The sequence below is a fragment of the Apium graveolens genome, chromosome 5 (genome assembly GCF_009905375.1).
Source record: "Apium graveolens cultivar Ventura chromosome 5, ASM990537v1, whole genome shotgun sequence".
In the NCBI taxonomy this organism is placed as follows: Eukaryota; Viridiplantae; Streptophyta; class Magnoliopsida; order Apiales; family Apiaceae; genus Apium; species Apium graveolens.
The window spans coordinates 22,649,337-22,721,425 of NC_133651.1; the positions used below are offsets into that span (position 1 = coordinate 22,649,337).

The following is a 72,089-nucleotide window of genomic DNA, read 5'->3' on the forward strand; positions in this document are numbered from 1 at the left end:
TATAATTTTATTAGAGAATAAAATTATTATCAATTAAATAATAGCCTATAGGGTCGCACAAATAGAGCACTTAATGGAATAGTTAATTTAAATTATAGATTTAAATTAATTGATGATTATTTGAATTTTATTATAATTAAGTAAGACTTAATTGAGATAATATAAATTCGAATTAAAAGGAATGTTTTTGCCCATAATAATTAAGTATGACTTAGTTATTAATTAAATAATAGAAATTTGTTTTTATTATTTAATCCAATACCTACTAGGGTTGGGCTTTGCTATTATGGGCCTTTTTAATCAGCCATTATAAATAGATAATGATAGGTTAAAGAGACTTGTACGTTTTTAAGAAAAAAACCCTAGCAGCAAAGAGAGGCAGGGACAATTCAGATCATCAAGAAGGAGACTAGTACATCCATTCCGTAGTCAAGTTCGTGAGACGTTCTTGAAGGTGCTCGTGTGGATACCATAGAGGTGTTTCTCCGAGAGGTAGACACAAAGCGTGATAGCTAGGATCTCCGTTGAGTTCGTGAAAGTTAAGCTCTTGAAAGGTATGATTCGTTATCTCCATAATCTGCCCATAATTATACATGGATCCTGTTTTGGGTTTCGAAATTTTTGTTTTATTTACGTTTATCCGCTGCATTTTATGCCTTCGGAACCTAACATTATTTACCTCACTTACCTGAGGTGCATCCATTATTGGTAAGTATACCAATGGCACCTGACTGTTGAGGTTAATCCTTAAAAGGTCTGCAAGGACCCTCTTCTCTTGTGCCCAGCATTTGAGTTTATTACTCTCATTATTTATGACCAAACCTTCAACAACATGGTTAGCCAATAACATAAAGAATCTAGCATAATAGATGTTATGAGTTCTATTAGCCTTGTTACCTAACCTAATACCTAATTCTAGCATAACATGGTTGCTAAAATTACAGTACCTATCAGAAATCGGCATATAGAGCATATTAACAAGAGATGAAGTTATTGCATCAAAATTACTAATTTTCCCAGAGAAAACCTTGATAAAGGCATCACTAAGAAAACTCCATTCTTTCCTAAGGCCTTTTCTCTTAATACTGCCTAAACTAGTAGAATCAAAGGAATAGCCTATGGAATCTAACATGCTAGATACATCATTATCAGTGTGTGGTGTCATGGCATTGTTTTCAGGTAATTTAAAACAGGACTGTATATCATCACAGTTAATACAGTAATCCTTACCTTTGAGAGAGAATGAGATGGTCATATTAGTGGGGTTGAACTCAGCAGTTGTCCAAATCTCCTCAACTACCTCACAGTAAATCATTGGGGCTTCCAGCATTGCATAGCTCAGTTTGCATTTTTTGATGAAATCCATCATCTTGTGATAATCTGAGTGGGCTTCATTCTTTTCCACCAAAGCTACGAAATTGTTTTTCTCATAGACAAACCCAGATTGGGACATTATCTTTACTACTGGTGCCATTGTTGTGGGTAGAAGTTGCAGAGAAAAGTTGAGAGTTTTGGGAGAGAAAGAGAGTAAAAACTTTTGAAAATTGCAAGAAAGCGTAAAGTAAAAATAAGAATTTAAAGAGGCTTTTATACTTTCTCAAATTAAAACATAAAAAGAATGATTAAACAATATTTTTAAGTAAATTACAGCCGTTTGAGAATAAAAAAAACTGTATGTATTCTAAAAAATGCCTTTAATACAAATACATACAACTATATATATATATATATGTATCAACGGTTAAGAAAATAGAATCAACGGCTATGACTCACTCAAAACGACTGATGTGACAGTTCAACGGATGAGGTAAACGGTCATCCGTTGAAGACTAACACAGTTTTATCCGTTGAAAGATAAAATTACCAGAAATGTATTTGTCTTTCAACAGATAATGGACATCCGTTGATTGAACAACTTTGACTTTCAATGGATAGGGAATATCCATTGATAGAATGAGCTTTACTTAAAGCCAACTTTGTTCTTGCAACAAATTCATTTCAGGCTACAAAACAAATTACAATAAGGACATGAATTTAGGAATAATTAAACATAACTAGCTCACTTACTAATCTTGTGAATGTTGATTCATCAAGTGGCTTGGTAAATATGTCTGCAATTTGTTTTTCACTTGGAACAAAATGAAGTTCCACTGTACCATTCATCACATGTTCTCTTATGAAGTGGTACTTGATGTCAATGTGCTTGGTTCTTGAATGCTGCACTGGATTTTCAGTAATGGCAATGAAACTTGTATTGACACAGAATATTGGAATTTTGTCAACATTCAGCCCATAGTCAAATAGTTGATTTCTCATCCATAATATCTGTGCACAACAACTACTAGCAGCAATGTACTCAGCCTCAACTGTTGATATAGAAACAGAATTTTGCTTCTTGCTGAACCATGAAACAAGCTTATTCCCTAGAAATTGACAGGTTCCAGTTGTACTTTTCCTGTCTATTTTGCAACCTGCATAATCTACATCTGAGTAGCCAATTAGATCAAAACCAGACTCTCTAGGGTACCAAATTCCTAGATTTGGAGTCCCTTTGAGAAATTCGAAAATTCTTTTAATAACAACTAAGTGAGATTCTCTAGGATCGGCTTGAAATATAGCACAAAGACATGTAGAAAACATTATATCAGGTCTATTGGCAGTTAAATATAGAAGTGAACCAACAATGCCTCTATAGCTTGTAATGTCCACAGACTTTTCAGCCTTGTTTAATTCAAGCTTAGTGGCAGTGGCCATGAGAGTTTTTGCAGATGAACATTCCATTAAGTCAAACATCTTTAAAAGATCATAAATATATTTAGTTTGACTAATAAAAATTCCACCACTAACTTGTTTAACTTGTAAACCAAGAAAATAAGTTAGCTCTCCCATCATGCTCATTTCATATTTACTTTGCATTAACTTAGCAAACTTTTTACAAAGTTTATCATCTGTAGAACCAAATATAATATCATCTACATAAATTTGAACAAGTATTGTAGAGCCATTAACATTTCTAAAGAAAAGAGTTTTGTCAACATACCTCTTGTGAAGTAATTATCTAGGAGAAATTTTGACAAAGTCTCATAACAGGCTCTAGGTGCATGCTTTAGTCCATAGAGTGCTTTCAACAGATAATACACATGGTCTGGAAAATTTGGATCTTCAAACCCTGGAGGTTGGCTCACATAGACTTCTTCCTCCAATTCTCCATTCAGAAATGCACTCTTGACATCCATTTGATAGACTTTGAAATTTCCATGGGCTGCATAGGCTAGAAAAATTCTAACGGCTTCAAGTCTTGCAACAGGAGCAAATATCTCATCAAAATCTATTCCCTCTTGTTGAGAGTAGCCCTTGGCAACCAATCTAGCTTTATTCCTTATGACAATGCCATTTTCATCCATCTTGTTTCTGAATACCCATTTTGTGTCAATAGAACTCTTGTTCTTTGGGTTGGGTACCAGCTTCCATACTTTGTTCCTCTCAAATTGGTTTAGCTCCTCTTGCATTGCTAAAATCCAATCTGGATCCAATAGAGCTTCTTCCACTCTCTTAGGTTCCTCATGTGATTAAAAACTACTGTATAGACATTCATCTTGAGTAGCCCTTCTAGTTTGCACCTTAGATGTTGCATCACCAATGATTAGTTCAAAGGGATGATTCTTGGTCAATTTCCTTTGAGGTGGTAGATTAGCTCTATATGAGGTGGCCTCAGTGTTGTCATGATGTGAGATAGAGTGTTGATTGGTTGAAACTCCCCCTGAGTTATTGGTCCTTTGTAAAGAACTGGGAGTTCTATCAACTGATGTTGTAAATTGATTATCTGTTGATGAACTATGATCAACGGATGTTTTATTATGTACTTCAACGGATGATGCACTTTGTCTTTCAACGGATGCTGAGTTATGACTTTCAACTGATGCAGCATTTTGTGCATTATCTAAAGGCAAATTTTGAATCCTTTTTGAAGTGTCTTCTCCATCATTCTCATCTTCACTATCACCACAATATATCTCAATATTGTCAAATTTGAGTCCTTCATGATGTCCCTCGTCTGTTAGTCCATCAATCTTTTTATCATCAAACACAACATGCACAGATTCCATAACAATATTGGTTCTTAGATTGTAGACCCTATATGATTTTCCAGCAGAATAACCAACAAATATCCCTTCATCAGCCTTTGCATCAAACTTGCCTTTGTGATCAGGTTGGTTCCTTAGAATGTAGCATTTGCAACCAAAGACATGAAGAAAGTTTAAGGTTGGTTTTCTTCTCTTGAACAATTGATAGGGAGTCATGCCTTTTGCCTGATTGATTAGAGAAATATTCTGAGTGTAACGTGCACAGTTAACAGCCTCGGCCCAAAAATATGTTGGGAGTTTTGACTCTTCAAGTATTATTCTTGCAGCTTCAATTAGTGATCTGTTCTTCCTTTCCACCACACCATTTTGTTGTGGAGTCCTTGGAGCTTAGAACTCATGCATGATCCCATTTTCTTTACAGAACAACCTCATGGTAGAATTCCTGAACTCAGTTCCATTGTCACTCCTGATATTCCTTACTTTGAAATCTGGATGGTTGTTGACTTGCTTGATATGATTGATAATGATTTCACTACCTTCATCCTTTGATCCAAGAAAATAAGTCCATGAAAACTTTGAGAAATCATCTACAATCACTAGGCAATATCTTTTCCTTGAAATTGACAATACATTGACTGGTCCAAAAAGATCCATGTGTAGCAGTTGTAATGGTTCATCAATTGCTGATTCAAGCTTCTTACTAAATGATGCTCTCTTTTGCTTTCCTTTCTGACAAGCATCACACAGTCCATCCCTTGAGAATTCCACTAGAGACATTCCTCTAACTATGTCCTTTTTGACTAGATCATTCATTGTCTTGAAATTCAAATAGGACGGCTTCTTGTGCCATAACCAACTTTCATCTTGACTTGCTTTGCTGAAAAGACAAGTAATTGATTCTGCATCTGTAGAGTTGAAGTCATCCAAGTACACATTCCTTTTTCTAACTCCAGTTAGAACCACTTTGTTGTCCTTCTTACTGGTAACAACACAGGCTTCAGAATTGAAGGAAACAGTATTCCCTCTGTCACATAGTTGACCGTTGCTCAATAGATTGTGTTTGAGACCATCAACTAATGCAACTTCATCAATGATGACATTTTCCTTTGAAATCAAGCCATATCCCATAGTGAACCCTTTGCTGTCATCTCCAAAGGTTATGCTAGGGCCAACTCTCTCCTTGAACTCTGTGAGCAGGGTGAAATCTCCTGTCATGTGCCTTGAATAACCACTGTCCAAGTACCATAGATTCCTTCTTTTTCCCTACACACAACAAAATCAAATCAAGTTAATTTTGGTACCCAAGTTTCCTTGGGTCCAGCCTTGTTAGTCTTTTTCCTAGACTTCGCACTTCCTGCACCTTTTGACTTAGGTAACTTTGAGTCAACATTGGTCTCAGATGTAGTTGGTTGAAGTGTAGGGTTAGCCACAGAATCATTTAGCACATTTGGTTGAATTTGATAAGGCATAGATTGTGCAAACATATTATTCCACATAGGCATGTTGTATGGCATTTGAGGCATACTAAATGCGGCAAAATAAGGATTATTAACATATGGCATGTTTGCAAAATGTGCATGTGGATTCTGTTGAGACATAACAGACATAGCATGCAGTGGTGACGTAGACATGTTAGGCATGGAAGGAGTTAAAGGCATGGTAGTATTTTTAACAGATTTGCAGTTAGCAGATAGATGATTAACACTACTACAATGCACACAACTTTTTCTAGGAGCATACTTATCAGGTGTGTAGTTGTTGTGCTACCTTCCCATTTCTATTATATTTTCTTTTAGTTTCCTTTTTATCCTCAACCAACTTAAGCCTATTTTCAACTGATCTAAAGTCACGTGTCCTATATTCACCTTACTGGCATCTTTGGATGTGCTAGCTTCTTCTTTGAAAAAGTTCTTGAAAGTTGAACCAAACTTCTTACTGAGATTTTTCAAGTTATTCTTTTTAGAGTCATTTGCCTGTTTCAACTGATCAGCCTTCAACGGATGCTCCTTTTCTTCCTTCAACGGATGACTCTCATCATCCGTTGATTTCACATCCGTTGACAGTCCATCAATTAATTCCATTTCCTTTTTGTTTTTCTTCCAGGCATTCTCACAAAGTGATTCAATTCCTTGAACCTTGACAATTTGAGCACCAACATCCCTAGATGTTTTCCAGGCATTGATTACCTCTTGCTCACGTTCTAGTTGTTTAGAAAGAATTTCTACTTTCTTAACAGATTCTTCTAGTTCACTCTCAACGGATAAACATTTGATTTTAATCTTTTAAAGCTCAATTACCTTACCCTCTAATACAGCATTCCTGTCACTTAAAAACAGATTATTCTCTTTAATTCTCATGTTCTCTTTAGCCAGTGATTTAAGGGAATATGTAAATGATATAATTCATTGGACATATCATTTATAGCTTCATTGCATTCATTTTTAGAAAGCTGAGAGAGGTCCGTAGTGATTACCTGGTTGCTTGATAAACTAGTTTCATTTTCATCAGAATTAGCCATCAGGGCTACATTGACATATTCCATATCATCATCTTCATTGGCTCCATCAGCTGCCCAGTCATTTTCCTGAGTCAGAAAAGCCCTTTCCTTTTGTTTGAGCAATTCGAAATATTTCTTTTGTAATCCACTTGCTCAAATTTCTTCTTTTCAGAAGTTGGCTTTCTGCACTCACTTACAAATTGTCCACTTGTGCCACAGTTATAACACTTGAACTTAGACTTGTCCACCATGTTCTTGTTTGGCTTAGTGGCTCTAGTATTTTTCTTGAATTTCATCTTTGCAAACCTTCTGGACAGAAAAGCCAGATGTTCATCAACATCATCAGAGTCATCTTGACTGGAATTGTATTCAACCTCAGCTGTTTACTCATTTCCATTGCTTGATTCTGATTTGCTTGTGCCAATTTTGAGACTTGGCATTGTCTTTTCTTCATTCCTGGCTTTAGTTCTCTCATTTTCAGCTACAAGTGCAACTGATCCACCTTTTCTCTTTCCCTTCTCCAACAACTCATCTTGCTCCATCTCAAGTTCATAGGTCTTCAAAATTCCATATAATCTTTCAAGTGTGAAGTCCTTATAATCTTGATAATTCCTTAGTGAAACAGTCATAGGCTTCCATTCCTTTGGTAGAGACCTCAGAAATTTTAAGTTGGAATCACTGACTTGGTACACTCTGCCATACAGCTTCAATCCATTCAATAGTTTCTGAAATCTATTGAAGGTATCATTCAATGATTCTCTTTCTTCAGAATTAAAATATTCATATTGTTGAATGAGAAGCTGCATTTTGTTTTCTGTAACTTGTTCAGTACCTTCACAGATAAGTTGTACAGTATCCCAAATTTCCTTAGCAGTTTGGCTGTTAATGACATTATCAAACATATCTTTATCTAGGCCATTAAACAGAATGTTCATGGCCTTCTTGTCCTTGTGAACCTCTTCAATATCTTCATCAGTCCATTCTGGTTTTGGCTTGGGAATAGACTGTCCAACAGCAATTGTGACAGTGGCAGCTGTGGCCACTTTGTGAGGGATGTGAGGGCCATTCTCAATGCAGTTTATGTAGCTTTCATCTTTAGAGAGAAGATGTAGATGCATCTTCACTTTCCAGTGATGATAATTATCTCTTTCGAGGATTGGAATCTTCACTCCAATATCCTTCTTACTCATGATGTTAGTAGAATAGATCTTTAAACTCTTTGTATGTTAAGAGCTTGCTCTGATACCAATTGTTATTCCTAAGGAACTAACAATGAGATTTACAGAAGGGGGGTTGAATGTGAATCTCAAATTTTTTTCAAGTTTTGAGCAGTTTCAAAAGCTAAGTGTATGATGAACAAATGTGTGTGAATTGCTTTGAGCAGGTGCAGACAGATGTATATTCAAGACACAAATGTAAAGAACACAAAGGCTTTAAAAACTTTTTTGGTGGATATGTTGTTCCACCAGAGATGTGTATTTCAGAAAATATGTGATACAAAGAATTGTTCACAGCTGCTTCCTAGTACAAACTAGATAATTTTCTCTCTATGTTTTTCTAAACAGCTTTGAAAAATTCACTTCTAATTACTAGCTGCAACTTGGTTTATATATCACCAAGTTTACAAGTGAAGACAAAGATAAAATACAATCATAAAATAGTTCTTCACATGTTTCTTCTTCATTTCTCTATCCAATGCAATCTAAGATAATCTGTGAATCTTTGAATACTTCCTTGTTTGCACCAGAATGGAAATGCTGCTTTTTCTTGATTCCTCCAAGAGGCTACCACATTCCAATTGTCTCTGTCAACCCATGTGCCTCTGTCAGCTTATGAATTGTCACTATCAACTGCTATGGAACTGAGCATCCATTGAAGTTTTCATCCGTTGATGGCTTTATCCGTTGATGTTTTAGTGACATCCGTTGATACTTTAACAGTTGAAGCTTTATTCGTTGATGCACTCATCCGTTGATGGATGTTATCCGTTGATGCTTTAAAGACATCCGTTAAAGCTTTGTTTCTCATCCGTTGAAGGCCTTTAATCTATCAGTTGATACTACTTCATTTATACAAAATTGCAAGGCATGAAATATTTACAATTAGCCCTCCTATTTGCATATCCACTAGTAGTCAACATGACTTATAATTTACCACAACTTCTAAGAATTATAACTTAAATACAGAGACTGAAATGTGCTACAATACTAAACTTATTTCTAAGTAAAGCTACTTCATCAATGGATAGCCAAAGTGGTCTTATCCGTTGAGGCTACAAACACTAAATTTCTACTTAAGTATTTTGTTTAACTAATCATCAAACTAATACATATATTCCTAACATACGCCATTTTGGATCACTTTTTGTTGTGCCTATAAATCAGCAAATCACTTAACAAACGCGTTAAAAAGCACTGCTCTGATACTAATTGGTAGGTCCCGTAAAAGGGATATTTTAAACAAAAAGGGGGGTTGAATAACTTAAATACCAATTTAAAAATTATTATGGCATTTTTAAAAATATTTGTCCCGTTTTAAATATTTTACCGATGCAGATTATATATGCGGAAATAAAAGACAAGGAAGAAAATACCACACGAGATATTTATCCTGATTCGCGATGGCGCAACCTCTAATAGATTCGTTCACCCCTACGTCTAGTCCCCGAGCTCCTCTCTAGGACCCGAGTTTTCCCTTAAAAATAACCTTGCTCCTTACGTAGGCGGAAAAGCCTTTACAACCCCATAAATACTTGTCTTGGTGCGTAACTCCGGGTTACCACCTCAAAATAAATGTGCAACCTACACAACCTATCTTAGAAAATAACACCCTGTTATTTCTTCAAAGTTTATGTAGAACCCTTGATGTAGTCTTTGTCTTTCTAAACTTTTGCCGGTCTTGGATCTAAGTAGTTGGTCTTGGGTCTATCCTATTTCACACGGTGCAAAGACTACTAACTCCCCGTTAGTACGTCTAGGACTTGGGTCTTAGAACGAGAATCACTTCACTATACTTCACCTCACTGAAAAACGAAGAAGACAATATCTACGAAACAATACCCGTTATAGATAAAAAGAGTTTGGACTAGTAATATAATTAACTAGAACGGATGACGTACAAATATTCTTAAAAGAATATTAGTGTATACTTTTCTTTAGATTAAATGAATGTTAAAGTATACTTGGTATTACTTCGTTTTGAATAATATATCTTATTTCCGAAGTAATAAATATATCAAGTCCTTGGTGAAGCGTTATCGCTTTCTGATCTTTGATAAAATAATTTCTCGTTTAATATAGTCGTGTGTAGACTTTTATAAATCGAGGGCGTTACACTTATTTTTTAACTATTTGCACTTAAAACATATTTGGCCGAGAGAATAAAAGATGCGTAATTTAAACACAATATATTAAAATGATATAAGAGCAGAGTTTAAATTATATTAGCACAGTTTATAGGTGTATATATAATATAATATAAGTTTGAAGTTTTTTCCACGAAACACTGAAGATGCTAGTAAGGGAAGTCACTTAATTCTAATACGATTATATATATACTTATATTTACTTAAAAGCTTTAAGATCTTCCCACGAAACACTAGAGGTGCTGGTAAGGGAATTCACTCAAATATTTTAACTAAATATAATAAATATGTATATATAGATATATATATATAATATAATCCTTAAGTTTTTCTCACGGAGCACTAAAGGTGTTAGTAAGGGAAGTCGCTTAAGTCTTGTTAAACAATTATAACGAATATATCAATATATGGCCAAAATAAGTGCATTTAAGTTTAAAGAATAAAATGCTAGCTTTGTAATTTAATTCCCACAAAACACTAAAGGTGCTAGTTGGGAATATAAACCAAGCGTTGTTGAAATTATCACTTCGTGCTTAGAAGTGTATAATTTGTAGAAAACAACCGTTGTACGGATTTATTTTTCATTAAGTTATTCTATATAAGAGCTTGTAGAGATGAAGAGAAGGTGTTACTCAGCTTCTTATATGAATATTAAGAGTGGTCGGTTAAGACTCAAATGAAAGCTAAGAGGTTTTACCACTTTTAAGAGATGAACGGAAAAGTTCGCCGGAAAAATTCGCCGGAGGTTCGGCCGAATTTTGGCTTGTTGGTCGAACTTGGGCAGCCCTTCGGGAGGCAAAAAAGTGGTATATATGAGTTTTTCTTGGGACGATAGAACTTGGTTGGTGGAACTAAGCTTGAAGATCAAAAACCTTGAATATATGATATATATTTGTAAGGGAGAAGGTTTTTGAGATGAATTATTTGGGTTTGGATATTAGAGAGTGTGTAGAGAGAATATTTCTTGAAAATGCCCATCAATTAATTAGCTCTTTTCTTTTGTAAAAAATAGTGCGGGTGGGTGTTTATTTATAAAAGGAATTAGGTGAAGGGAGTGGTTGGGATTGAGTTAAATTGAATGGTGGATGAAGAGAGTGGTGTGGACTGATGACATGGAGGATAAGGTGTGTTAATTTGTAACTTGCATATAGGACAAACAAGAAAAATCTCAGCAACTATGATTTATATAATAATAGTTTTTAGCTTTTTCAATTAATCATTAATTACTTAGTTAATTAAGTAATTAACACCATTAAATATAACGACTTTGAAAACCCTTTAATAAATAGAACAAAAAATGTGATAATTTCATAAATATCATAAAATGATGATCTGCAAGTTTTGGTCAATTTTAGTCAAAGGTAGCTTGGTCAAACGCTCGGTCAAAGTCTTGGTCAACACCCAAAAAAATCACACCCGGACAAATTTTTTCAAAAATTACGAAACTTTAACCATGCATAGAAAATACTATTTAAGTGACAAATATTAAGTTTCAATATTTTATAGCACGTGGAAGTATTTTATTTGGATTTAAAACGATTAAATCAGAGTTCGGTTCCAAATAAAATATGAACGATCTTTTATGAAAACATATAGACATTGTTGGCTCAGTTTGGGCTAAAATAAATACTTAGAATATATTTCCTTAAATATAAAATATTTTGAGAGTGTGAGAAATATTTTTAAGTATTTAAAAGTATTTTTTCCGATAAATAATATATTTGAGATATGAGAGAAAATTACCTGAAAAAATACGAGGAGGGGGATAAAATGAGATATTAATATTCCTTTATCAAATATTAATTTCTAAGAGTGTAAAAATATATCTTTGGATTTATAACTATTTTATGGAGTGAAAGATATATATTTTATCCATTTTAAAATCATCTGTTTTTGAAATAAATTTAGCACGAGCCTTCTAAAGAATATCCAAGTTCTGATATTCATTTTTCAAACTTGTTGCCTTATTAATATTGCCAGAGAGCCTAAGAAAAATCATATTTCCGATAGTTATTTTACGATCTCATTGCTTTGGAGTATATTCCTTTAAAATGTATTTATTTTTGATATTCAGCAAATTGGAATATCTCTTTTATTTATATTTAAAATATAAATATATTTTGAAAAATATTTTTAAAAATATTTTTCTAGATATGGATTTTCACTTTTGATTATGTCAATTAAATTTATGCCTATTTGGAGAGGATATACGTGTTTTAAATTTTATGTTAAATTATGCAAATACCAAAATATATAATTAATGGAAGATGTCCTTTCACAAAACCTGATGGATTTATATTTAGATAACTCGAAAATATTTGAATTTGCCCGCAAGAGTTGGCTCAGTTGGTTAAAGAGGAGATAACTATCCTCTTGGTCACAGGTTCGAATCCGACGAGAGGAGAATTTATGATTACCTGACTCCTGAGTCAGAGTCTGTCAATTAATGTTAAGAATACAAAGATAGAATTACACTAGTACTTTCTAGTTTCATCTAATAAAATTGCGGTCAGAGTCCAAGATATCAACATGCCCCATCCTTTCTAAATGGGTAACCTGTTCATCCAATTATGATCCAAATAGCATTAGTTGGGCCGCCGAAGCAACTAGACATTAAAACGAGATTTGCATAAACTTAACACCCAAAGCACTTAAAAATTTTACACACTTTCATTATCCATTATCCATAACTTTGAAAATCATGTCTTATAGACATAATCAATGAGGAAAAATCATTTAAGGCCTGAAACCAGCATCAACAACCAAGTTATGTCCAGTGACAAACTGAGAATCTTCACTTGCAAGAAACAACACTGCATCAGCCACATTTCTCAGTTTAAGCACTCCTCCTTTCAAAAAATTCATCGACTCGAACGCCTTCTCGATTCCTTCTTCATTAGTCTGCATCCAGTTGCACATCAGTGGCGTTCCTATTGGTCCAGGTGATACACAGTTCACCCTTATCCCGTGCTGTCCCAGCCCTCGACTCGCGCACCTCATTAACCCCACCACTGCCTGCTTCGATATTATGTAGTCTATGGGTCTCTCAGCATCTGTGTTGGCCACCACGCTTGATGTACACACTATGCTCCCCTTAACACCACATTCCACCATGGCACGTCCAGCGTGCTTCACACAAGCGATCATCCCGCGAACATTGACAGCAAAGAGTTTGTCAGATGCTTCGAGATCAAACTCCAGGATGCTTTGTTCACTGCTGCTCATACTCAGGACTCCTGCATTGCTAAACATGATGTCTAGCTTGCCATGAGTCTTAACAGTTGACTCCACCAGAGATTTGACTTGCTGCTCGTCAGTTACATCGCACTTGATGAAGGTGCAACAAGAACCAATTGATGAGGCCACTTCAAGACCCTTTTCATCTTGTAGGTCAGCAATCACCACGGCTTGTGCGCCCTGATCTGCAAAGTGGCGAGCCGTCGCTTCACCAATGCCACTGGCTCCGCCAGTGATAATTACAACCTTGCCGTCTAATTTCTTATTGTATAAGACAGAGGAGTTCATTTTCTGCTACCTGTACAGAGACAGTCACTGGCGTTGCATTTTTATACCACTATCAGTTTCAGGACGGCAGAATATAAAAATGTAATACATTCGAGGTCAAACAAGAGTGACAAGATTGCAGGCCTAAGCATCAACCTCTTAAACACACAATCAAAACATTCTGTATTAAGCATCTATACGTTTTGGCTTTACATGAGATGCTACATTGTGTCAGGTTCACGTCAGCTTCATACTTAAATTACTAGGCTCTCTCTTTTTGTGCAGCATATAATAAGACTCCAGTCATTTCAACTGCCTCTCACTCACTCTCCGAATGGGCTCGCGGTTTCAAAACACTTGTACAACACATCGTGTTCATATGATTTTCGAATTCAGAACTTGAATTTTGAATAAGATAACATCGACATATTTTAATTTAATATCAATAAATACGTACTACCAAAACAATATCACACTATTAATTCTAGTTTATTTTAAGTTTTACAATGATTATTTTGTTGTATGAACATCCAAACCATACTTGTATAACTTAGTAATATGAACTCTTGATCATATTTGGTTTGGTAGCATTAAAACTATCAACAATACAAACTCATCTAAGGCCTGAAACCGGCATCCACGACCAAGTTATGTCCGGTGACAAACTGAGAGTCCTCGCAAGCAAGAAACAATACAGCATCAGCCACATTTCTCACTTTAAGCGCTCCGCCTTTTAAATAGTTTAAAGACTCAAACACCTTCTCAACTCCTTCTTCATCAGTCTGCATTGATTTGCACATCATGGGCGTTCCCACCACCGCCGGTGAGACACAATTCACCCTTATTCCATGCTTACCTAGCCCTCTACTTGCGCACCGCATCAACCCCACCACCGCTTGCTTCGACAGAACGTAGTCTATGGATCTTGGAGCATCTGTACTCGCTGCCACGCTTGATGTACACACTATGCTCCCCTTAATACCGCATTCCACCATGGCACGCCCTGCATGCTTTACACAAGCAATCATTCCGCGTATATTAACAGCAAAGAGATTGTCAGATGCTTTAAGATCAAAGTCCAGGATGTTCTGTTCACTGCCGCTCATCCTGAGCACTCCGGCGTTACTAAACATGATGTCTAGCTTTCCATAAGTCTTAACAGTTGATTCCACCAGAGATTCAACTTGTTGCTCGTCAGTTACATCACACTTGATGAAGGTGCAACAATGAGAGCCAATTGATGAGGCGACTTCAAGACCCTTTTCTTCTTGAATGTCCGCGATTACCACAGCTTGTGCACCATGATATGCAAAGTGGCGAGCCGTTGCTTCACCTATGCCACTGGATCCCCCGGTGATGATCACTAATTTGCCTTCTAATTTCTTATTGCATATTATAGAGGCATTCATTTCCTGCTACTAGTGCACAAACATTCATAGGTAGTGCGTTTATATTAACTACATGAGGACGGCACACTTTAAAATCTATTCAAGGTCAAACAAGACGCAAGGAAGTTGCAGGCCTGAGAATCAACCCGGAGAACACACAAATATAAACAGAAACGGTATAAAAAAAATTTAAAATTTTGGGCATTGCTTAAACTACTTGGCTCTATTTTTAAATCATATATTTTTCGGTATGCTAAGACTGTATTTATAATCTTGACTACTCATACCTAAGAATAGTTACAGTAACATAAAATTAAATGGTGCAAGGCGACGTGCACATTGATCATTCATCTCATAAAGCTATACATAAAGTACAGGTCGCTGAGCACCAAAGCTTATTAGCCACAGTGAGGACCAACTAGTACATCAGGTGCATAGTCAACATTTGTTATGCAACAAGTACAAGGTTGATATGAAAATCAGACATAGTCTGAATGAGAATCATAAAAATCACTTGGGCAAGGTGACATGACCTCTTGCTCTAGTAACTGGAGCACTCGTTGCATCTGCGGCCGTTCATCTGGATTTGCATCAGTGCACTTTGCAGCTATTTCCAGGATTGCTTCCTCAGTTTCTATATCCGTGTCCTTGCACCTTTTGTCTACCATGTCTACCATTCTATTCTCACGTACCAGCGTATTCATCTGTCACAAAACATGCAATCGTATTATATACAGTAAGGGAACCTGCAGAGGCAGTCATAATGACTCGCCCGGAAAAAGTAAACCTCAGGTGTGTAAAAGGATAAGAACTATTAATACTATATATTCGCTGCTTTAACTTTGGTACTGCACAAAGGAAGTGAATCTCAGGATGTGGAGAATATACCCAACCAACAACATTTAAACCATGTTTAACAAAGGCAGGATCAGTGGGCCTCTTTCCAGTTACAAGCTCTAAAAGAAGAACTCCAAAGCTATACACATCAGACTTCTCAGTGGCAATTCCGCTCTGTAGATACTCTAAACACAACCACAGATACAAGAACATTAGGTTTACATTGTTGGTGCCATAGTGCTAATGCCTCAACTGAAAGTGAAACATTGTGTACCTGGTGCCAAATAGCCAAAAGTGCCGGCAACAACTGTTGTAACATGAGCATCCTCGTCGATCAAAAGCTTGGCCAGGCCAAAGTCTGACACATGGGGTTCTAAGTTTTCATCTAGGAGTATGTTGCTAGATTTTATATCACGATGGATAATTCTTGGATAGCAATCATGGTGTAAGTATGCCAATCCACGAGCAGAACCAAGGGCTACTCTCAAGCGAGTACTCCAATTCATTGATTGGTCTTCCCAACGCTCTGAGGGAGAAAGTACTAAGTTAGGAAATTTTATATCAAGGAAAATTACTAAAACGGGGCTATTCTAATTTCTATCAGCAACAATCAAGTTATTGTGATTCAACAAAATAATGATACGGAAAAACCCCGAATAAAACCAACTTGTGATAATGTTAACAGAATAGTGTTGTCATTCTAATCTATTATGACAATGTCAGGTTAATAAAATCCAAAATGATCCAGAGCATATCAGGAAGGAAGAGTTTGATAGATGCCTACAATTTGAGATCTTTTGGAAGGGTAATAAAAAATAAGATATCAAAGTTCTAATAGATTTTTCAAAAAATCAACGTTTACTTAACATATGATCCTCAGATGAGAATGTAAGCACTTTTTTACGTGAACAGAACATTCAGAAGTCCTTGATTGCCAACTGTGTAGAGGGAATATTATCCACCTGTATTCCTTAAAAGTAATCCTTCCCTTGTACAATGTCTCAAGGCAAAATTACATGTGTATACAAGGAAGATTCATACCATGCAAGAAATCATCCAAGCTTCCCAAGGCCAAGTAGTCATAGATAAGAAGCTTTGCATTAGGGAGCCTACAATAACCTCTAAGATTGACCAAATTAATGTGCTTCACGTTTCCCAGTATCTCCAGTTCCATTTCAAATACCTCGTCACAGCCCTCACGACTCCTATCAATCCTTTTTACAGCAAATGTAGCACAATCATTCATTACCATACGATAGACAGTACCAAAACCTCCGGTTCCTACAACATCTTCCTCCGTAAGGCATTCAAGTTTTTCTATAATCTCACTTGAGGGATATGGAAGGTCACCATGGAAAGTCATAAGCTTTGTGCCTGGAAAAACATAAACGCTTAATGTTTTGGAAGGGAAGGTGGGTGAGTTACACATTTAGAATAAAAATTTTACCTGTTTCCTTGGAAGGTTGTTTTTTCACTTCCTTGTATCTTTTGACAGCCCTCTCTTTCTTTAACAGAAACCAAACCCATAAAAAAACAATGAGCACAAGAAGGGCTACTGTCAGTGCGGACATAGCTCCTATCACAGCTCCTTTGACATAATGAGAAGATTTCTTGGTAGGAACTGCATATGGCCATTACAGTGAAGCATGTGTTAGCGACTGGAATAAGCGGACTACCAAGAAATGGTATATATGAAATAATTGGAACCCTTTTGACTTGAAATGATGTTGATGGGCAGCTTACCAGCAACTTGATCACTTTCAGCATGTGGCAACACTGCAGGGAACCCCAATGAAGTTTTGCATGGCTTGTTTATTTGCCGACCACAGAGATCTATATTACCAATAAACCTAGTGATAAGCAATGTATCCTTCAGATTGAGCTCAGAGTAATTAATTTGAGAATGAGAATGGAGTTAGTTATTGAGCGGTTAAGTGTGAGACCCAGGAACTGAGATTAGAACTTTATGATAAGCCTAATAATTCAGATGCAACATACTTTGCTTGTCAAGTTGTAATATTAAATTCAGAATGCATGTGTCACTAATATGTTTCGGTGCAAAACTTCGAAATCATTATTCTAACTAAAACTTGGAAATCACCCCCCTCCCCCTTTTGACATTAACCTGCCTTATATGTAACTTCATATTGACAAAAGAAATACCACTTCTTCAACAAGAGCTACTCTACATTGCCAATTTCAGAGAATAAACTGAAACTCTCGAGATGTGTTTTTTTTTCACGCTGAAAATTAATCTTATATTGGTTTAACAAGGTATATGGACCTCTCATTTGATGAAGCTGGGTAAGATTAGTGATACCAGTTCCCCACTCGAATATATTAATAGCTCAAAACCAATATGACAGTCATTGATCATCAAAGACAAGCGGTTTCAATTTTGCAAGTGGGAATTAGCATCCACCATAAACGAAAAGTCGACAAATAAAATAGATGATTTATAAGGGTCTTGAGTATTATTAGTACGACAATATCACTTACGAATTGTTTCTAAACTTGCTAAGTACCCCCACGTCTGGAATTTCACCGGAAATGAAGTTTGCTGATAAGTTCCTGGGAGTCATATTATGATATACAATTATATAAGGAGACATTTCAATACAAAGTCATTTAAGCTTAGAAATCTGAATAATCTCTAAAAGAATTGCACAAGAACCTACAAATAATGTAGCTTTGCGAGATGACCAAGCGAGGATGGTATGGAACCCGTAATTGAATTGCTTGATAGGTCTCTGAATGCATATTATAACAAAAGAGAATGAAAATTAAGAACGGAAGTCTTAATAGAATCTCTAACAACATCAATAGCATAACTTTGAAAATGCCAAACATAGAAGGTATCACTCCAATGAAAGAGGCATCTTACAATATATTGAGAGATGCAAGGTCCCCAATATTTGATGGTATTTCACCCTGAAGATAATTAGCTCGTAAGTACCTAAATATCAAATAAAAAGTCAGTCAATTTATATCGAAATGAATAAACAGAAAAATGAGCAATCTTTAGATCACAATTTACAGGCATCCTCAGGACACTGAAATCCCTCATGTTACTTACAGAGCTCTGAGTTCAGAACAATTGGCAATTTCCTTCGGAATAACACCATGTAAGCTGTTCTGATGAAGTGCCCTGTTGATAAAAAAAAAAGGCAATATAAATTACAAAAACCATTCACAATTAACCAAACTTATGACACTTTTGACTTAGTTATATGAACTTACAGCCTCTGAAGTCTTCTTAATTTACCAATAATTGGAGATATAAACCCTCCAAACTGCATATAAGGTAAGTTTCTGCATAATCCCAAAGCACATTCAAGAATCAAGACTTAGATTCACAGTATCAATCCACATACAAAACCAATAAAATTCGAAAACTTTATACACAAATCTTAATGTATGTAAAAATTATATACACACATTGAACTAACTGAATAGTCATCTGCATTGCAAGAAATACCAGTCCACTGACAAGGAGTTTCATCACTATCTTTCCAATCACTGAGAAAACTCTTGCTATCATTTAAAGTACTTTTCAAATTCAACAATGTAATACCTGCAAACAACATACTAAGCCTATAAATAACCATATGTAGCAATATAAGACGCATAACAATTAATTATCAAAATTTTCAAAAAATAAAAATACCATCTTGACTTAGAGCAAGAGAGCAAATGTTGAAAAGGGTTGCTTGCAATATAGCTGAAAATGCAAAAAATAAAATGCCCATTTTTAGTTTTTTCATTTTCTTGAAACAGAAAAAGGTGTTCTTGATTTTTTGGCTAGTTAATTAGGGTTTCCTGACACAGGGTTTAGTTGCAATGTTAAAGAGAAAAGCAAACATGAGAGAGATGGTGGGGTTTTAGATGATTTGTAAGAAAATATTTAGTTGGGTTGGTGTAAGCGTGGAGTTGTAGTATTATGAATTGAGGAATGCGAGGCAAGTCAAAATGTGTATGAAAACAGGTATAGTAAGTCCAATTCATACATATAATACCTATATTTTGCTTTATAATTATAAGTATTTCACTAAAATGATAAAACTTAACTCCAGATAGCTATACATTGATTATAAATGCTGCATAAATGGATGCATGCTTTTATATTTAAGGTCAAGAAGGGTTATAATCATATTTGTCATATCATCCTATAGCTAATAATAAGTCTAAAAAAAAAATTAAATTAAAGTGAATAAGTTGGACAAAATATTAGTTAAATATAAAATTATTTTGTTATAAAATATAATTTGAGTGCAAGTGCTATTTTAATATCAAAAATCAATTTTTGGTGTCATAGTAATGACTATTATCAATTCATATGGTATTGGACTTGCTCTTATAATATTATATAATAACATAATTATTGAAATTTAGTTTGAAAATTTAAGGGATCTCATATTACTACGAAAAAAATTATTATTTATAAAATATTTGGTAAAAGAATTTGTAATGGTATTTGGACCTCTTCTATATGAATTTATAATTAATGATTATAGAGAGTTGTGCAGGAAGGAAATTTTGAAGCACAACGTCTGGGGGACTATGAATTCTGTCGAATTTAATAATTCGTTTTTGTTCTTGCGGCTCATATTAAATAAAAATAATAAATTTTTATTTAGTATTAAAATTTTAAGGAAATATTTTTTTGTAAATAATATTTCAAATGATAGCTTACACTTTGTCAAAACTATAAAATATTTTCACGGTTACAATTTAATGTTACACACGTGACACAACAAATGAATAAAAAGAAGTCATGTGATTTTATATTTTCCAAGTGTGATGTCATTTTATATGAATTAAGGTCCAAGGAGTATAACAAATGATGCACTGCCCGAGTCTGAATTCCGCAAGTGTGTGACATTTTTTTGGAGTTTTCCAGCTATATGTCAAACTTTTTTTGACACCCCCCTAAAATATTCCTTTTCTGACAAAACACGTATTGAATAGGAAATTTATTAATTGGAAAATGTGGAAAATTATTGTCTAGGACTATAAGTACTCTCGCTATATTTAGTTCAATGTCAAGCGAAGATTATATGGACACGTACAAAAATTTGTTCACAACTCCAAAAAAAAAGAAATATTGATGGTTTTAGTGAAATCTATTACAAGATCTCTGGTGTTGAGGTAGTTTAAGCACCACCCGGCCCAACTGACCCCAGCCTTTTCTCAGTATGCCTCAAAATTAAGCCGGAAAAATTTGCTTTATGATTGTGGATCAAATGGGTCGTCTGGGGTTACGTTTTGTATACGATTAATCTACTATATCATCTGGTGCATCATAATGATGATAATTACCATCATCATTTTAACAGCTGCATAAACTTAGGTCCAAATTTTTATTTATTCCATATATTTTTGTAGATGATTATTGTTCAGTAACCACCTCAAACTCATATATGGGATATAAAACACCTGTGTATTAATTATATTTAGTGTCGTCACTCATTTTTGTGACAATCGAAGAAAAGTATTGTATTCAACCTTGTGAGCACACCAATGTTAACAAACCTCTTTACCAAAATTGATGATCCAATGTATTACCCTAAATATCATCTCACCTTTTTTGTTGCCAATCAAAAACTCTATGATTATCCTGTTACTTGGCAATTGTTGCCTCCTCTCTTATCATAAAGCGCGGAGCCTTGATATCCCAAACAAATACTTGGATCCCATCTGCTGATAGCATATATTATTTCTACTCTGATGATACCCTCCTTCTTTCCCCTACATTACATCGCAAACGTGTTTCACTTATCGATGATGTGACTTTTGGTTTCCTCTGCAATGCACCAGCTTAAGGGTTTTTTTTTTTTATGTTTGTGCTTCTAGGCCAGCGACCACTGCCAAAGAACTAATGTAACCTTACTTAGCTCATGATCAAGCTTTTTTACAAGTGTTGACATCTTCCAGGTTTACCTACTACAGGAATAACAAAGATTATAATGCCTAAACCAGCTATGTGGCCTTGACCTTTTTCGACATCCCCGGTGATTTCTACACCTCAAAAGATACCAATCTTCACTCTTAACCTATGTTTATGCAGATGAAACAGCCGAAGATGGCGCGTTTCCAGGAGGAGTTACTTTAATGCCAAGTTTCGACACGCTGCACATTTAGTCATCTGTAATTCTCATTATACTACTCGGGGTTCTTTCAGCTTGTCCTTTTTTTCTAATGACTGTGGTTTATATTCAGATGCTAAGAGAATGCAAATCTGATTTTGGTACTGAATATCGTCTTCTATTCATTAAATTTCATTAGTTTTGAAATCAATTCTTATGCTTACATATAAACCTGGGGTGTTTATGTTAGATTAGTATACTGCAACTCTTAATGCTCTGCTCTAGAAATACTGATCAAGTCAGCAATTCTTTTGTAATTAGGTACAAGGTGCGTAAAATTTAAACCTGACTATTACAGACTTGAGTGGCCTGAGTACAAACTACAGAGTAATAGATAGCTACATAAAAAAAACTTCGTAATGTAAACATCCATAGAAAAAGCCTTAACAATCCAAGTGCTTTGCAGGAGATTTTCCTATCAAATCTTTTATTTCAAACTAAGCTTATAGCTTGCTGAAGTTAATCATCACGCCATCCACTGGTTTTGGATGAGGTAGATAAGTCATCTTTGCCTCGGGATTAACGAGTTCCCACCTAAAACAAATTTATTTTTTATTCCAACAGTTTGTTTGTGTTAGTATTTGCCTGCTTAGTTAGTTTGTAAATATACGGCAAAACAACAGTATAAGTTAATTGTGATTTGTGAGTAATTAACGTATCTTACTTGTATCCAATTGCTAGATGATGCAGAAAGATGGCTACTTGTAATCTCGCTAGCATGTTTCCTGCACAAATTCTTGGCCCTCCTCCAAATACCTGGTACGTCCCTGCTTTTGCTGGTTCCTACATAAATACGCGTCCAAAGGTAAGAAAATCACATATAAACAACACTCACGATACTAATATGCACAACATTAGACCCTGGTCTGAGAGCGCGATATAGGTTTATTTGGTTTAGTAAATGGGCTTAAACGTACATTCCATCTGTCAGGGTTGAAGGACATGGGGTTGTCAAAGTTTTCTGGATTGGTATGGAGGTATCTCACCCACATCATCACTTTCCAACCTCTGGGGATAGTATAACCTGCATGCAAAACGACCACAACCTCAAAATGCAGGAAGTATATTTTTAACAAATTTAAATTAAAAATGGGTAAATTGCATACCTTTATACTCAACATCTTCAGTTGCAGTTCGGAATATGAATGCTGCTATATTTGCCATTCTTATTGTTTCTTCCACCACCTGAAGCGCATTTACATTAGTGTACTGAGCCATTCTTTGTATATAAGATTAACATTTTCAAGGGAGGTCGATTATAGTTTGTTTTGTCCTACCTTGTTCGTATAATTCAGTTTAGCAATTTCGTCACTGGTAATTTGGTCCTCATTTTTGTGTTTGCGGAGGCACATGTTCTCCTCCTGCGTGCAAGCAAGGCAGAATTAAATTCTGATCTACAAAGCGATTTGAATTGACAAAAACAACTAAAGAAGTCTAGACGGAAAATTTGATATGATACCCGGAGCTTTTGGAGAACAGTGGGATATTTTGCAAGATAATACAAAGCCCACATAATTGCAAGAGAGGTAGACTCATATCCTGCAATAACAAGACTGACAATGTTGTCAAGAACCTCAGTGTCGCACAGTTCTTTTCCCTCTTCATCCTTCATACCAATTAATCCGTCCATTAAATCATTTCTAACATTGTCGACTCTGACATCGATACCATCACTAATCTTCCTCCTCTTCTTTTCAAGTTCCTTTCTGAAAATCATTGTGGCTTTTTCTCGACACTGTGATGTAGAATTGCGCAAATTTCAACATTAAAGGATTGTTATGTCATAAATATCATTAGATTCTCAGAAGTCAAAATATGTAAAATTAACACCTCTTTCTCGGTAAGTTCATTTTTATATCCTATTGCTAGCGATTTATAGTGAAGTGTGTATAACCTGAAGAGCATGACGAAAAGCACTTCCGGGAAAGTTGACAGGAGAGGCTCTAAAGCCTCTGAGTATCCCTGTGAACAATTTATCTAGGGTGTCCAGAACTGGTCCAGGCTCAAGGCTAGCAAAAAAACTGCCAATGTTCTCGAATGTTACCTGCGCTTGCAACATTAGTAAAATATTAACTCATCGTTCATCAAATTCAATCAAGCCAAAGTAGTTATAATTTCTAGTGTTCTATTACATACCTTTTTAGCTTCTAGGTGAGCACCAATTGTACCCTGGTCGGACCAAGATTGGAGGGCTGCGATAATACGAGGTTGGACCATAATTGCTATGTTGCGAAGAGACTGAGGCAGGTTTATGGCTCTGGAAACAAAGCTTCTAAGCCTAGTATGTGCTGTCCCATGCACTGCAACTAACGAAGTTGCACCTACAAGCTCAACACCTGGCCAATCGATCTTGAACTGTGATTCAGATTGCATTATGAACTTGATTACTGCTGGCTTACACGCTATGACAGCCGGTGATCCAAATAGGTGTGTTCTGTACAGCCCAATCCCATCCCCGTACCTAAACAACATCACAAACTTGTCATTTCAAAACAATATAACAATGCATGCTTCATTCTTCGCATTCTTTCAACCACGTGATATCGTAGTATTTAAATATGAAGCAACACATACCTGTGTCTTTTAGAGTTAATGTAGTCATCAGGGCGACCAACAATCTTGAAATACCAGAGAAAATTAAGCAACTCTCCGAAGTAGGGAAGTCCCATATGGCCCGGAGGAAGTTTGATCATGTTGCTCCCTGTTTTTGCATTGGCTTCTCTGCTTTTGTTTATCAATTTGAGTCTCAGGCTACACCAAAGATCATTGCACCACCACAAATAACACCCCATCAATGGCAATATGCCTAACACCCATGTAACAACCCACACGCTCGTTGCCATGCTCATGAATTCCATCACTAATGATCTATTACCAAGTGTTGGCAAATATAATGTGTGTGTTAAAATGAGCTGAGAGAGATTAGATGCTAAACTCTTTGTGTTGTTCTCAAGGTTATGTAAGGTCTTAAGTAGAGGTTTCTATAAAGTATAAATTGCTTCCTCCCAATGAGTATCATTCTTTCATGTTCTGTACCTTTCGAGAGATTACATTTAACAGACCCATTTTCAAATAATAAAATCTTGTCACCCAACCAATAACACTACCTAAAAAAGCAAATTTAGCTTAGATCAACATAATTTTGTATTCAATTTATGTGTATGATTCGATTAGATTATCCATAGATGCTTTCTACTAATAGCCAGAATGGTATCATTTTATTAATAAAATTATCTCTACTCAAGCTGATTGATTTTGCTAGCATACGTTTTGGCAGGTGGGATTTTGATTAAAATTGAAATTGTTTTTATCACCACTATGCTCAGTGCCTATCAAAAAGTATCAACTGCTTCCTTCCAAGATATATACACATACAAATTACAAGCCTATGTTTAATAATTTCTAAAGATAACCGACCAATTTTTTAAAAATTATCTTGTCACCCTACCTATAGAAGCAACTCCGAGAGCTTAACTATTTGAAATCCTAAACTATAATATAAGGAATAAGAGAAAAAAAGCTCTTCCAACAGTATTCTAGTGATTTCTTAAATTACTAATATCTATTAAAATCTTGTTCCAATTCCTTATCTTTAACTAATCTCTCTGCTCTTCTAACTTTTATTTTATAATAAATATTTGAATGAAGTATTTTCTCTTTTTTCACTTTTTGTAATAATGATACTTTTTAATAATAAAATGTTATATAAGGAATGGATATAAGGAATGTTGTTGGAGATGAGAATATATATTGATGTCTTAAGTGATTAGAATCCAATATTTTATGTTAAATTTAGGGAATGAACTAGGAAGCTCTTGGAGATGCTCTAACATTAGAGCAACTTCAACAAGTTAGTTATTTAAGATCCGAAACTCAAATTTAGAGAATATTGTATAAAATAAAGCTCCAACAGCATCCTAATACTTTCTTAAAAAGTTAGCATCCTCCTTTCATGCCTTATTTATAAGTAACCACTAGTAAATCATTACCATCATTTTAATAATAAAAAATTCAATTCTCTCTCTTTCTCCATATCAAATGCATAACTAAAGTTTGAATATATCAATAAAATATTATTAGAATACACTTATAAAGGAATGTTGTTGGAATTGACATACAATAAAATATCCTACAACACGAGGATTCATTTTTATAATAATATTTTTAAGAAACATGTTAACACTTTATTGGAGTTCTCTTACTCCCAAAAAGTAGTGAACACACGGTTAACTTAAACAAGCAGCTCTACTCATTTATACATACCCGGACCAAGTACTCGTTCATTGAAATCCTCAAAAATTCAGCTCGGACCGGCTCGAATCACAGGCCTATAGTATTGTGTTTGTGTTTATAATATAGTACAAGATGGCCTTGTGTTTATAATCTAGTCAGAAATTCAGAATCACCTCAGTTGGGTGTTTTCTATTGTACTAGTACTATATTTTAAAATTATATGTTATGTTATTACATCTATGATCTACCCAACAGGACAATTCCATGAGATATTCCCATTACATTACACTGTCAAAAAAATGATTCCCATCATAATATTCCTTCAGGGCCAACTACTAGCAGACAAAAGCAGTAAGACATCTTGCCCAAAGCCACCCAGATAAATGGCAAATGTTATCGAAACCATGTGATTATATAGGACTTAACAAACGACGAAACCATGTGATTATATAGGACTTAACAAACGAAACACGAAATGTGATGAACAGGCCATATAATGCAAACTCAAAATTATAAATATTAGGAAGTGTGTATATGTATCATCAAACTCATCTATATAGACATCAGGTGATGAGTAATTACTAGCTGCTCATTTTCCCCAATCTAGGCATATAATGCAATTCTAGACATGACTCAAAAAAATCTACAAATATTCAGTAATGAAACTGAAGGATAACCCCAGAGGTGCCTAGAATAGAAAATAATCTGAATCGCGGTTTCTAGGTACATCACATCCTCGTATTGCATGGATACACATTATCTTCTCAGACAGTGTATGATTGCTGAATTGTCTCCACATCAATGCCCTTCATTCTTATCACTGATTCAACATGACCCTTCAGTGTGTTCATCTCTCTCAACCTGCAAAAAGTGCATTAAGAAGAAATATACTGATTAAGCTGAACCTGCATAGTGACAATACTCGAGTTAACATGATCACAGGAAGGAACAATGTTTGCAATAACAAACAACTCTTAGCTAAACCAAGTTATCATAATATAGCTTGCTTCGTCATATATCATATATATGCTGTTGTCGAGTATTGTACTTATGATGATTATAGCAATTTGTGGCCTAGTTCATCTGTAGCTACTTACTTGGCAATTTCTGCTCTTCTTTTGGCTTCTTCGGCCATCTGATTGAGCTCAGTAACGTTGCTTCGCTCACTAAACATTTTGGTGTCTGGTACTTCAAGCCCATGAAGGGTTCTTTGTGCATGTGCCCATCTAAGCTCCCTTTGTTCCCTTCCGAAATCTTTCTTCCTGGTGAAAGCAACCTGCAATGTGACCCAATTTAGAAGCCTAAATATTATGAATACATAATGTGGTGTTACTACAACAAAATCAGAGAAATATTCATACCCTTTGCTCAAGAACAAGATCCCAGGCCCTCCCACTTATAGCATATCGGATAAAGAACTTTATGATATCAAGTGGAAAGTAGAAGACAATATTGTAAAGCCAAATCACACCAGCCCAACCCCATCCAATTCCCTCGATCGCAGCAAAACTCCAATTTGCATAAACAGCAATCAAAGTAGCAATCTATTTGCAACAAGATATAAAGACCATTATATTCATACAATTTTTTAATTAGGAGAATATATAAGCACGAGAGGATAGTTTACTCACCAGCTGAGCAACCGCAAAAGCAGCAACAAGCAACAAGCCAGGACGCTCTACGAAAGACCAACTACGAGATCGTGTAACAAATATAAGAGCCTGACTTACAGTGCTCACTTGAAGATATATAGCTGAAGCAAGCTTTCGGGAGATAAGTTTAGTCCTTTCAGGTGTATCAAAAGGTTGCTCTTCAAGTGAAGACACGCCAAAAGTACTCTGCCAGAAACCCACAAATGCACTTTTCAAAAATATTCTAAGCATTTAAACTACTAAATTAATACTATGTAGATACCAGAATAGAAACAACTTTTATGATTAAATGATATCATGATAAGGAACAAAGAGTAGTAATCGGCAAAAATATCAGGTCAGCTTTAGAAGTACACCAAGTATAGGTATATATGTGAACTAATGTTAAAGGCCAATTATTACTATGTAGATACCAGAATAGCAACATGTATGATTAAATGATATCATGACAAGTAACAGAGAGTAGTAATCGGCAAAAATATCAGGTCAGCTTTAAAAGTACACCAAGTGTGAATATATGGGAACTAATGTTAGGCCATCACACAATTGAAACATGGAAAAGAAAACTTGTAAGTCATTATATGCAAGCTGCTAACAGGTTGAGATATTTGACCGAAAAGGACGTGAACATGAATAATCATTTACATGGTACATATAGAGGTAATTACATAACAATAATTAAACTATCCTGAAGGGCAAAGGCATATAATTAAGTAGCTAGAAGGAGAGGACATTTTACGGATAAGGATTTGAAGATATGTGTAAATTTTATGTGCATTTAAAGAAAATCTATCTAGAAGCAATTTGTCTTACGGGAAAGAAGTCAGTTTTGTATGCAGCCCAAAAGAATATAACCGTCATCATAGCTAAGTAACTTCCAAGTATAATGCCTGTTGTAAAGATCTCAGCCAGCTTCCAGCTATCTGGCATAGGAGATGGCTTCACCCTATCCTTAGAGATTGTCATGATGGTTCCTGAAATCAGATAGGTGCTAATATTAGGAAAAGCATCTGGAAATTCTTCCGCTGAAGATTAATTAGGGATATAATTATCATGCTTTATAAACACGAATAGAAGAGAAGAGATGAGGCCTTTATTTGGAACAGATGAAAAAACTAACCATCATTGAGAATCGCAATGATTAGCACCATGAAAGGTGGAAAGTCAAATTTCCATATCAACGCCAAAAGCATAAAACCAAGCTGTTCAAAATGCAGCATACAAAGTAAATATTACTGTGATGCACTTGAAGAAAAAAACGGTAGAATATTAAGAATAGCAGACATTACTATTTCCTACGAGAAATCTTATACACAAATAATACTTCTCATATCATAATTCCCAGTGACTTACCACTATACGTATTGTTATGGATACTGCATATATCTGCACAATGTAAAAAACAAAAGTATTTTTTTTATTAAATTTCATCGTAAAAGATGAATGGAAGTAAACTTGCAGGAGTAAGAAGAGAAGAATTATTCAGAATTGAAAAACCTAAAATTAACCAAGAGAAAGAGTTACCGTATAATTTTTCATTCTTTGAAAGATTGCCCTACTTGTCAAAACGGCACTAATGATGACACTGAGGCCAGGTTCAGTGAGAACGATATCAGACGCACTACGAGCTGCGTCAGTGGCATCCGCCACTGCAATCCCTATGTCAGCTTTTTTGAGAGCAGGGGCATCATTAACTCCATCGCCGGTCATTCCACAAATGTGTTTTCTAGCTTGCAAACGCTTCACTATCTCATACTTGTGCTCTGAAATGATGGCCGTAAAGTAAACGGATAACTATAAATCCACAGCAATTTGCCAACAGACAGCATCTATATATGTATTTATCACAAGTATGGAACAGCAAATAAAAGAACAGTTCATACCAGGGAAAACGCCAGCAAAACCATCTGCTTTCTCTATGAGTTCATCAACTGGTAACGCAATAATTGACTCATCCTTGTTCTGCCCTAACAAAGCAGACGAAGGATACATGTTGGTTCCCATTCCCAAGCGCCGTCCAGTTTCTTTTCCTATTGCAAGTTGGTCCCCTGATCCAAGTCTTAAATTCAGCATTGATGATGGACCTTATAAAGAATGCTTAGGGCCATTCAAGTCATGGGATCTCAACCCGGTTAATAGAAACAGATATAAATTCTAATACGTTTTTGTATTAAAATCTCATTCATATTCCCCATTCCCACCCACGTTGAAATACTAATTTCAAACGGCCCCTTTATGTCTTTTTATTAGATAGGACATCATGTAGAAGAAGGAAGTAAGTTGTTGCCACTACAACCTAGACTCTAGCATCTTGTACAAAATTCAGATCGACTAGGGTATATGAGTGGCACCCTCTAAACAATTATTTGAGCCAGTAATGATACATGGGGATGTATACCATTATAAGTTTGTAACAGTACTAGAAATCTATATTGCCTTTCATTATTTTAGAGCATCTCCAAGAGACTCCTTAAAGCTTAAAATAACATCTGCATCTATATTTAATTTACAAGTAAAACATATTGTGTTAATTTAGCATTGCTGGGGTAGCCATAGGAAAAGGTTCATATCGGCTAATACTTATGGATTGACATCAAAATATAGTAGTATCAGGATTTTGTTGTTTAGAAATCTTAAGCAGAAAATATGTTAACAGTTTCTCTCCAGCATATCAACTTATAACTGGTATAAACTAACAATAAGCAAAGAGATAATGCACCTGTGATCATTTTCACATTTACTCCAAGGTTCAAAGCCCTCCTTATTGTTTCGGCACTGTCATGCCTGGGTGGGTCAAACAGAGGCAAGAGACCTATAAACTGCCAAGGTCCTCCAGCACTTTCTTTTCTCCCCTCTGGAACTTCCTGCATGGAAAAGGATAAAATGTCTGATTATAATGTATCGTAGAAAAAAAAACAACACCATTTGTAAAAGTACAGAGGATTTCAAAAAATTGAAACAATAACAACTTACCTGGTATGATACCGCAAGTGACCGCAAGCCCCGGTCTGCAAATTTGTCAATTATAGAATGAACCCTGCGGTCTATGTCCGACTTATTGTGTGCAAGATTTAGAATCTACAACGATATAGGAAAAAAAAATTATGCAAATCGATTGTCATATAAGATAAAGTGTCACAAAACGGTAGGCCTTGGTACCTGCTCTGGAGCACCTTTGCTGACCCGATGCATTTTACCTTCCCCGTCAAGATAAGTTAAAGCTGTGCGCTTGTCAGTTGGATTGAAAGGAAGGAAGTGCAGTTCCTGAATGCCAGCACGTGCCTGTTTATGACAGTTTCGCAGAAAAAAGCAACTTGAGTAAACATCAATGACCATGAGATACGTAGAAGAAAGATCTGGTTTATTATTTACCTCCTTTGGGTCAGCCAGCATCCCAACTATGGCAGTATCTATTGCATCCTGGTTTTCTGTTCGTGAGGCTCGAGCTGCCATAAGAACAACAGCATCTGCATCTATTCCTTTTGCAAATACCTACAGGAATTAAACAGAGGACAGTTACACAAGAGCTAATGTTAGGCTTGTATAATGATACATGTTTTATTTCTACAAGGGAAACAATTAAACAGCAGGGTTTCACTTCATCAGAATTACCTCAATCAGGTTTTTGTCAACGGTGAGCTTGTTTAACGTCAAAGTTCCGGTTTTGTCACTGCAAAGCACGTCCATGCCGGCCATCTCTTCTATTGCTGTCATTCTTTTTGTAATGGCTCCCTGTCAGTATAAACATGTCATTTTTTACACCACATTACAAGCTAAATAAATCACAGTAAACAAAAAAACATGGCTAACCTGCTGAGCCAATCTGTGAGCACCAATGGCCATTGTTACTGATAAAACTGTGGGCATAGCAATTGGAATTCCTCCAATAAGCAGCACAAGAAGATTGTCAATCCCAGGGCGATACTTTCGGTCTTGGATGGGATACTGCACAATAATCTCTACCACCATCCCCACAGCAATAGAGCATATACAAAAGTTACCAATCGCAGTCAACACCTGTTCAGTACAAAATAAAGTTCCATCAGAACTTACTCTGTCAAAGGATAATACAAATCAGGCTTAGAGATACCAATTGTAATAACTTGCCTTCTGAAAGTGGCCCACTTGATTAGTGGAATCAACAAGGTAAGCGGCTTTCCCGAAGAAGGTATGAACCCCAGTGGCAATGACCACAGCATCAATTTCTCCCTGTTTGCATGTAGAACCTGAGTACACTCCATCCCCAGGCCCTTTTGTTACTGGAAGGGACTCACCAGTCAAAGATGACTGCAAAGTGTTATAATTGAGAACATTAGCAGCTGTACTACAACATAAATTTGAAAACAGAATGACATACTAAACGTAAATGCTAAAAGGAGACCCACCTGATCAATTTTCAAAGGATCGCCCTCAAGTAAACGAGCATCTGCAGGAACTATATCTCCTAATTTTATGCTGATAATATCTCCAGGCACCAAGACAGCAGCATCTTCCTCATTCCACCTTCCATCTCTAAAAACCTTCATTACAATGATGTTGATTATATTATATATACAAATTGCCAAATTCAACCTCTTCGTATTATACAAAAAGGAAAAAAGAACATGCAGGTGAAAATTCGATATGTAATTTAACGGAAAGACAGAAACGCTTACACTAAATTTTAATAAATCTTAAGTAACCATATGTTGTATAAATGAAGTACTGTGAGCTGTTTTTGGTCAAGTTGGGGTAACATTGACATAAATAGATACGTACAGAAAATATCCTAGGATTATGTGTGTCTTAAATATTCCTATGGGTTATAAGAATGACAACAGACTTGTAACTTTATTACCATAAGGTATTGACATTATGATTAAAGCTTATAACTATTATGCATGTCAGCTAATCACGGTTATTGGTTCTTCTCTGCTTTCTCCTCATGGGGATTAAATTACTTTTCTCCCTCCCCTTTCCCTTCAATGTAAAGACTAAAATAATTTACATGTCACTATACCAAATTCTGATGTTATGAATAACCATCTTATACCTTGGCTTTCGGAGCAAGACGTGCCATGAGGGCTGCGGCTGCATTGCCTGCATTGTTCTCCTCTATAAAGCTGATAGTTGAGTTTATCACGAGCAGCGTAATGATCCCTACAAAATCCTGCCAATCAGGAGCCTTTCCCTGCACGAGACAACAGATACACTCATAATGAAATTTAGAATACATAAGTCTGCATAACTCAGTGTTAGATGAATGTAAACACGGTCTTACGCCTCCATTAGCTAGAGCAATTGCCATGATTGCAGCAGCTTCCATAACCCAAGAAAGGGGGTTCCACATAAAACCCAAAAACTTGAGGAATTTGCTCTCCTGCAGACCCCAAAAGATTAAAACAATATCAATATACAAGATATAATATATTAATATGAAACATCAAGCAGGGACGAAACATTAAACCCCACATATATTTAACACATACACAGTCATATCAATTTCGAGAAGAAACAAATTTAGCAGCTGAAAAGGCTACTTCTACTACAAATTTAACCAAGTCGGGCACACACAATGCAATTGCAGAACCCGGATTCTAAGAGAGCCGGGACCATAAAATTTTATCATTGGTTTTTGAAGGGAAGGCACTAGGCAGGGTTGAAAAAAATTCTATTGATATTCTTGACATTTCTTTCTTATGATTTTTGAAAGTAAAACAGGGCAAGAGCCTAGTCTAGCCTCCTAAATGCGTGTGTTCATACAGCTACAAACTGAATACCAACCAAAGGAAGACAAGCAACTCAGAAAACAATTATGATAAACAACAAAAGGTAAAAAACAAGTATGATCAAAAATATTACAGGTGACTAGCAAAATAATAACATATATATACGAGAGAGAGAGAGAGGGAGGAAGAGGGGGAGAGAGAGAGGGAGGGAGAGAGAGAGGGAGGGAGCGAGGGAGGGAGGGAGGGAGGGAGAGAGAGAGAGAGAGAGAGAGAGAGAGAGAGAGAGAGAGAGAGAGAGAGAGAGAGAGAGAGAGAGAGAGAGAGAGAGAGAGAGAGAGAGAGAGAGAGAGAGAGAGAGAGAGAGAGAGAGACCTCTTTCTCCTCAAGCTTGTTATAACCAAAGATGGCTAATCTTTCTTCAGCAGCAGTAGTAGTAAGCCCATCTCTGCTACACCTCAAATTCTCAAAAACTTCCTGTATTGGTATACTTTCCTGCAAAATCACACACACAAAAATCAACCCCCATAACCAAAACCAACAATAACCTTAACTATTAAACACAGAATCAACCCAAACCCAAACACAAAAACAACAACAAATTTAACACAAAAACACAAATACAAAACAACCCAGATAACAAAAACATCAGAAAAATTTAATACCAAATCAACAGTTTCTTTAAGGACAGCTTCAAGAACTTCAGGTTTTTCTGCCATCTTTTTTGAACCCCTTTACTCTATCTCTTGGTATACCCTTTAACCCTCTGGTGTATGTATATATATATATGTGTGTTGTGTGTGTACAGCTGACACCCAAAATCAAAATCAGAAGCTGTCAAATCATTAAAAACCAGAAAAAAGAAAAATCAAAGTTAAAATTATGGTGTCAAATAAATGTGTCTGACAGTGTGAGAGGAAATGAGGGGGAGAGTTATGTAACGGTCACACTACACATTCCTTGTGTTTTCCTCCTTGCTGCACCTACACATGCGAATTTCTATGTTTCGTTTAACATTAGATTAAATCTTAATTACCAAATTATGCAATTTAATTGAAAATCTATTTAGTGCAAAGAAAAAATTATTAACCGATAGCAATAGTTTATACTTGTCATGTTTTAATTAATACGACTTATATTAATTTGATTTTTCTATGATTTGTTCATAAGAATAATTTTTTTATAATTTTCATCTATTTTGATTGGTTAATATTTTTTAATAATAGCTGCCCCTGATCACATCAATCAAAACACCCAAATTTATAAATTTTAGTTTTTAACATGAACACATAGACAAATCCTATTAGTCAATACATGCAGGATCTATTTATTTATAAAAAATGATAGATATCTAGTTGATATTAAGAAGATAAATGACAGATTTTAATCGGAGCAATTATCAATTATATATATACACACACAAACATATCTATACAATTATATTAAAGACAAAACATTAAAAAGTTTTGGTTGTTATTGTTGGTCATTTTATTATATTTAAAATAATAGGACACTTAATATTATATTTAAAATAAGACGCCTAAAATTACTCGCCTATCAAATCTATTATATTTAAAATAGGACACTTATATTATGACACTTAATATAATATTAAAAACAGGACACTTAAAATTAATCGCCTATAAATTCTATTATATTTAAAATAGAACATTTATATTATATTCCTATCTATCTGTACTATTATATTAAAGACGAAATATTGAAAGTTTGCATGTTGGTCGTTGTTGACCGTTAGATTTATTCTTAAAAATTAGTATTATTTAAGAGGTATAAGGTTCAAGAGGTATAAGGTTCGAATCTTGCTTGCAACATATTAAAATTATAAAAAAAAATTAGTTTCCTTTAAGAGGTATAATCAAAATTATAATTTACAATATATATGATAAAAATAACCGTGCATCGCGCGCGTTATATACTAGTACTAACCTATAACTCATGCGATGCACGGACTGATTATAATATTTACAGTTTTATTATTTGATTATTTTATATAAAAAAATTATAAAAAATAATATTACATATTATTGAGGTTAATGAAGTTAAAATATTTACTTAGCATTTTGTATATATATCATATTATTGATGAATTCAAAATTTAGATTATTAAAATCTTAAAATATCATTTTACTACATTATATAGGTAGTTTTGTTGCCCAGGTGGAGAGTATATAGAAAATTGGGACTTTTGAATAGAACTGATACATGTGGGTGATTTGGTATTATTTATTTATTTTAAAAAAATTCTTAATTTATTAATTACTTTTTTACATTATAATTTGAATTACTAAAATTAATTTTGAAAGTATTTGATTTCTTACAAAAGAGGTAAAAAAGAAGTTAAGGGCAATTACAAATTAAGTTGAATAATAATTTATTAAGTTTGTAGTTATATTAGATACATGATTTAATTATTTTTAATAAAATTATATTTGTTTAAAATTTGTTTTGGAAGGTTTTAGCTTATCTAAATTGCAAAATTACTAATCATTTTTCTTTAATGAAACTTAAGGTCTGATTTATTTTAAAAATATTCGATTGGATTTGATTATTATTACAATTTGTCTCCAACGTGTGCGAATTGTCTACACTTGGCTTATTGTATATGAACCCGTTAATCTTTCTAAAAATATTAATTGATTTTATCGTTTTACCAACATTTTTAAATATATTTTTTATTGAATTACCCTTTTTTATTAACCTCTTCTCCACACCCGACATACATGTAATCAATAGCAGGGAGAGACGACGCAGTAGTGATATAACACATAATATTACGACGTTTTTTTTCAGACGCTTTAACTTTTTACTCACATTTCAAAGTATTTTGATTATTCATTTAAAAACAATTTTTCAAAAAATATGTTTTATAAGTTTTAATTTTAATTATAATTTATTATTTATAGGAATAAAATATTTAAAATAAGAATTATAAATATAATTATTTTTTAAAAAAAATTGTCTTTTGAAAAGGACGTAGTATTGAACTGTAATTATTAACTTCCAAAATACATTATTTCCCGTTTCCCGGTCATACAAATCTTATGAGTTACTATCTCTAAAATTTAAGAGTAATTCTAAAGGTCCCAAGAATAATTTCCAAAAAAATGAGATATTGATTATAATTGGTTAATTGTTCATCAATATAATGGACCCAAGTGTATATGAATCCTAACAATTAAAATATGTTATCTGTATTTTTGAAAGTTACTATTTTGGAAGTTATTTTTATACCTTTAGCACTACTCTTTAATTAAATTAAATATCTAATTACTCTTTTTTTTTTGAAATTTGAGCCGTTGATATAAGTTACTCCGTAGATAAGAACCAGTTTTCACTAATAAAACTATTTTTCTTAATGTTTAAAATCAGTAATTTCTGGTTACCAATTAAGCTGCGTCACGGGGGCAACTGAGATTGACTGGAATTTGCAACAAATCATATATTTGATAGGAAGTCGAAAAATAATATTGACTTTGGGTTTTGTATTATTAAATATATTTTATAATCTATTTTGCCTTTCGATTCATCTCGCTAGATGTACAAGAAAAAAACTGAGAGGGTGTTTTAGTCTTTTAGGCAATAAACACTCGTTACAATTTGTTTTTAACAAAAAAAATATAACCATGATAAATCCCCTAAGAAGATGTTCATAACGTTGAAGGGTGTACAGCTAGTTGTGGACCCCTGGATAATATAGTCAATACTGGCTTGATTTTCTGTTTTTACGATTTTGTTTCTTTCGACCATCGCTTGATTTTCTGTTATAAAATACTAACGATGAACTATGGCAGGACACGTACACTCCTTTCGTCGTCGGGTCCAATTGTCATCTCATGGGGCTCATCAACTGTGTTTTCGTGATTATACTTCATACTTATTTTTTATATAATGGTCATATTTTTATTTAACGCTAACATATTCATCTATTTTTAAATAATGATTTCGTCAAATTAATGTACAAAGTTATCATTTGTAACAAACGTTATGTAATGTACAAAGAAATCCAAAGCCATCAAACGTATAAATTGCGGGCCTCGGTCTCAGCATCACTACAAGAAGGTCCCTCCTCCAACCGTCTACGAGCAACCTGCTCCACCATCTTAATACGAACACGTCACTCGGGCTCTAGCACTAACATTTGCAACCTAGACTCCCGGGCCAACGTGTCTACCAAGGATCTCAACTCAGGGATGCGAGTAAACACAAAATCACGGTCCCGGGCCAAATCATCACTAATATGGGCAGGTACAAGCACAATATGCACTCTTTTGGGAGCTGGGGACTCAGGGATAGGAGCTGGGGAATCTGCCCTAACCTCTGGGGAATCGGGTACTTGTATCCGGGGAGAGACATGCATAGGGGAACACTGTCCTCGGACGGATCCTCCTCAGGGTCTGAACTAATGTATTGGGGCTCTGCAGGTGATCCCGGTAACAAACTATCCTGAGAATCAGTATCACTACCACTATTAGGGTCATGGGATAAAACATAAAACAACAGCCAAGAAACAACATTAGGGTTAAATAAATCTTCTAACTGACTTGATACCCTAACTCTAATTGCTATCATGACCTATTTACTTTACTTAGACTATACCTAATAATCTAACTCAACTCTATATGAGTCGAACACTCTCGCAATATTAATTACCCAAATACCCTTTTATTCTAACTTGTCTCAGGGACTAGATCATGTAGCTCTGATACCAACTTGTGACGCCCTCAATCTCGGGATTAGGAATGAGGACCCAAAACACCAATAAATTAATATAATATCAGCATAATATATTAAACCCCGAAAGGAATGCTCTTGCGAGCGGTGCGCCTAAATCTGGTCATTTTCTTGCTTAACTACCATTGTTAGATCAAAGCAAATAAATGAGTAAAGAAGCTCAGCAAGTAACTACATAAACAGTTCTAAATAACAACATTATCAATATTTGAAGCATTCTAACTCAAAATAAAAACTAGGTGGCAGTACTCTATCAATTTCTAGAAAAGGGTTCCAAAGGAAGGTTTCAAAGTTTTTAAGTTCGAATGATCAATGGTTCTCAAGCTCAATCGATAGGGTTCTCACAGAGTTTCTCACTTGGAGAGATAAATTGCTTTAAGTTATGAGCATCAATATAAAAGCAAAATGACAGGGTTCCCAAACAAGATTCTCAGAACTTTAAGGAAGAATCAATTCAAACTATTCAACTTCAAATCAAAAGAAGAGCATAACGCTTGTTGCAACATTTACAAACATTTACTTTCCTTATTAACAGTAAAGAACCCTTGATTGGAATATCCATCTTTTAAGTATAATACGGGTGATCAGCCCCGACAGCCCGTACTGACCTTCATCCGGTCATTGAGGTGTCTATGTCATTATTTCATCCTTATATTGGACTAGCTCCGCTAGTCTCTTACGTGACTGGACTAGTCCCACTAGTCTCTTAAGTCTTTATCCAATCCTTCATGAATTCATTTGGAAAACCTTTATATTGGAATACAAGGAAATTTGGCTAAATTCATTTTTTAGCATTACTAATATGTGAAATCGTTTGGACTCAATCAAGTCGAAAGTCATTCTTAAGTTCAATTCAAGAATTCAAGGAAAGTGTACAAATCGAAAGTAAAGTGGGATTGCAAGTTAAAGATATTGATCAAATGTTAAACAGGGTATACCAAGGTCGTAATCAGGATAGTTCCAAAAAATGATGCATAAACAAGGCACAAGGGATTATCAAAAGAATTTAGTTTAACAAGATATATGAAGGGTTCATTAAGACTCTCTTAGAATCAAAGGATCATAAGTTAACAAAATACGAGAATAGGGTATAAGTACTTGGAGCAAGGGGTTACTATTAGGGTTTATCACAAGGATCAATAACAGGGTTATCACAAGGATCAATAACAGGGTTATCACAAGGACCAGTAACAAGTTTTACGAAGATTCTTTACTCTATCGATGCATGACATCCACAATAATCTCTCTATAATCAATTCATAATAGAAGGCACAGTTACTTGCCTAAAAAAACTTTCCTGTTTTATGAAACCTGAGCTATTGCCACCTAAGACTTCTTTCCCCTTTCTAGCCTGAATGCCTCCGCTTTCCAAATCTACAATACAACACAGTACCCTAATTAGAAACTCGATTGATTCCCGACCTTTCTCAGATGTCTAATTTCTACCATAATCGCAATAAACACTTATCTTATATACACATGCATAACACGTAGCACATAATAAGATATAGCTTTATACTTTTTATATCGCCGACTATATCGATACTTTACACATAGCAAGTAATCACATAATCTCATAATCCGACATCAAATCTTATTAAATTATATCGCCTACATTCCGTATACATATTTATTTTCTTTCTTTTCGAAAATTGGGCATGACGTATTCGTATCTACGTCTACCTTTATCATATCAACCAATCCACGACAATCAATTATAGTCGAATATACATAATTACATTTTGTCACTTAGCATGCAACATGCAACTCATTTTATACTATTCCAACTAACGACTCCATATACCATATCAAAACATGCAACTCATTTTCATGGATTTACTTCTTACTTCCTTATTACCGAATATAAATCTTAATAATCCAATTACATGCAAAATTCCATATATTCATATCAAAATCAACCGAACTTTTAACAAATTTGAACTAATCAAGAAGATAATTTCAGAAAACTCTAAAATCATTTAAAATCGACATGCATTAACAATTACTCCCTGAATGAAACATAAAATCACATTTAAACTAATATCTCGATGAATGATTCAAGAAAAATCAAGATTGTAAATTTTGATTTTTTTTATCACAACATTCAATTCGAATTTTTGCTAAAACGAAATGTTTCTCATCAATTTCGGACTCAATAATCATCATCGTCCACTCAACCGGCTCACCGGAGTTCATACCCGGTGGTGGAGTCAAATGAAGGTGCCCTTACGGGTTTCCAATCATATTCAACCCCAATTAAAGCTTAAACATCACCACTTAATCAAACACCATCAATAAAAACTATCAAATCATCAAAAATGAATTGAAATTCGAATTTCAACCCAAGAATACGAAAATGGGTTTTCAAAATCATCACACAAACACGTATGCAACTAGAGACGAGCACATGAGTGAAACCGAGCTCATAGCCGGTTTTAGATCAAGAAACGGGCAAGAAGAGAGAGAGAGAGAGAGAGAGAGAGAGAGAGAGAGAGAGAGAGAGAGAGAGAGAGAGAGAGAGAGAGAGAAGAGAGAGAGAGAAAACAGGAGGGGAGAAGGAAAGATGAGGGAGTATATACTTGGTGCAGGGGCACCAAGGTAATTTTACCCTAAAAACTGATTTTCTTTCCCTTTCTTTTTCTTATTTATGCAAAGTAGAATAAAAGAAATGCAATTCAGCCATCATAAAATGTGCAAATGGCTCCACTTTTATTTTTATAATATAAAACATATAATTAGCTCTTCACCCTTATTTTCAAAATAATTTTTGAACAACCGATTTAATTTCTACAGATTTTACAATTAAACCACCAATAATAGCAATAAGCTTTTAAAAATCATTTAAAAATGTCAGAATACCAAAATAAATTCAACTATTATTTTTAGAAAGTATCTGAGATTATTCTAAGGATAATAAAATAAATTCCACACCTTGATCATTTTTAATAATTTTATAAATTATATAAGGATCAAATAATCCTTATTTTTACCAAATAAATTATTTTAAAAATATTTAAAAGCTCACGAATTCACAAATTCACACACGTACTCATAAATAACAAATATTCACATAATGTTAGTCATCACAATTATCTCTACACCTTAGCACATAATTCTCTTTTAATTTATATTTTGAATAACGGGTCATGTTCTACTTGACGGCCCGACAATCACAGCTTAAGCCCTTAGCTGACTCATCAAACTGGAACGAGGCTTTGCCCGTTCTTTAATATTATTTCATATAGTTTTACATTACCCACAAAATTTTATACCCAAAATTTCACATAATCCATAATTATAACATGAAACTATATTTTATTCGAATACATATATCGCGAAAATCCCAGTCGTTACACTTTACTTTACAAATTATATGATCAAATCTATGTTAGCTAAGTTTTACACATTTTATGTATCATTGTGTATGATCAAAGGCATTTACTTAAAGATAAAGGTAAGACATGTATGAATAAAATCACATGCTAAGATATTGTATTGAAACTATCACACAAATTATTTTATATATTATGATTCATGCACTAAGCCGAGGGTCTTCGCGGAACATCTTACATTCCCAATATCTCGTTGGAAGCGGGTTATACGAGGTATGTTTGATTTATTTTCTTCTCATCTTTACCTTTCCCTCTAATTATTATTTAAATATTTTGTTATTTTATTAGTAAGCCACGAATATAAGGTATGTCGTTGGAGTTGATGTACAAAAATATTGTATTAAATTGACACATCATGGAAGTATAGGAGAAGAAGTCCTAATTCTCGCAAGAACTCTTACATGAGAAATCATTATACGTCTTGAATTCACAAGACAGACCATAAATCTGCAAGGATTATTTTGAATCCACGAGAAATCTAAGAAAAAACTCTTAGGATTTTAATTTCAATAAAAGACTGTTATAAGTTACAGTATGAGATTGTTTATATAGGAATAGAAAATCTTAAAACAAAATAAAAATAATCATAGTTAAAATAAATAATAATTAAAGGTAGTTGCATATGCTCAATGCAATCATGTTTCCTACGAAAGTGGATGTAATAAGTTAGGAATGCATATTTTATTTTCTTTCTTTTCCCGGGGCGCCCAAAATTTGTTAGCGATTTTACAACTCAATGCAAGTGTGCACGTCGTAACAAGTAGTATAAATAATTCATTCTCACAAAGTCTAAATTTTAAGTTGTTAATTACGAAACACTATTCTTTTTCTAATTGAAGTCAATAAAAAAGATGAAATGTTTACCACTAGATAATAAACTTACACAAATAAATTTTTATATTAAATAAGCTAGTCCTACAACTTCATCTTGAGTTCTTCAATAACCACTCATGTATCTCTATTTTAGTGTTCCAATTATTAGTCTAAGTCATCTAACTAATCACAAGGACCTTTTGTATCTCAAATGATCTTAATTCATTTACTAATTCACGTATTCCTATGAAGAATTTAAGTTTATGAACAATATTAACTACATCCTTATATTGACTATCAAGGGCGTTCAAGTATATTCCTATCTTAAATACAAATTAACACATATGTCAATTCTTAGTTACATTGATTAGGCTTTGATTTAGATTTTCTTTTTCAAGTCAGCCTAAGTTACCAATTCAGTCCAAGGTTGATCATTCCTTGAAAATCATTACATATACATCACTATAAATAATTATAATAAACACCGTAATAGAGAACTAAAGAGTAATTTATATAAAATAACAATAATCCATTACAGACCTAGAAGGAGTATTAGTTCAACGTCACAACAAAGAGAGATCTACACAATGAATACATGATATCAAGATTACATTTAATAAAAGTAAGAAAAATACGATGAAACTCTATATTTTGATCTTGCACCACCAATTTTTCTCTTGAATGCTTCCCTATGTTCTCCCCCCATATTTTTTCTCTCTGCTTAGCATGTAACTGTTCTCCATCCTAGACACGTACATATATAATATTTATAGGATGTATTAAAATTCCAGACTAACTGCCCTACATCTAAATATTATAGTATTTTAATTATTTAATAACAATACATATAAGTATCTTACATAAAGTAGAATTCTTAAATTAGAAATTTAAAGCGGCTGCTTCTGGCCTTTTTCTGGGAAGTTTAAAATGTCAATAAAATCTTAGACCATACTTGAATTAAATTTCTTCTCGTAAGATTTTCAATGGCGCCTGAATTTCCTCATTTCGATATTGGGAGCTCCGGTTATAGCCAAAACAGTGAACGTCGCGCAAGCTGTCCCGAAAATCCGAAATTTGCTAGAGTTTACTTATTGTAATATTAGCAACAATCCTTCTATAATAAGAATTCTTTTTTTCTCACAATAAAACATGAAAACTAATTAAATAAAATCCAATTACATGCAAAATAGACTAAAAATATAGAGAAGGTATGATCATAAAGATCATACATCAGTAGCGTGATCATGCAGTATTTTAAACATGATCATGCTCAATAATTTTATCCTCCAAAAAAGCTTCTAGTGCAAAATCCTAATTTGACAATGGTCATGTAATCCAGCAGTGTGATCATGTCATCATAAATCTTCAGAAGCGTGATCATGTTGGGGATCATAAATCTTCAGAAGCGTTATTATGCAGTCCCCAGCATGATCATGTTTTTGCTCTTCTCGCATTTCATTACACCCTCGTTATGCATCGAAAATCCTCCCACATCAGATCCCTCACTTCAAAATAAATCGACCTCGAGTTCTCATCTAAAATAAAAACTACGCCGACCTGATGTTTATCTCGCCATGGTGGTACTTTTAAATGCAACAATCTTATTGAAACTTTGTACCTGAATTTCTCTCCTAGATTAACATATTGTGAAAACAACACTTGAACTAATCCAACCACATCTTTGTTAACTACTGTCGACTTAGAGTTTGAACCAACTTCAAATTCGTTAAACTCATTACTTGCAGAAATAATCATCACACATTTAATAGAGAGATTCCAAGAAATCTTATCCTCCAATGGATACAAAACATGGTGTGCAAGACATGCCTATATAATAACAAGACTAAGTCATATTGACAGCCCTAAGATTAAGTTGTTTGATAATCAATATTTGTATTTTGTAATTGTATTCCTTGAGTCTGTAAAAATGTTAATTAGATTAGACCGGGGGATTTTTCTGTGAACAGTTTCAAGCTAATAAATAAACTGTGGAAGAAGATCAAGTCATGACCATGCCTCATAGAAAAGTTGTAGAAGCCTGGAGTTGAATAATGTTGTTCTATGAAAAATATTTTAAGTTAAGATATCGACAAGTCACAGATCAAGGTATATCGAGAAGACATTCGAGAAGTCCAAAATAACTTGTAGAGAAGTCCAAAATAACGTATAGAGAAGTCTTTGAGATATCGATAAGTCAAATGAAGATGTAGATAACTGGAGATATCGAAAAGTCATTTATGCATGTTAAGATCTCTACAAATCAAATAAAGATGTAGAGAACTGGAGATATCGACAAGTCAATTTTCTCATATAGAGATCTCAGAGATATCAAAAAGTCAAATTGTGTATACAGAGATCTCAGAGATATCGACAAGTCATTTCTAAATGTAGAGATCTCATAGATATCGAGAAGTCATTTCACATATAGAAAACTGAAAACCTCGACAAATCAAATATACCTATAGAGAACTCAAGATATCGATAAGTCATTATACTTATCGATATGCCAATTCTTTATAAAACAAAAGGAGATCTCGACATACTATCTCAAATTCAGAATACATACAAGTTTAAGATTCAAGATTATCAGTCTACAGACAATTCATTTACAGAATTGGAAAATCTCTAAAAGAAACTTGAAAAATACAAGATCAAGGGTCAAGATTCACTGGACAAAGGATGGTCACAGACCTGCAAGATTCTGCACAAATTTGCAAACACCGGAAAAGAAAATAGACACGGTTGCTTTAAAAATTGGTTTAGTACATTTTAGTGCAAGTTTTGTAAATCTGTGTTGCTAGTCTATAAAGCATGCACAAGTCCTTAGTTTAGAGGGAACAAACAAATCTATATTTTCTTGTATTCTCTCAAGATAGAAGCTGAGTTCTTAATTTCCAAGAACACAGATTTGTAGCAAGACAAACTTAATTAATATAATTAAGTGATTTTTTGATATTGTGTGCTTTGTGTGATTCTTTGAAACATAATGTCTTCACATATCTTATCTGCTTTGTTCAACCATAACCAGATAGCTTAAAAACAAAGAAAAATTCAAGAAACACATTCACCCCCCCTGTGTTACATTTCATTGCATTCAATATCTAACAAAACATATCCTTCATTATTGTTAATTATGTTCTCCCTACTTTTATGATATAAATTCAAATCAAACTGATATGATTTACCCATTACTAACTCACACAATTCAACATCAAAATTATCAAAAACTGTAGTATCTTTGTACCTCAAGCTAGCAATATCAATTACAAAATTTTTACTTATGGTAGTAACAATCATTGGATTATTCCAAACAAAATTATCTATTGCCACATAAATTTGTAAAGGCAATTTAATTTCACCAATCATCTTTCTCAAATAAAAGCTCTCATGATATTCATAATTTGTCACAATTTGAGAAGTACATAGACTCACATTACACAATGATGGAATTAAACTTTGAGGTTGCAGATCACCTGTCGACTTGTAAATGTCCAGGTACTTTTCATCCACGTCTTTAATTTATAGTTAATTATCGACATCACTCTAATCTTTAGAGATATTCTTAAAATTTTCTTCTACATCCTTACCTTTGTCTTCTTGATTTTTGAGCACATCAATTTTATCACAGACCCTAGACATACAATTTTCAGAATTCAATACCTCACACCTTTCTCCAACTATCTCCACACCTCTCAAATCTTCTAAGAAAATTCATGTGTTTACATGACCAGGCTCTTTTATGTCTCCCACGTCCAATAAAGTATCATATTTTGGTTGTGAACATTTATCAAACACATTGTCAACATGATCGATTTCATAATATTAAGTCGCATTCTCCTTTTGTTTGCAATTAATATGCATCAGACTCATAGCCATCTGGTAAAAACCCCTTCTTCATTAATTGTTTCATCCTCCATCATATTCTAACAGGTCTTTTAATTTCTCTCTCTGTATAACAAGTTTATTTCACCAGATAGAAGTAATAATCATTAATTGAACTGCCATCATCTTAACATGGTTATTTTCAGGGACCTCCATGACATTGAAAAGTCTATCAACATCAATTTGCCACTTTATAAACTCTTCGACCCCTAACATCCCAAAGAAAAATGGTATATCAGCTTGTTTTATATAATAATTGTTATTACACTGATTACCTGTATTTGAACCCGAGCAAGAATTCGCACCAACATGATATTTCCCGCTTCGAGGGACTCAGTTACGATATTATCTTTCACATCTACATTGCTTGTTATTGCATTTCACTCGATTTGGCAACTTATCCACTCGATCTGTGAAAATCTTCAGAGATGCGGTTAAAGTCATCCTAAACTCTCGAAGATCTTCTTAGTAACTGATTTTTTCATGATGAATCGGGTAACGAAAAGACAGGATATAGTCTGCTTTTATTTTATGCCAACTGACAGAGTACGGAAGCGTATAAGAAGTAGGCGTTAATATTTACGATGACTCTTACACGAGAAATTCTCAAAAACACCTTGAATCCACAATAATTTTATTAAATTCACAAGAAAGTTAAGAAAACACTCTTAAGATTTTAATTTTAGTTAAAGATTATTATACGATTATATTATAAAATTATTTATATATGGATCATTCAGTCCTCAACATGATCATATTTTTACTTTTTTTCAAATTTTAGCGTGCAAGCTTAAATTGATACATTATGTATACCAGTTGAAATTCAAAGTTTGAAATACTATCATTTTAATTGTGAGATATTAATCCCATTAGCATGAGAATAAAATCTTAGTATACATTGTACGTAACACTGAAACCTCGTTTTCCCGTTCTCATTAACCAGATTAATAAAAATTAAACGAAATAACAAAATAAGACAACATATATTGATGTCAAAAAATGAGAAAGGCGTGCTTACAAGTAGGTATAATAAAAAATGTGATGAATGTTTTATAGTTTATTTAAATATTAAAAATCTAGAAAGTTGAGAATGATACTCTAAATTAAAAGAAAGAGAGAATTATATAATATAATTTGACTTGACTCATTACTATTTTGTACGGCGGAGAGCAGGTACAGGTAGTCGTCAACGGCATGTTGTATAAACCAAGACTAAAGACATTCACCAGCATTTAAAATGGTTTTGGAAATAAAAACACCAAGAAGATGTTTACATTAAAATAGTTACACGCACAGTGACAGGTCATGTTTACACTACTATTACTATAGGCTATAGCAGCCGCAGCGACCATCTTGGTCGGTTTGGCTTTGGCACCAGTAACAATTTATAGGTGCTTATTGACCAACACCGGATTTATAAATTACATTTATAATTTATAAATTGATGATTTAAATATTTGTGATAATATTTTATTATAAATTTTTGTTTTTTAATTTAATTATAATTTTAAATATATATTTTTAAATATTAATCTACATTAAAAATTAATGAATTAAAATAAATATATTTAAAAATTATTTATTTTAATCAATTTAAATAAAAAAATTTGACTTATAAGTGAAATTATCCAAAAAATTATATAATTTATAAAAATTCATCTATTTATCATTTATATTTTATAAATTATATATTAATTTAAATTTATAAATTATTTATTTTAAAATTTTTCAAATGAATACATCTGAAGTTTCGAAGATTAATAAAGCTGTTAGTCAGCGTGCCATGTTGAACAAATGTCCTTAATTAATAATCGGGAAAAAAACAACACTTTCTTAAGTTTGAAAAATGTATATAACTATGTAATTGATAATTGACAATTTATGGGAAGAGAGGAGAAGGCGTCAACGGTAGGTAAAAAGACGTGTAGTAAATATTTATTTGGTGAACTATAATTTTTTGACCTTTCTCGAGTGTTTTGGTAGGTAAAATGTTGTGTACGATCTACAAATTCGTCAATTTGGACGTAGAAGACGAGTAATAGTTATATCGTACTTTGATTGCATGGGCGTTTATATTTTCGTACACCAATTTAGGAAAAGATGGGACACCTCACTTCACCAAATTCATAGCTCATGTTTGTTTTATATCATTAAATTTATTTTGTAAAAATTAGTAAAATATTATTCAAAAATTATAATTTTTTAAATTATCTACCTCATGTTTGTTTTGTCGTTGTAAATAATATGATTATAATACTTGTGAAAGTAAGTATTATTTTATGCCCTATTACAAGTCAATTTTTAAAAATTATAATCCCCTCATTATTATCATACCCGAAACAAATAAATATAGGATTGAAAATTTAAATGATTATATTTTAATCTCACGGACTATCACTCAAAACAAATACAAGATAAAATTTTAAAGAATTATAGTTCAATTCTACACTTAATCTTTCCCAACAAATATAAAATAAAATTATTTAATTCATATAATTAATTTTGATAAAATTAGTTATCCCCAAATTATTATCCCGGAATTATAATCTCATAAAACAAATATGACCATAAAATTTTACCAATGTTATCTATGGAGATTAAGGGTGTGTTTGGTATTGCTGTTACAGACAGCAACAACAGATTTTTGCTGAAAAACAGTTAAAAAACTGTTTGGTAAAATTTAAAAGTTGTTTTTCTGAAAAGTGTTTTTGGCTTAAAAGCTGCCGTTAGAGAAAGTAAGTCCCCCATGCTTTTAGAAAAAACTGTTTTTCAGCTGTTGCGGGAAGCATCAAAACTTATCAAAAACATCATTATTTTTAATTTTTTGTATCAAAACATATACGTATCAAAAAAATTACCAAACAGTTATCTGATTTTTACAACAGCATTTTTTCTAGCAGCATTTTTTCTAACAGCACAGCAATTTTTAACAGCAATACCAAACAGAGCCTAAAGTTCGAATGAACTTTTCAAGCCATGTTCCTGGATTTTTAAAGCAATGATAAGGTAAAATATTATTATTTTTACAGAGTAAGTACATCAAATTTGTCTTCATCATTACTTGTTTTCATTTTTTCTTTAAATTTACAGATCAAAATTATTAGGAAAAATGAAAACATTTACTTAATTTTTTATGCTTTCCTTCGTTTGAAAACTTGGGAGCAAGCTATTGGTGTTTGAGTAAAATAATTTTAAATGTTGAGTCACTTCCTATTAAAAAGAGGGGACACGGTATGATTGATCAGTGAAAGTTCTTGCCATATGATTATTTGAACCTTTTTTTGGCATTAATGCATTAGGCTCCAATTAATTTATCATTACAAAAATTAAAAACTTGGAAAACCCCAGCTTAGCTATTCTATTATTAGATACTCTTTCCGTTATTTAATGTTTTGATATTTTAATTTTTGACAAACATTTTCAAGTATTTGAACCGTATAACTAAAATTAATATTTATAAAATTTCATCTTATGGATAAAAATATACAATTAATATTTTAATTCACAAAGAAAAAATTAAAAAAAAATATTAATTTTAGGTTTACGATCAAAACACTTATGAGTCGTTTAGTTCAAAAGACGGTATGGGTTTGGAAAAAAGGATTCGGGTTAGGCGGGTATGGGGTTGAGAAATCATTTCTGATATCATGTGTTTGGTTTAATGCTGGAATGAAATATGTTTCATTTAAATATTTTTGGTTTATTAATTGAATTAAACTTTTATATATTGCATATGTCGAATTTAAGTTTTTATATAACTTACAAACAAAAAATAATTAAATATAAGTGATTGAAAAATTAAAATTTTAAATTTTAATGTTAAGTTATAATTTTTAAAATAAATAAAAATAAAATATTTCTATTTTGTATTGATTAAAAATAAGCATAACTTATTTAAAATTAAATATGATATTTTAGATATATGTTTTAAGATTGTATTTAACTTTATAAGTAATGAAATAATGAAATTTATTTTGATACCTCATACCCCTCTCTCAAACCCACCTCTCCCCTAGGTATCAAATCTGATTCCAGACGGGTATAAGAAATGAGTATCAGATTTTAAAAACAGTCAGCCAAACAGCAGGTATGAGTTTGGAATGAACGAAACCCATTAGGGGTGAGCAAAGTAAAACCGAAAAACCGAAATCGAGCCGAAAAAACGTACCGAAAATAACCGAAACCGAACAAACCGAAAAAAACCGTAACCGAACCGAACCGAAATATCGGTTTGGTTTCGGTATTAGCTTCCTAACCGCACCGACAAACCGAACCGATAATATATTAATTTAATATTTTTTAATTATATATATAACATATGATATTATACATACTAAACTTTGCGTCTGTCTCCATAATGCATATTCCAAGCCCAAATTGCAAATACTAAGTACTAGTTACCCAAGCCCAACTCAGCAAAACCTTAAATCTGTTCCAACTCTCCCTCCAGTCTCCAAAGTGCGTCTGCGTCAATCAAATTATCGGAATACTCTTCATTCTTCAGTTCCGGTCTCAAGACTCAAGGTACAATTTCGAAGCCGCCGTGTGTAATTATGTATATCAGTGTTTATGTAGCTACCGTATTAGATTCCTACGAGTATTCAAAACCGAGACATTCTACTTAATCTCTGTGTTAAGTCAATAAGTCTGATTTGTTACCTGATGTACGTCACCTGTTTGATTTTATGTCTGTTAGAAATGTCGTCTCGTTTGTTACTCTTTTTTATTTTGAATTTCTTAATTTCTATTTTCTAATACTAATTATCTTTCTTGTATGGTAGATGGAATCAACTGAAAATCAAGCTAATTGTGACGTTGTTCATAAAGATTCATCTACTCCCTTGAAGAATGCTACTGAGCAAGGAACTCCATTGGATAGTCAACCTCAAGGTGAAGGTACAAATCCAGAAACTAATACAAGAAAATCTTGGGTATGGAATCATTTTAAATATGTGGAGAATGACTGAAACAAACTGCCCTTACTGCAAGAAATTAATTAGATGTCATGTTAAAAGAAATGGGACAAGTGTTTTGGGAAATCATTTGAAAAATACTTGTAGGACATCTCCTGTTTTTAAGGGAAAAAATGTCAAGAAACAAAAGACCTTAGAGTGTTTTCCTGTGTCTTGTAAGTCTGAAAGTGGAAAAACTTTGGAGATTCATGAATTTAGTCAAGAGAGATGTCGGAAATCATTAGCTAAAATGTGTATTAAGGATAATAGGCCTTTTAGCATAGTTGAAGATGAAGGATTTACAGAATACACATGGGTTTTAAATCCCAGATTTAAGCTTCCTACGCGATGGACTGTTGCAAGAGATTGTCTCGAAGTCTATGCGGAAGAAGCAAAACTGATTAAAAATATATTGAAGGGTCAAAGAGTGTCTCTCACAACCGATACGTGGACTTCTGTTCAGAAAATTAACTATATGTCCCTCACGGCACATTGGGTGAATGATAATGGGAAATTAGTTAAGAAAATTCTGAACTTTTGTCAAATTCCAAACCACAAAGGGGAAACAATTGGGAAATTGGTCTATGCTTGTTTAGTGAAGCGGGGAATCGATAAAGTTTTCACCGTTACAGTTGACAACGCTTCTTCTAATGATGGTGCAATAAGATATTTGAAAAAACAACTTAAAGGTCCTGATGCTATTTTAGATTGTGTTTACATGCACCTGAGATGTTGCGCCCATGTGATTAATCTTGTTGTGAAGGATGAATTAGAAAACCAACATGATTCAATCTTAAGAATTCGGAAAGCTGTCAGGTATGTTCAATCATCACTATAACGACTCGTGTATTTTTATTTTATTTCTAATATCTGGAAGTGTAATAAAAGTTTAGGTAAATAAATAAAGATGTGTATTGACTTTGGCAGTAGTTACTGATTGTTATTTAATTATTAATGATTTGTTAATATGTGGAATTGGAATTATGTGGTTTATTGGCGAGTTATATGATTTTATTTCGCTTGCAAAAGTGATTTTATGGTAATTTTAATTCCATAAATATTTGGGTTGTCTTTAAAATTGGTTTTCTAATTTTATAATCTCAATAATTATTTTTAGGACTTTATAAAATTGAGAAATCAATATTTTGTTAACTATTCATTTTTTAAATGATTTGCTGAGTGTGTTAAATGCTAAAATCCATATTTAATTATGGGAATCTTTAAAAATTATAAAATTTATATTTTATTAAGCTCGTATTATTCGGAGAATTTTAAAATTATTTTGTGAATTTTCAGGAATCGTTTCATGCGCGCGTCGTTTCGTTATTTATTAAAAAGCGGGTATGCAGCGCAACCCATAATTATTTTAAAATTCTGAAACTTATGATTTAAATAACTTCGGAATATTTGTATCATATTAACCCTGTTACGGCGATGTTCTGATTAATATTTATTTATAAATTGGACCCTTAAAAATAGATTAAAACAGCGTGTTGGGCTTGCAGTCAGTTGAAATAAAAAAAATAAAAACGACACGTATCCAACAAGGTTGGACACGTGCCGTGTGTTGGTTAAGTCAGGAGCTGAGTAATCAGTTGGGGGGGGGGATACACATCACTTTTCTTGTCTCTCTCTCGACTGTCTCTCAGTTCTCATGGTTTTCTCTCTCGAATATTTCGAGTTTGCTCAGTTTTTCTTTTCGATTATTATCTTCTTCTTCCTTGTTGCTTCCCTGGGCTTCGTTCCTTCTACTGTTTCTTTCCGACTTGTTTTTCCGGTGAGCCGCCGCTGTGTTTTTCAGTTAGGCTTGGTTCAATTCTTGCATAGTTGGTGTACATATATATATATACATGTGTGTGCTCTGCGTGTGCATATGTGATGTGTTGTGTGTGCTGTGCTGTGTGCAGTGTGTGTGTGGGCGACGCGTGGTCGTGTGTGGGCTGCGGTTGCTGCTCTATGGCTTTTCGGTTGGGCCTGTGTATGCGATCCTTGGTTCTGTTGTTGGGCCTTACAGTTATGTTAACTGTTGGGCTTGTGGTTTGGATTTGGTGGGCTGTTTATGTTCTGCTGGGTTGGTTTATTGCAGATTTTAATTTTGTTTAAATTCCATTATTGCAGGGAATTATTGATTAATATTCGTGATATTAATTATTCGTGTTGGAAATGGTTTTAAAATAATTGGTATAATTTATTTGGGAACCCGTTATATGTCGGGCGCCAATAAATTGTGCCGCCGTTGACGATGAACTTCGGTGAGTCAACGGTGGACGGTGATGACGATGTTCTGAGTCCTAAATTCTGTAAATAAATAAAACAAAATAATTATGTAAATTATGTTGGATTTAAATAACTCATTTTGATTGGTATTGGGTTGTACGGAATAATGTTGTGGATTGTTGGGAATTGTTGACGTCGATTATAATCGACGGGTAGTCTTATAAATAAAGAAGTTGTTGCCAAAATTTTCTAAAAATATATTTGTAATCGTACATAATTATGTGTTACGTGTTACCCCTATTTACGATCGAGAGATGTGATTACATGATTATGTGTATAATAATAATACGAGTCGGGTTGTCGGATTTGGGTTATTAGGATTTGAGGATATCAAGCATGTCGGAATAACTAATTAGGGTATTCTGTAATTGTAGATCCCAGTCGAGTTGTTCCAGGATCAAAGTCAGCGTGAAAGCTATTTAGGGTTTGTAAAGCGTTGCAAGGCAAGTACCCCTGACCATTATTTTATGGTTCAGTGTATATGAATAGCTAAATGTTTTATTCTCGTAATGGAACAGAAATGTTTTAAGTTACGTATCCCCTGTAATTATAAAATCATTATTTTCGAATTGTTTTGGGGAAAAGTAACTTCGAAAGGTACCTGTCTCAAATGGAATGATTTGCGAAACGGATTTTATATGTGTGCTGGCTAAATAAATGATTTTGAAAATGAGATAGGTACAAGTGTTTTTGAAAACTGGATAAAACGGTCAGATATGGGATACATTGGGGCCAGAGTAGGCCTATTGAGGTGGCGTAAGAGGCTAACTCGGTTGCGCGCATTATAAAACCGATTAGTCCAGCAGGTCAGAGACCTAGCTAGTCTCTGAGTTCCGGAACAGGTAAATGGGATGGCAGTTAGAGCCGTCTGGTGTTGATAGCCTGATCAGCAGTCTTCACATATCCGCTATGTATCTGATTGGGATTTGTGAATTATATGAAAGCATGATTGATTGATACAACGGTTTTTTTATAAAATGATTAGCATGCTAAAATTGGACTTTGGTATTACGCAACACACTATAATATTGTTTTCACAAAGCATGCTAGTAAGTGATATCCAGTTACTTTGATTATCATTATGAAATGTTGTTATCATGATTACAGCTCTGTTCCCATTATTGTTACATTACTGTTTTAATCTGTTATTCATATTTGGTACTGCTGAGCGATTATGCTCACCCTTGCAAACTGTTATATATATTTTGCAGATGCCTAGAAGATCAGTCAGACCGACCCGTGTTCCCGCCCCTACTGGACCTGACTCCTCTGAGGTAGTTTGTATCAGACCATGAGGTCTGAAGAGTTGCTGAATAAAGTTGGTGTGTCTTAGATAGTGAATAAAAAGTTTGTATTAATGAGAACCTGAATTATACTTAAACCTGGATCAGATCTTAGTTTGGGGTCAAGTTAGTATATTTTAATAATAATCCTGTTGTTTATATTTTTGGTAATTGTGTTTAGTGACGTCAACTCCTGACCCCGGGGTTGAGGCCGTCACAATCACCATATCGACTTATAAGATTTGAAGAATGTGTTGAGAAGGAAAAAATAAAATTTGAAAAGAAAGTCAGCTTGGATGTAGAAACCAGGTGGAACTCAACTTATCTCATGTTAGAAACAGCCGTTAAATATGAAAATGCATTTCATAGGCTGCGGGAAGATGATAATGCGTTTGTTGATTACTTCTTTGGTGGTGACGAAGAAGATGCTTCCAGTAACACGAGGAAAAGGAAAAGGAAGGACCTGCTGCTTGTTGATGATGTTGGAGAAGATGCCGACTTAGAATTGGACTTTCAAAGGCACCTGGAGGCTGAAGAAACCAAAGAAAATAAATCAGAAATTGATATATATTTGGCTGATGGTGTCGAAAGAGGTGTTAATGATGAGTTTGATGTTCTACTGTAGTGGAAAGCCAATTCCATGAAATTCCCAATTCTGTCCAGTGTTGCAAATAATGTGTTAGCAATGCCAATAACCACTGTAGCTTCAGAATCCGCATTCAGTACTGGAGGAAGGGTAATTGATCCATTCAGGAGCTCACTAACTCCCAAAACTGCAGAAGCTTTAATATGTGCGCAGGATTGGTTAAGATCAAAACCAGCAGACATCGAGACTCCACTTGGTATTGTCGAGGAGATTAGACAAAAACTCGAATAAGTTGAATTGGGTATGTTCCGCTCAGTTTACTGTACTAATGCTTTATGCCCTGAATTTATTATTTTTTTAGTTAGGAATTTATGGTTTAATTGAGTTTTGAAAGATCTCAGGTTTTGCTATTATAATATATTAATAGATATTGCTCCAGTAGACACTTCTTGTTGTTGACCATACACTAATTTTGCATATAGAACTAGTCAAGTTCTTGGACAAACTATCGTTTGTATGCTTTAAATCCATGCTTTTTCTATACTTTATGAATGATATATATATGGACTCGACACCAAACCGTGGCACTAGGTCTCATGTTTCATTCCTGCATCTCCAGATTTGCATTTTAAATAATTATTTATTTCAAAGTTTCTCACAACGCCTTCCATTATCATTCACAAGCTTCATTTTAGTTTTATGTGCTTCATTTCCTAAATGTATATGAGATTTGTAACTAGATGTAATATATCTAATTGATATTTTCTTCTTCTTTTTTGTGTACAGATGAGTTCTCAAAAGGCCCAAAATACCTACTCCAAGTTGTTATTGAAGATTGAGATACATCCCGATTCTAATTTTGCAGTAGAAGATTGGAGAGTTCGAAGACCATTTTATAATTCTAAGTTTATTCTAAGTTGTTATCTAATGTACTAAAGTTATAGGCCTGACCCTGTTTCATCTTTCTGAATTTATGTGTTCAGTATTTGACTTGTTTAGCCGTGTGTTTTTTCAATTTTTATGCAAATTTAGTTGTCTGATGCTCAAAGCTCATGATTTGTTTTGTTACTTTTTGATTTTAGTCACGCAATATCACCTACTCTTTGTTAATGAGGTGAGCCTGTCAGGGTTTAAATTGAAAAATTGACAGGATTAGCAATTAATCGAAAATAAATCTAATTATGCATAACTAAAATTACACTTTATTTTTTTGTCTTGACTATTGACATTTATAAATTTATTAGCATAATGAAATTAAGGTATATAAATTTATACATAATTAAAAACCGAAACCGACGAACGGTTAACCGAACCGAAAATAACCGTGTTCAACGGTTCGGTTACGGTTAATACGTAAAAATCGAACCGAACCGACACCTACGGTTTGGTAACGGTTTTAGTGAAAAACCGAACCGAACCGAACCGTGCACACCCCTAAAACTCATACCTGATATCAGAATTAACCGAATCAAACGATCCCTTAATAATATGTTTTAAAAGTTAGCGTTGTTCGGAATGACCGGCGTAAAGGGTCTCCGGTAGATGAAAAATAGAGGGAGCGATAAAGATTGGGTTTGTTAGAGGGTTTAGGGTTCCTGACAACAACAGACAAGTGATGATTGCAATTCCTATAAAATTTTCTGATACGGGTATAAATTTAATTTTTGTTTTGCGAGTGCAATGATCAGGTCTATTAAACATATTAAACAGGTCTATTAATTTGTATGATTGTAATTAGTGGCCCAAATATATTTTCTGGCGGACGAACTTGTCTCTATCAAAAGTTTATCTTATATCAAGCGATGCAAGCACATGCACAAGTTTAAGTTATGGCTAAGGTTAGCCATCATTTTTCTGATTCCAAATAAGAGAATTACATTGTTTTTTTGAAGTTCATGGATAAGGTTAGGCACTATTTTTTCTGATTCTAAACAAGAGAATTACATTTTTTTTTAAATAGGCCATGATAATATTTGTAGTGAGAGACGCAAAAAGTTGATGCAATGATGAAGTTTGTGAACTAAATCGAAGTTAGTCTATTTTGGCGTCTTTCGCAAACCCATAGCTTAGTGGGCATAGAAATCAAAGATTCACCGGAATTGCTGCAGGATGGAGAGGAGTGAAGGACATAAGAATTGCTGCAGGAGGAGAGACGTGATTAGAAAGACAGAGAGGGGGCCCCAAAACAGAAGCTACATGTATATATTTCAATTAAGTAAGGATTCGGGTTCATCTTAAATTCTTAATTCATCTCAGTTAACATACTGCTCCACGATCCGTTAAATTATTTTTTTAATGAATAAGATTAACTCTTTTTTTTCACAAAAATATATATATTTATAGATCTGTCCACACTGTCAAATCATTATTTTAATGGATAAAATAATTTAATTTTCCTTTTCTCGATTATTTTACATGAGAAGAAAGAATAACATTTTATTTTGAATTGTGACCTGAAAAAGGGTATCAACACTTGTCAAGGATCTATGCCCGATAGATAAAGAACTGCAGATTAGGCGCAAAATTGTGATTTTGCTTCTCCTCCGAACCATGACAAATGTAGCCTAGTCAGTACTCCATTATTAAATACCCTTTACAATCCACATGATAAGGCTCTATCATCTCTCTCCAAATCAGAAGGTACCACCCCCCGTACAATGCCCATTACCAACAACTTTGTTTCTTTAATACAATGGATCACATATTTTAGTACTAGCTGCTTTATGTTGTTTTCCGAACAATCTTTATATCTTGCCCTATCTGATCCAACAATTTCTAAACATTTGAAATAGAGTGTTTCATACATATTTTAACATTTTTATGTATTATAATTATATAAATTATTTTGAAAACCTTTTTTTTGTTTGAATAAAAATTAAATATTTAAATTTTATTAAAAATAATTATAAAATTATATTAAATAAAAATATTAAAATGTGTATCAAACTTTTTATTTCAAATATTAAAAATCTACTGCAGGGAGTATTGTTTTCAAGTACTCGAAACATTATATATATATATATATATATATATATTTATATTTAATGAAAGTAGCATTTGCCCTGCAGTAGTTCAGTAGTGCTCGTCACTTTCCGAAAAGCTTCTTCCTTATCATGTTTTATAGTCTGTGTTTGAGCAAAAATCAGTGAATTGAACCAAGTTACAGATCTGATTACAAAATTTAGTGAAATCATAGATTACGAATGTCATTTTGTTAAGGAACCATATTTTAATATAGATTTTTGTATCGTCTGCACTCAAGACAGATCGCTTAATTTTATGAATTAATGCGAGTCCTTAAACTTTAATTTTAGATTCTTGTGGTGATGACGAAACCTTCCTGGTCCATATCCTAAAACATATACTTGCGTATTTGACTTGATTATTAGTTCCCTTTAAAGTGAACAGCATCCAAGAGCTACTTTCCTACTGCTGACAGGCCTGGATTGAATCCGAAGCAGGCCCAGAAGATTTTGAACCCATACTCAGAAAAAGTTAGCCCAAATGATAAGATCACTTGTATCAGGGAATATTTTCCCCTTTATTAGCTACTCCTATGTTTTATAGACTTCCACACAAAACATCTCTAAAACATAGAGTGGAACTACTGTTTCGTCCCCCAAACCATCTTAACCTTGTTATTCCAAGTCCTAGCCCCAGTTCCAGCGAAAGTAGTAGTTTTATAAAGGCCTCTCGTAGTTTTTTTATCCTCTTTTTTAGTCTAGTGATAAGTATCTTAGAGCATCTTCAAGGAATATTATAATTATTAGCTAAAATATTATAAAATAATGGTAGCTAAAATTTGCTGAATCTATAAGATGTTATGCTCCAATGTTGTTAGCTACAATAATTAGCTATATTTCAGAACCAGTATTTTAATATAATTTTCAAATTTAAACGGTTATATTTCAACGACTATATTTTCAACGGTCATGTTACAACTGCTATATTCCGACGACTATATTACAACAGATAGATTACAACGCTCATTATAAATATCGTAATTCATAACTAAAAAAATATAAACCACCGACAAACTCAAATTCAATCACATTTCTGAAATATTTATTTGTAATAAAAAAATATCATAAAAATAATTTTTGATATTATGCAAGCAGAAGAAGAAAAAGAACATGAAGTAAGAATGAGAATGACAATAAGTGCTGCTTACTTTCAAAACCATTAAACAATATGTTTTCCCAGTATACTTGTGTACCTCCAATATTCAATTTTCATTAAAAGTTTATGCTTTAAACTAGTCACTTGATTGGCCTCAAGGTTGAACTATAAGTTCATGTTGCATCAGGCCTCTAATGCTTTAGCATAAAAAAAGAGAGGACCAGATCAAGTCTGCTGAATATCAATAACTACTATCTAAAAGGTATACGCTATTTAGAAAAGACCCACTCCTCTTACAAATCACATTACTGTATGTACATCAATTCAACTCCACAGGTCATCATTCCTTTAAAAAGCTACTAGACAAAACATGAGCATTGCCTCTCTGTTCAATTTGTCGAAAGCTACCAGGCCAAAACATTTCGGCTTCATCTTCCTCCACAAACACTGGCAATCCACAATATCCTTATTTAGTTGTGTGTATAAAAGCTTATTCATTTATTTATTGGTTATTGGTACTTGGTAAAACTTAAGAATCTATAAAATTTTATGAAAACTACCACTGACCATTTGTATTTTGTTAGAATCAAATTCACTAACTTTGGAGGCCTGCAAAATTTTAATAACTAAAAATAATTAAAAGGTTGAAATCCAAGAAAAGGTCACTGATACTTAAAAACCTCCAAAAAGTACCCATAGAAGCCTATAATCAGAAACAATGGATCATGGTGCCTTGTTTGAGCAGTAGTATTGGTCTATGTGTTATCACAATCCGGGAATAATACAAACAATATAAGTATGTGCGTTTAAATAACAGAATAATAAATTGCGAAAATAAACAAGAAGATATAAAGGAGATGTTCTGGAGTCCAGTCGTATAACTGTCTCCTTAAAGCTATTACGACCATCACCGTATGTGCGAGTCGTTAACCTCCCAGGATAAAACGAGAAACCGGCGGTGTAGCACAAACAGCGCCTTTGGCGAACTATAACGGAGTAAGAAACTATCACCGGAATAGAGAGAGAAGGTAGGGTTTTGTTTAGGAGGCGGTTGTGGTGTGTCGAATTGATTGAATAACCCTAAGCCTAATACGTTATTATATAGGCTCGAGGAAACTTGTGCGCTACTCCACGAGTAATTAATTAACAGCATTAATTAATCAATCAATTAATAAAACAAATCCGTAATTGAATCTGATTATTATCACATCAAATCAATTATAATAATCCGTAATCAAAACAAATTAAAATTATTAAAGCCCAAGCCCAGTGGAAATTAAATTAACAAAACTAGTTCGTGATTATTCGTGCCAATTTTCTATTTTCTGCTACATTCGTGTCCGCACATCGCACACGCGGGCAAGCTCAAAGGCTTCGCAAGCCTCGGATTGCCCCTCGAAAGCCCAAGATTTGCACCCCCCGCGCTCGCACCTAGGTGTTGGAGCAATACATAAGTAACACATTTGAACACTACATAAGTGTTTAGCTATATAAGCCTATGTATGCTCCTTTGCAAAATCAATGTGGGACTTTTTTTTTCTTCCACAAATTTCCACTACTAAGAGACCAACTTTGGATGGTCATATCTCATCCATCTTTTAGTCATTTTGAGTGATTCAAAGTGGCTCGGAAAGCTCTCTCGGAGGAGAACGTATTCCAAGTGTCACTCGTTGCGCGCACGCAACATTCATCCACTCAAATTATGGCTCAAATTGACTTGAAAATGTGGGACTATAACCCACATTTTCTAACACTATGATCACACAGTTTCTTACATTTTCCATTTGAATATACATTCACTAATTAAAAAAAACAACGCACAAGATCCTAAATGACAACAAGAAAATCCTAAGTTTCGATTTCTAGTACGTTAGACACTACTTTTCACCTACCATATAATTAATCAAATGGAAACACCAAAATGATTTGCTTCAAACAATGCATCTTATAACCCAACAAATTGATCATTTCACTATAAGCTACATACTCAGCAACATTTATCCAAACTAACTAATTAAACATACAAGTTTTTAAATGTATATACTACAGAAAATACAATTCTAAAATAAAACAAGGGGTTGCTTCTATAAGCTCTTCACCACGGATAAGTAACAATCATAAATCAATTGAATTAAACAAGGCAAACTGTTATATTCCAAAGTAAAAGTAATGCATCAACTCAACTAAAGAGTACCTTATCTTGCTCACTTGTGTCACTTTGATTTTTTGAGCAAACTCCATTGTAGAATCCAAGAAATTTGGCCACTTTTTCGTTGATTGTGCACCATCGATTGCACAACGAATTTGATATAAATTTGATGTTCGATCACTCTCAAGACATTCTTTATTTTCTTCATAATATTTCGAAATCCTATGTTATATATTGAATGCTAAGAATATAACACAAAGGGGGTGAATGTGTTTCTTAGATTTTTCTTTATTTTAAGTTTTTCGGATTTTAGTTTGAACAAAGCAGTTATAGAAATATAAATATATTAAAGTAAGCATAAATAACACAAACACACAATATCAAAAATCACTTAATTGTATTAATTAAGTTTGTCTTGCTACAAATTCTGTGTTCTTAAGAAAATAAGAACTCAGCTTCTATCTTGAGAGAATACAAGAAATCTAGACCTGTTTGTTACTTTTGAACTAAGGACCCGTGCATGCTTTATAGACTAGCAACACGGGTTTACAAGACTTGCACTAAACCATTTTATAAAGCAACATTTTTCTATTTCCATTTCTTGCTTAGAAAATCTTTGCAAAATTTAGCAGGTCTGTGACCACCATTTGTCTAGTTAATCTTGGCCCTTGATCTTGTATTCTTCAAGATGCTTTGTAGACTTTCCAATTCAGTGAATGAATTGTTTGTTGACTGATAATCTTGAATCTTGAACTTGTCTGCATTCTGAATTTGAGAAGTATGTCGAGATCTCCAATTTGTCTAATAGAGAAGTGACATCTCGATAAGTATAATGACTTATCGAGATCTCCGAGTTCTCTATAGGTATACTTGACTTTTCGAGGTCTCTAGATTCTTGCATGTGAAATGACTTGTCGATATGTCTGAGATCTCTAAATGTAGAAATGACTTTTCAATAACTCTGAGATCTCTATATACACAATTTGACTTATCGATATCTCTGAGATCTCTACATTAGAAATTGACTTGTCGATATCACCAATTCTTCACATCTTCATTTGACTTTTTGATATCTCTACATGCAGAAATGACTTGTCGATATCTCCAGTTCTCTACATATTCATTTGACTTGTCGATATCTCTGAGACTTCTCTATAAGCCATTTTGGACTTTGTTTTGTACTCGAGTTACTTGTGTATTTGATGCATTTTTGTAGTATTTTCGCATTTCAGGCATAGTTGAAAGAGTCGGGAGATTTAGCATTATTTTGGTGCTAAATTGGTGCTGGGAATGTGTCCAGGAAGTAAGCTCGTGGATCGCCATCTCAAACTAGCCAGAAAAACAGAAATCAGAATTTTTTCCAGAAGGTCAGCGCGCCCGCGCTGTAGTAGCGCGCGCCCGCGCCGGGAGAACAGAATGTCAGCGCGCCCGTACTGATGAAGCGCGCGGCCGCGCTAGGTCGGGTTTCAAGAATCCTGTTTTGAATAGAAGATTGATTTCTGGACTTCTCTGCTGATCAGGGCTGCTATATAATGATAACTTAAGGTCGTTTTGCATAACAAGACGTACCAGAGCTTAAGGAGAAGATGTAAGAAGACCGTGTAGCACAATTCAACCAAGGCTAAGAGGATCTAGTTTATTCTTGTGATTCTTTATTTTAAGTTATAATCTTGGATGCTATTTTTCTTATTTGTTGAACCTAATACTCTTGTTTAATGTACTTGGTTTATTATTCGTATTTATAAAGACTTAGTTTATTATGCCATCCTTTCATCGGAACCCACGGTGATGACGTGTTCGGTTATGGGCTTATCGTTATCATGAGGTTCTAGCGGATTTACTTATGGATTTCAATAGTTAATATGTTTTGATGCCTTAGTGTGTGGTGATTGTATGATATCCTAGTATTGGTTGTGCTTATTCGTCTTATGAGCGCCGCGCACTTATAAGATAATGTGTTAATCTCTAATGAAGCGACAGTGAATTTAGAGGTTTAGAACTTGCCATGCTAGCATAGGTTCATGTATTTATTATGCATGATTCGTAGGTAATTTTAATCATTTTACTTGTCCTATATAATCAAGATAGATAACTTGCACATTAAACCGTTATGTTGTCAAATTCTATAGACATATAGGGTCTCAATATAATTGGTGTCTATTCAGCTTCCATCTCTTTTGTGGATGTCTGGTAGTAGGGTATTCGTACAATGAAAGTTGGCATTTACTAGTTTCGTGTTTTTTGATTAGTGTCATGACCATTGCAAGCTAAAGTTAAGAACGAATAGGCTATTGAATGAAGTAGTAATGAAGTTTGAATCCCATGTTTGTGTCATATAGTTAATCAATCCTTTTAATCTCTTAGTTAATGTTCTTTAGTATAATCTGTAGTTATTCATTGTTATAAACAATCTCAAATTGTGATCATATTAGTATTGAATAATAACCATGACATTGTTGTATAAGTGCATAAGTTGAAATTAATCTAAACCAGTCTTTATGGGAACGAACTAGAATTAATTCTATATTACTTGCGATCGCGTATACTTGCATGAATATTAGCGCGTGTTTTCGTCCTAACAAGTTTTTGGCACCGTTGCCGGGGACTCGGTGTTAATTTTTAGTTTATGTGCTTGACATCAGTGTTCGTTAAAGTTCATTGACTAGATATTTTACTTACGAGTTTGTTTGTTGCTTTTTCAGGTACTCTAGAGAGCGTGTATGCTAACGCGTTCTCAACTTCGAAAGAGAACACTGGAAAAAGCATCAGAGGAAGTAGTTGAAGAAATCTTTCTTGAGGAAAAAGTTAAAGAAGAAGCTCTTATTGTAATGGGTGAACCAGAAGTAAATACAAAGGCTTTGATGGACTATTCTCAGCCGAAGATCAATGATATTCAGTCTAGCATTGTCCGACCAGCCATCACGGCTAACACTTTTGAAATCAAAGCTAACACGATTCAGATGATATAGAATTCAGTTCAGTTTGGGGGTTCTCCAACGGAAGATTCCAACATGCATATTAGAGATTTCATCGAGATCTGCGACACTTTTAAATTCAACAATGTTACTGAAGATGCTATTAAGCTAGGCTTTTCCCATTTTCTCTCAGGGATAAAGCTAAGAGCTGGTTACATTCTCTACCACCAGGATCTATCACCAAATGGGAAGAACTTGCTCAAAAGTTCCTTACAAAGTTATTTCCTATGGCGAAGACAGCTGCAATCAGGAATGCTCTTACTCAATTTGCGCAGCAGTCTGGAGAGTCTTTGTGTGAGGCTTGAGAGCGATATAAGGAGATGCTTAGGAAGTGTCCTCACCATGGGATGCCTGACTGGATGATCATTAACTGTTTCCATAATGGTTTGGGTGCAACTTCTAGACCCATGCTTGATACAACATCAGGTGGAGCCTTGTGGGCTAAAAGCTACGATGAAGCTTATGAATTGATTAAACTGATGGCTGCTAATGAATACCAGAATCCTTCTCAGAGACTAACTCAAGGCAAGATAGCAGGAATTCTGAAGGTAGATGCAGCTACTGCTATAGCTGCTCAGCTTAAGGCTTTGACGATGAAGGTGGATTCTTTAGCTATTTATGGAGTTAATCAGATCACTAGTGTCTGTGAGCTTTATGCTGGTGCCCATGAGACAGAATAGTGTACTATTTCTAGTAAATCAGCTCAGTTTGTGAGCAACTTTCAGAGGTCGCAGCAGCCAGTTCCAGCCACCTATCATCCCAACAACCGCAATCATCCTAACTTCAGCTGGAGCAATACTCAGAATGTGGTGCAGCAGCCTTATTAGCAGTATGCAGCAAAGCAATACAACCCTCCTGGTTTTCAGCAACCGCAATATGCACCAAGACAACAACTCCAGCTGCAACAATCTAATGAAAAATCTGAATTAGAGGAGTTGAGACTCATGTGTAAGAGCCAAGCGGTGTCTATCAAGACCTTGAAAAACCAAATTGGGCAGATTGCCAATGCCTTGCTAAATCGTCAACCTGCTTTACTACCTAGTGACACAGAAGTTCCAGGCAAGAAGGAAGCTAAAGAGCATGTTAAGGCAATCACATTGACGTCTAGGAAGGTTGCAAATCCTGAAAAATCTCAAGTTTCAGAAGATGAAGTTGTGGCTGAGGAAGAAGTGCAGAAGGAAGCAGAAGTGGAACCAAGGAAGACTACTGTGGAACACACTCCTCCTGAGGGTAATAAAGGGGAGAAACAGATCTATCCTCCACCTCCTTTTCCTAAGAGGCTGCAGAAGAAAAAGCTGGATAAGCAGTTTGAGAAGTTTCCGGAGATGTTCAAGAAACTTCATATCAATAAACCTTTCGCTGAAGCAATTGAACAAATGCCTAGTTATGCGAAGTTTATAAAAGGTATTCTCTCTCAGAAAGTGAAGCTTGATGACTTACGGAGGAGTGCAGTGCTGTGCTGCAACAGAAGTTGTAGCACCCTCCAAACCCGGGTCAGAAGTTTGGGGTCCACACACACCCTATTTATAACCTGCTTATAACAATAATAAAGATAATAATAATATGCAGTGACCCTACTTACCAACTATCACGGACCGCAACAGGTTAAAGTATGCACACAAGCCAAACACACACTTATATTACAAACCGTTCAAATCCCAACTATCTAAACTCATAACTAAGTATTAAACATTATTACAAACTTTTACAAACTTATATTATTTCAAAAGAAGCCTACTAGCTCAGCTCGATCAACCTGAACCCCTAGCTCTCGCGCTGGACTGGGGATCCTCAGTACCGACCGGTTCCTTTTTAACTGGAAAAGAACATAAACAACATCGCACAAATGAGCTAACTAGCTCAACAAGTCACAATGACAAAACTGAGAATAATGATCATCAGGTGAAAATGGTTACGATATCAAGTGAACAATGAATTATGATTTAGAATTGGATATTATACTTTCATTTTAAAAACCAAGGTTAGGCTGCTGATCAGTCACGCACTAACCCCGAGCAAAGCACACATCACTGCTCTAACTACTGGATCCAAGGCACACATTGGCCTAACTTGACCATTATATGGTCTGACCACGAATCTGGTCCACAATTTTATAAAAATAATCCAATTCTAACATAATAACAGAATAAGTAGTAATAAATAATAAACAGGATCATTAACAACATTGGACGTTCAATAATGAAAATGGTTTCAATTTGCATAAAGATCAATATGGCATTTCCAAAGCTTGACTGTTAGGTAATGAAAGAATTGGATAACAAAGGAATCAGTGTTTCGGGGTTTCAAGGATTTGGCTTTTCAAAGCATAAGATACAATGGTTTGAGTGTGTAAGCAATCTGGTTCAGTGTTTGATATTTAGTTTGTATGTATTTGTGGAGTAGTATCGTATATATGAGGTTCGTATTTGGGTATACAACAATCAATGGTCTAGAAATAATCAGGTTTACGGCTCAAGATCAATAATTTGAATCAGGGTTTAGGGTTTAGTGCTTCAAAGCACTTGCAATATAAAATAGAACTATCAATCACTACAATATCTCGAGAAAGTTCAGAACACTTGCCTGGTACCAGCTTACTATACGACACTCGCTTTCAATCACCACTGTCTTACTCCTCGACTACCTGTTTCCCTTTCCTACGCCTTGTCTCTTCTTCTCACATATTATAAGCATCTATCAATAATTGACTCATATAATTCTGTTCGAAACATACTTCTATCTACCCTTCGTTTCACCCAAATCCGATTAATGGATTGAAAGTTACGCAATAAACAAGTAAACATCGAATATATAGACCGACAATTAACCAACAAGTCACATATAACACAAAACACGTAACATAATCAATGATATAACGTTTATAAGGAAGTCTCGGGTCATAAACAGGCTTTCCAATGTTTAAAATGATTTTTAAAACATTTGTCGGAATTAAAACGGATCGTTGGATCAATTTTGTAGTAAACAAGGTTTAGTTGGCCAATTCTGGCTTCAAAACAATTTTATAATAATTATTGAGCCTTGAAGAAAATTTAAAATTAGATTTTAAAGCTCGAAAGTATTTTTTAGAATTTTTAAATAATTAAATCTAATTAAATAATTAATTAAAATCAATTAATAATTAATTGATTCAATTAATCAATTAATTTTCAAAATAATTGACTAATTAATCAATTAAAAATTAACTAAAATTAATTAACTAATTAATTCAGATTTATTTTTGAATTAAAAATAATTTTTGGAATTAAAATAATAATTTTTAGAATTTTCAGAAATTAAAATCGAATTTTTTATAATAAAAATAAATAGGAAATATGATTTTTGAATATTTTTAAAATAGGAATCCTAAATTTGCAAACTCTGGAAACTTCAGGGACCAAACTTCATCGTCCCCAAAAGTCCAGGGACTAAACTGAAATTTTTTACACCCCCGTCGCCGGAAAATACAGGGGTGGCCGGAGAACTCAATTCTGACGCCCTCACCTCACCATCTGCTCCAGATTTATACTACACAACACCAGGAATCTATTCGTGCAATAAAAACACATCAATCATCCATGTCCTGGCCGGAAATTGGCCAAGAACATCGCCGGTTTCCGGCGAAACATCGAAAACTTAAAAAGACAACTCCCTTCGATTCACTAATCCTCTGTTAATGAGCTATATACCAATCGATTGCAAATTTCATAAGGAACACAACCCACTATAAATCAACAGCTAATAACCCCTAAATCAAAAAGGCCCAAATTTCAATTGAAAACATTCATACGGGTTATAAACCCTAATTTTAAAATTCAAGAATTAAACCCACTTTTGAGCATGTTATTGAACTCCAAATCAGACGTATGACATATGAAAATCATCAGGAAAATAAGCTCTACAACATGCAATCATCAAATCATTCAAACAATCATCCGAACAAAAATTCATATTTTTAATAAAAATAATTCGAAAATAAATAAATTTTCAGAAAATAAACCTTGATTTCTGCAGTGATATGGAACACAGAATCTGATAGTACTCCTTGAGACCTTCGATTTGGTTACTCCAACTTTTCCAACTGATTTCAATAACACCTTGAAATTGTAGTTTGATTCTCAGAAGGTTTTATGAATTTAGGGTTTTTCTCTAGAAAATTATATATTAGCTGACTGCAAATGATTTTGATACGAAATAAAATACGGAAAAAGGCTATTTATAATTACGGAAAATTAGTATCCCTTTGGATCATTACGGATATAAAACGGTACGTTTATTTAAAAAAACTGATCCAAACGGTATCGGTTTTCGGGATAATTATCCAAATCAGTACAATTTGTATTGCGGTTTTGGTCTCAGCGCCTGGTTACACGTATTACGAGGTGATAATTGCGATTTAATCTTGTTTCTCGAAAATACGAGTTCTATTAATTTATCGAAACGAATATTGTATCGAAAATGTTGCGCTGAGACCCGCGCAGGACAAACCGTACACCCGATCGAAAAAGTCGAAACATGGAAAATGCTCGGAATATTACAATTAGGTTAGGAAGGAGTTCTTGGAAGAGTTTCGGGTTCTAAAACGTAACAACGGATGACGTCGGTTGGTTCCCGTTTTTATAAAATAGATTTTAAATACCCGGAAAAAGATTTGATAAAATTTATATGATTCATATAAATTCATAAATCAATATAAAAATAATTAGGAAGATATGACAATTATCTATATTTTATTTTGGACATATAATAATTAAAATACTCAATTAATAATATTTTTAAACATCCAAACACATTTAACACCTAACAAATAATTCACAGAATAGATATTGAACACATATAATAATTATTTATTAGCAAAAATAATTACACGATATATCCCGGATATTACATCCTTCCCCCCTTAAAAGGATTATGTCCTCAGAATCTCCTAAGAAAACAAACGAGGGTACTTTTCTCTCATATCACTTTCTAACTCCCAGGTTGACTCTTCAACCTTTGGGTTTCTCCATAATACTCTTACTAGCTTTACCACTTTATTTCTTAATACCTTCTCTCTTTCCTCTAGAATCTCTATCGGACTCTCTACATATGATAAATCTGCCTGAAGCTCTATTAACTCATATTCTATTACATGCCTGGAGTCTAGATTATACTTTTTAAGCATTGATACGTGAAAAATATTGTGAATGTGCTCCATGTGTGGGGGTAATGCCAACTCGTAAGCTACTTTGTCAACGCGCTTTAGAATCTCAAAAGGTCCGACATATCTTGGGCTCAACTTTCCTTTCTTTCCAAACCTCGTTAGTCCCTTCCACGGTGATACTTTCAGGAATACCAAGCTTCCTTCTTCGAATTCCATGTCTTTCCTTGACTGGTCTGCATATTTCCTTTGACGGTCTTGTGCGGCTATTAATCTCTTCTGGATAATTTTAACCACTTCCGTTGTCTGCTGTACTAGTTCAGGTCCAAGTATTTTGCGTTCTCCTACTTCGTCCCAATACACTGGAAATCTGCATTTGCGTCCATAAAGGGCTTCGTAGGGTGGCATCCCAATACTGGCGTGATAACTGTTGTTGTAAGCAAATTCTACCAAAGGTAAATGCTCGTCCCAACTTCTTTTAAAATCAATAGCACAAACACGCAACATATCTTCAATCGTCTGGATCGTTCTTTCACTTTGGCCATCCATCTGTGGGTGGATACAATAGACACAGGAACTCCATGACGAACTACGATTTCCTTCAGGTACATATGGACTAACTTATCGAGCGAAAATCTTTCATTTATAGGTAGAAAATGAGCTGACGTGGTAAGTTTATCCACTATAACCCAAATGGCATCATGATTAGCCCTTGTCCTTGGTAATCCAACTATGAAATCCATGGCAATATGTTCCCACTTCCACTCTGGAATCTCCAATGGATGTAGCAATCCACTTGGTCTTTGATGTTCGGCTTTAACTCTCTGACATGTATAACATCTGCTAACCCATTCCGCAATTTACCTCTTCATATCTGGCCACCAATAATTTTCCTTTAAATCTCTGTACATTTTGGTACTCCCTGGATGGATTGAATACCTTGAATTATGTGCTTCCCGTAAAATTTCATTCTCCAGCTCCGTCACCGGTGGAATCCAAATTCTAGAAGAAAACCTAAGAATACCTTGATCATCCTTTTGCGTGCACAATTCTTCACCTACCAAACGATTTATATCTTGATCCATTACATCTTCCTGACACTTCTTTATTTTCTCTAACAACCCCGACTGGAAAGTCATACTGTACACTTTTGCTTCATCAGGCTTGCAAACTCTAATTTCCAATTCCAGTTTCTGAAATTCCTTATATATCTCTTCAGGTACTGATAACACATTTAACTTTTCCTTCCGACTCAACGCGTCTGCTACAATGTTTGCTTTACCGGGATGATAATTAATAGTGCAGTCGTAATCCTTGATCAATTCTAACCATCTCCTTTGCCTCATATTAAGTTCCTTCTGTGTGAATATATATTTCAAGCTTTTGTGATCCGTGTTAATCTCACACTTTTCTCCATACAGATAATGTCTCCATATCTTCAAAGCAAAAACTATAGCTGCTAGCTCCAAATCATGAGTAGGATATTTCTGTTCGTGTGATTTCAATTGCCTTGACGCATACGCAATCACCTTATCGTGCTGCATTAGAACACATACGAGTCCTTTATGAGAAGCATCGCTATAAATTACAAAATTCCCTTGATCGTCTGGAAGTGACAAAACAGGTGCCGTAAGTAATCTTCGCTTTAATTCCTGAAAACTTTTTTCACATTTATTGTTCCATATAAACTTTTCATTCTTCCGTGTAAGCTTTGTCAATGGTGTTGCAATCCTTGAGAAATTTTGAACGAATCGGCGATAATATCCCACTAATCCCAAGAAACTTCTTACCTCGGTGGGTGTTCTCGGTCTTTCCCAATTTGTAATTGCCTCAATCTTTGATGGGTCCACTTTGATCCCTTCATTACTGACTATGTGTCCTAAGAACTGAACTTCCTGTAGCCAAAACTCACACCTCGAGAATTTAGCATATAACTTCTTTTTCTTTAGAATCTCCAAAGCTATTCTCAAATGTTCCGCATGATCCTCTTCCGTCTTTGAATAAATCAAAATATCGTCTATAAACACAATAACGAACTTGTCCAAGTATTCCTTGAAAATTCTGTTTATCAGGTCCATAAACGCTGCCGGGGCATTGGTCAATCCAAAAGATATCACTAAAAATTCGTAATGTCCATACCTTGTTCTGAAAGCTGTCTTTGGTATATCTTCTGGTTTGATCTTTAGTTGATGATATCCCGATCTTGGAGAAGTATTTGGCTCCCTTCAATTGATCAAACATATCATCAATTTTGGGTAACGGATACTTGTTCTTGATGGTAAGCTTATTGAGCTCCCTATAGTCGATACACAGTCTCATGCTTCCATCTTTCTTCTTGACAAATAGTACCGGTGCACCCCA

The 72,089-nt window shown here is 34.2% G+C and overlaps 5 protein-coding genes, 2 long non-coding RNA genes and 1 other non-coding gene across 9 annotated transcripts; 2 read left to right on the top strand and 6 right to left on the bottom strand.

Annotated features, from left to right (window-relative positions):
• Positions 1-12,682: 12,682 nt before the first annotated feature.
• On the bottom strand, positions 12,683-13,471 carry LOC141659915 ((+)-cis,trans-nepetalactol synthase NEPS1-like). Its single transcript, XM_074466851.1, has one exon. The coding sequence runs from the start codon at positions 13,469-13,471 to the stop codon at positions 12,683-12,685; it is 789 nt and encodes a 262-aa protein (XP_074322952.1).
• A 596-nt stretch (positions 13,472-14,067) lies between these two features.
• Positions 14,068-14,859, bottom strand: LOC141659916 ((+)-cis,trans-nepetalactol synthase NEPS1-like). The gene has a single exon (XM_074466852.1). It carries the CDS (start codon positions 14,857-14,859, stop codon positions 14,068-14,070), a length of 792 nt encoding a protein of 263 aa, XP_074322953.1.
• Positions 14,860-15,146: 287 nt separating this feature from the next.
• LOC141723643 (LRR receptor-like serine/threonine-protein kinase FEI 1) lies at positions 15,147-19,585 on the bottom strand. Its single transcript, XM_074525503.1, has 13 exons — positions 19,343-19,585; positions 19,114-19,249; positions 18,916-18,987; positions 18,752-18,823; positions 18,560-18,631; positions 18,354-18,425; positions 18,175-18,246; positions 17,419-17,525; positions 17,123-17,296; positions 16,717-17,049; positions 15,950-16,201; positions 15,727-15,860; positions 15,147-15,542 (listed from the first exon to the last, which is right to left on the bottom strand). Exons 1-13 carry the CDS (start codon positions 19,437-19,439, stop codon positions 15,318-15,320), a joined length of 1,818 nt encoding a protein of 605 aa, XP_074381604.1. The 5' UTR covers positions 19,440-19,585; the 3' UTR covers positions 15,147-15,317.
• Positions 19,586-20,931: 1,346 nt separating this feature from the next.
• LOC141723645 (uncharacterized) lies at positions 20,932-23,062 on the top strand. The gene is made up of 3 exons (XR_012576327.1): positions 20,932-21,822; positions 22,503-22,580; positions 22,753-23,062. It is a non-coding gene; the product is annotated as an uncharacterized LOC141723645 (long non-coding RNA).
• LOC141723644 (ent-kaurenoic acid oxidase 1-like) lies at positions 21,800-24,816 on the bottom strand. Its single transcript, XM_074525504.1, has 9 exons — positions 24,396-24,816; positions 23,958-24,282; positions 23,716-23,865; positions 23,281-23,556; positions 23,099-23,182; positions 22,928-23,006; positions 22,739-22,845; positions 22,486-22,604; positions 21,800-22,355 (listed from the first exon to the last, which is right to left on the bottom strand). The coding sequence occupies exons 1-9, from the start codon at positions 24,677-24,679 to the stop codon at positions 22,265-22,267; spliced, it is 1,515 nt and encodes a 504-aa protein (XP_074381605.1). The 5' UTR covers positions 24,680-24,816; the 3' UTR covers positions 21,800-22,264.
• Positions 24,817-26,548: 1,732 nt separating this feature from the next.
• On the bottom strand, positions 26,549-34,329 carry LOC141723646 (plasma membrane ATPase 1-like). The gene is made up of 21 exons (XM_074525505.1): positions 34,077-34,329; positions 33,787-33,906; positions 32,967-33,065; positions 32,739-32,876; positions 32,092-32,226; positions 31,814-31,993; positions 31,517-31,723; positions 31,319-31,438; positions 31,079-31,198; positions 30,866-30,988; positions 30,680-30,784; positions 30,426-30,570; positions 29,590-29,754; positions 29,231-29,469; positions 29,060-29,092; positions 28,827-28,908; positions 28,520-28,680; positions 27,686-27,892; positions 27,416-27,598; positions 27,152-27,330; positions 26,549-26,915 (listed from the first exon to the last, which is right to left on the bottom strand). Exons 1-21 carry the CDS (start codon positions 34,128-34,130, stop codon positions 26,819-26,821), a joined length of 2,892 nt encoding a protein of 963 aa, XP_074381606.1. The 5' UTR covers positions 34,131-34,329; the 3' UTR covers positions 26,549-26,818.
• Positions 34,330-50,631: 16,302 nt separating this feature from the next.
• On the top strand, positions 50,632-54,885 carry LOC141724009 (uncharacterized). 2 transcript variants are annotated; one of them, XR_012576438.1, is made up of 4 exons: positions 50,632-50,774; positions 51,032-51,146; positions 53,854-53,922; positions 54,691-54,885. It is a non-coding gene; the product is annotated as an uncharacterized LOC141724009 (long non-coding RNA). The 2 variants fall into 2 exon arrangements; XR_012576437.1 differs by lacking the exon at positions 53,854-53,922.
• Positions 54,886-64,833: 9,948 nt separating this feature from the next.
• LOC141663355 (small nucleolar RNA R71) lies at positions 64,834-64,940 on the bottom strand. The gene has a single exon (XR_012551432.1). It is a non-coding gene; the product is annotated as a small nucleolar RNA R71 (small nucleolar RNA).
• Positions 64,941-72,089: the final 7,149 nt, after the last annotated feature.

Excerpts from the sequence above, each read along its gene's own strand:
- LOC141659915 (XM_074466851.1), bottom strand. The coding sequence starts at position 13,471 with ATGAACTCCTCTGTCTTATACAATAAGAAATTAGACGGCAAGGTTGTA.
- LOC141723643 (XM_074525503.1), bottom strand. The coding sequence starts at position 19,439 with ATGAAAAAACTAAAAATGGGCATTTTATTTTTTGCATTTTCAGCTATA. Across the intron at positions 19,250-19,342 it reads TCTTGCTCTAAGTCAAGATG|GTATTACATTGTTGAATTTG; the intron begins GTATTTTTATTT and ends TGTTGTTTGCAG. Across the intron at positions 17,050-17,122 it reads ACAACCTTCCAAGGAAACAG|GCACAAAGCTTATGACTTTC; the intron begins GTAAAATTTTTA and ends ATGTTTTTCCAG.
- LOC141723644 (XM_074525504.1), bottom strand. The coding sequence starts at position 24,679 with ATGGAATTCATGAGCATGGCAACGAGCGTGTGGGTTGTTACATGGGTG. Across the intron at positions 23,557-23,715 it reads CTTTTCGTCATGCTCTTCAG|TGTCGAGAAAAAGCCACAAT; the intron begins GTTATACACACT and ends TCTACATCACAG. Across the intron at positions 23,007-23,098 it reads AACTGAATTATACGAACAAG|GTGGTGGAAGAAACAATAAG; the intron begins GTAGGACAAAAC and ends AATGCGCTTCAG.
- LOC141659916 (XM_074466852.1), bottom strand. The coding sequence starts at position 14,859 with ATGAATGCCTCTATAATATGCAATAAGAAATTAGAAGGCAAATTAGTG.
- LOC141723646 (XM_074525505.1), bottom strand. The coding sequence starts at position 34,130 with ATGGCAGAAAAACCTGAAGTTCTTGAAGCTGTCCTTAAAGAAACTGTT. Across the intron at positions 31,994-32,091 it reads ATCCTTTGAAAATTGATCAG|TCATCTTTGACTGGTGAGTC; the intron begins GTGGGTCTCCTT and ends AACACTTTGCAG. Across the intron at positions 30,785-30,865 it reads GCAAAGGTGCTCCAGAGCAG|ATTCTAAATCTTGCACACAA; the intron begins GTACCAAGGCCT and ends ATATCGTTGTAG.